Source organism: Lingula anatina, chromosome 5 (assembly GCF_051362555.1).
Source record: "Lingula anatina isolate TDL-2025a chromosome 5, LinAna3.0, whole genome shotgun sequence".
Taxonomy (NCBI): domain Eukaryota; kingdom Metazoa; phylum Brachiopoda; class Lingulata; order Lingulida; family Lingulidae; genus Lingula; species Lingula anatina.
Window position 1 is genome coordinate 21727915 of NC_141771.1, and position 72089 is coordinate 21800003.

Sequence of the window (72089 nt, forward strand, 5' to 3'; positions counted from 1 at the left end):
ATACCCATGGGATTTGGACTCCCATGAAGAAAAGGCCCTATTTTATATTCAGTTACCCCACAACACAGGTCCTTTTTCACATGGTTTGCATTGTGACGTATATTTTTTTAGCATTTAAGTTTGGTGGTGAAAATTTTGGTGAACATTGATAATTTTTGAAACAAGCATTCATCTTACTAACTGTAGGATTTGGACTCCCGTAGTCTAGCCTTTTCATAGGAGACATTGGGTGGAAAAATACACATTTTTAATTTTTTTTAATTTTCTCATGAAAATTTTCAAAAAGTGCCAATGCATCCACCATTATGTATACTACAAGATAAAAGTTATATACTCAAATAAAAAAGATTTATAAAGTTTTGTGAGGGGAGTCAATATTTAATGGAGGGAGTCAGATTTTCATTATGGAATTTTGACTGGGGAGTCAGATTTTCATGGGAGTCAGATTTTCATATTACACCGGGTATGATACTGTGAAATGCGTACTGACGCCGAGTGCCGAGTCTGGTAGTTGGGTAGTCCTGAAATCTATACTCTCTTTATTCCCAGGATTTTGTCTGGTTTATCCAAAACCGCGTGGTTGTAAATTTACGTTAGATAAGTCCTAGTAAATTGAGATATAATAGCAATTACTACACGAAAGTAAAATGGGACCAATTAACGTTAGATTACATTGTTAATACGAGCAGCGTACCCATGCCCACGGCTTAATTAAAATCAATTCCCGTATTTAAGATATATTCTGCGGCCTGCACAATATGCGAAAATGTAGGGGGTAGAAACCTGTGAAAAGCATGTGGTTTCACCAAGAGGTAGTGCCTTGTGATTACGAGAAGAGGTAGTGTACACATCTAAGAGGAACACCATGCACTAGTACTGACAGACCAAATTCCTTATTCTGGTATCTATTCTGTCCTGCTATTTTAATAGCAGGACAGAATAGATACTGTCTTAAAAGACAGCGGAGAAACTCAAGGACTGCCTCACATCCCGATACTCTCCTGTTGCGGATCCCATGCCAAACGAACACAAACAACGGGAAAATGTTCACACCTTTATTCACGCACATACACTGACATGGTGAAACTAAAAAATAACAAAATAATGAAAGGTAAACACCAAACTGATAATATAAAAATACACAAATATAATATAAACTGAATACAAATATAAAAAGAAATAATGAATTAATTATAAGAAATGGGAAATGTTGTGCATACTATAAATTTGGCTAGACAACACGACTTATGCTTTTACATATACATGGTGCAAATGGTTAACAATACGTACAGAGAAATGTAGCTTTTCCCGCTCGATGGTGATCCACAGATTTTGCCGAAGTGACTACTAAATCCTGACACTTGGCGACCTGAGCCTTCTGCTCGTCAATTCAGCCCCCTTTACACTGGACGGCGTCCCTTCTGCGTCCAACAGTTCGGCCCCATTTGAGAGTTAAAGAATTATAATACTTTACGTGCCGACAACTGGCCGATCATTGAGCATTCATTCTGATACCAAATCAATGCTCGTGCCTCCTTATTAAGACCACAGCGATGCCAAATTTCATGGTCGCAGAAAGGACGCCGTCCAGTGTAAAGGGGATATTACAAACGTGGCCGTGCCCAGATCTACTGCTGGCCGTATATATACTGAGCAAATCATTTGCATAACAAAACAAAGATGACTAGTAATACGACCGTAACCGCAACTTGTTGTCGTAAGCGACAACACTCCCATAGGAAAGTCAGGCCTCATAAACGATCGCTAGCTTCAGATTCCCTGGCGCATTAAACGCCAATGTTAACGAGCCCCACCTCAGATTAACAAACACAACGTAAAGTTACCGAGCACAAACTTAGCGTTTCCATGCACTATCAATTTGTCCAGCTTCCATCGGGGCCCCCGGTTGCTTACATACGGGTTCTTTTTATCAACTTAGGACTATTTTCAAGATGGTGGAAAATACAAGAGACATAATGGTGGAACTTTCAGAGATTTCTGGGCGCAAACGAGTTATATTATCTCCCCTTTCTGTCTCTTTGACGAAAGAGAAAGGATTGAAAACGTCCACGCCATGGCCAAATAAAATTATTCGTCGACTATTTTCACCGACTCAGAAATATCTGTTTCCATGTATCAATATTTTAACTTGAGCAAAATAAACGTAGAATATATAAAAATTCTCAAAACAAACCAAACTGCTGCATTAGTATGTTCCACTATCCATACCGCGTATGAATACAGCAGCAATGCGTTCTCGACAACCTTCGGCTCATACGTAACATACCAAACGGGCAGATATGCGGATCAACGGGTAGTGCTTGGAAACGCTAAGTTAGTGCTCGTTAACTTAACGTTGTGCTTGTTAATCTGAGGGGGGGGGGGGGCTCGTTAATATTGGCGTTTGCACTCGGGAATCTGAGGCTCGTTCTGGGATGCGCCTAATCAATTTATGTGGCCTGAAAGTGAGAAGCACTCGGTTTATCATTCATGTACATCAAAAGCCGCTGACCGGTATAAAAGGACAGCACAGTAACATGACTATTTATATATGTACACCCATGAATAGATAATTATTAATTACAATCAGTGCTGTATCTCTATTATGTCCGGGCTTATATGCCGATTGCTTTTTCTCTAGTAGGCGATCGATATCTTTCTCACAGACCACGAATCCCACGAATCGCCAGAAATTGACAAATTTCAGGATTCGTGAGGATTCGTGAGGATTCGTGAGATTTTGCCAATTTTCTGGTCTAATTCGATTCGGCTGGAATCGCACGAATATTGTCCAGAAATTCACTACGATATTTTGGAATCGGGAGTTCGTGGCCAAAATTTTGAACAGCTCAAAAATTTTGCCACGAATTCCCGATTGATCAAGAATTGCCAGAACTGACTAAGAATATATACGAATCTGTTAAGAACTTCACGAACTGATTACGATTCAACCACGAATCCTGAAATTCGTCAATTCATGGCCATTCGTGGGATTCGTGGTCTGTGTGAAATAGGGGCATAAGACAGGTGAAACACTGCCCTAAAGTTTTGTGGGAGAGATGTCAAGATTTGCGATTTTCAAGATACAAATCGGATTGAAAGACAAAGAATCCTAAAACCCGTATTTTTATGTTCATTCAGTTTCAATATTGGCCCGCATCGAATGTACAGTACTTGCCACATTAATATACAATAAATGACCTTAAATTGTTTATAAGTCTGTTAGGTGAACTGTTATAATTGCACTTTTCATCTCCACGAGGTATAGTTGATATTTCGATCAGTTAATTACCTTGCCAATATGAAGTGGGTGTGTCGTACAATGCTGGGATTTCTTCTCGTTGCTTTTTGCATCTTTGTCGTCTCATTGCACGTGGGAGGTAAGACCTTTTGCTCCCTCCTTCTCATGCTCTCCTACATTAAATCAATATATTATCTGCAGGAACGAATACAATTTCAATAACTAGAAGCAATGATAACAGTTTTAAGTGCAAAGGTGGAAAGCATATAATCATTACGCGTCTGAAGTATTCAATTTTATAGTTAAAGTGGCATTTAATGAATTCCAGGGCGTTCTACGCGTGATACTATTCATCTTAAACTTGATGAAAAGGTAGATCAGCTCGAGGCGACTACGATACCTATACAAGATATAATGGCAATGATGGGAAATGGACATAGTGAAAATGACCAGGTAAGAATTAAGTGTATGCACACATGAATGCAAAAACTGTAAAATATAATTTACTACCCGCAGTTCATTTTGACATGAGGACATTGCAAAACATTTGTCTCTGAATGCTACTTTCATACCATGAATCATCAATCTAGAACGAACATGTTGAATGTCGTGAATTATAACGATTTATGTCAAGATCTAGAATATTCCTTTTTTTTCAAATAAACCATATTTTTCAATGAACATGTCATAAAAATAAGGCCAAGTGCAGGCCCGAGTAAAAAAACTGTGCAATGACAAGGCCTGCCGGCCGAAGTATATTCCAGGAGGTGAATTTGGAAACGACTTACCTGATAGTCTTACCTCGCACTGCTTCATATATGCAGATGAAATACTTCAATCTTTATCCGTCTACGCCCGATGACAGTAATACCCAAGACACCCTCCAATACGACACATATACCATACCCTGAAACACGATCATCTAAGTGGAAACTTACTTTTTAAACCTAAAAAGTGCCACAAAGAGACTTTTAATATGAAAAGCAAAAAATGCAGACAAGTACAGTCCCTTTGACGACACGCCTATAACAAAGAGAAAAATACAAACACCTTGGGTTTATTCTTTATCACAAGCTTGATTGCTCTGAATGCACTACATATATTTTAACCAAGGTTAAAAAAGCATTAAATCCTTTAAAACCGCCTTCTAAAACTCTAAACCTAAAAAATATACTCTACAATGTGTACATTTCTCTGTTTGACTATTGCGATGTCCTCTATAGCACAGTGTCTCTACAGAATCCATCAAAACTCCCTCCGGTATCAGGCTAGCCTTACTATAAGGAGGGCCCTGTAGTCAAAGTAGTCAAACAACTTAACTGGATTTCCCTGGAGGAATCTAGAAGGAATCAAAAAGATATGTATAATATTCACAATCAAGAAATGAATCCACGCTTGCTTTGAGAACATCCTTGAAAGGAGACTACATAGTCCCCAAATAATCTGCATACAAAGGCCCTAATACTAAACGCTTTTTTTATGACAAGCTGGGATGATTTAACATCACACAGAAAAGTTCACTCTATGCAACTTCACTCAAATATAATCTTAAAAACGAAAAACTTCCACCAGCAACAATTTCCACCACACATCTAAATCTCCAAATACATAATGCAAAAACTGTAGTTTTCTTATATGACCACAAGTGGACAGATGTGACTTCTCCCATCTGTTAATGTGGAAAAGCTTTAACCATTCGAAATTTTTCTTTCAATGGCCTCAGAAAAGGTTGAGATATTGTGCTTTCTACGAATCTTTTGAAGATACCCTTCGTGCCAATTATGCACATTTTATGACTTAACTTGATAAGATTTCCCTGTTTCTACATGACAGAAAAAATTGAAAGAAAGTTTTGTTGTTATTTTGATTGAAGATTAACGAATATGTCACCAAAACGTTGCAATTACAGATTAGAGAATAACGCTCAGTAACCCTTAAACTGTTATGCCTTCTAACGACTTGTTTAAAAACTCCGGAATGGAAGGAATTTTTCGCTGTAGAGCTGGCAAAGGACGATTGATTAAGACTTATGCTACAGTCACGCGAGTTTTAAAACCCACCAGGATTGTGCTCTATCCACGAAGTTAGAAAATCCTTGATACACACTTTTAACTACATGTATTTGCTACGCAATTCCCATTATTTCTTACGTAATATCAATAAAAACATATTCAAGCATCCCCGTCTCAAAAATGAGCTGGATATGGTTCATATATTTTTCATAAATTTCTTTGACTTCTACCAAGAACTATAACGTATCAAAATTAGATTGAAATTGCTATGGCAGAATTTTTCATTTTTGCATTTTTCTGTCAATTAGGGCCGTTTTTGCAAATAACACACTGTAATAAAAGTAAAGCTTTTCGGACGCCACCTATCGAAAAACAGCTGGATTACCCCCAATTTTCTTCATCTTCTTTACTTATATGGTGAGCACATTTTATCTCAAATTTTTTATCAAAATCGTGAGGGAAGGAATGGTGTTTTGAGACAGCCTCCTAAAACGAGCTGCTGTGTACATCTAATAAGCTTTCTTATTATTTATGCATGTGCTTGATACTTGTACATCTGTGTATTTATTGAAAACTTGCATGTATGCTGGTGCTAGCTTTAATTGAATTATCAATGATTCACAAAAACGGATGCAATACAACATTGGTCCAAAAGGTTGTCCCACCCCCATTTCCATGTACTTTTAATTACAAATGATCAGCTCACAGGTGTAAATTGTTATAATTAGTGCTTTTTATTCCAGATACCATGTCTAAAATGATTAATGGTTCAAAAAAATACAAAATAGTGGTGAAAATATACACATTTTATACAATTTAGTCAAATTTATAACAGGTACCCCCAAAATCCAATGTTTCATTGTGATTTCTACAGATATAAAGAAATGTCTATTAAATTGAAAAGACGCCATCAAATGTCACCAAATTTACACACAATTAGCATTAGGATGTGCTCTTTAAAGGTCACGTGCCTAATAGCGTGTGCGTCTACCGCATAGCCCAATTGCAATTCTGGTACAGTTCTTACTTGTATAAATATGATAATTTTACAACACATAAGAAAAGCCAATATCTTATACAAATGTCTTTATACAGAAAAACTATAAGGAATAAAAGAAAACCAGTGTCTGTACAGCAGCGCTGACCTACTTCGAATGATCGCGTACCCTTCTAACGTAATCTGTTCTCCGTTTGAATACAGCGCCCGCTGAATTACTCGCAAAAGACCCGTTAAACGATAATAAATACATATACAGGTAATACACATCGACTAACGACAGTGCATTTTATTTCTTTCAGCAGAGCGGTTTAGATGATGACGTCATTCCCGAAGAATGGCTCGAGGAAATACAAAGACGAAAGAAACTTGTGTCCGAGGCATGCCAGAAGTATAAAACGGAAAAAACGCCTTTGACAAAAGAATGGATTGAAGAAAACGGCAGCCATCTCATCGTAGAAGACCAGTATAAAATCATATATTGCCGCGTACCGAAATCGGGGAACACAAACTGGAAGCGCTTATTACTAGCACTGTCTGGTTTCATAAACGATACTTCTGTAGCTCATAGGAAAAACGGATTAAGCCCAAGTGGTGTGGTTAAAGAATATTTACATACTTTGGATACTCTGTCGCTTTCAAAAGCAAAACAAAAACTTCAGACCCACTTGAAAGTAATGTATTTGAGACATCCTTTTGAAAGATTACTTTCTGCATATCGTAATAAGTTGGAAAACAATCCTTTGACACATGATGTTGTCTCATCGCAAGTGGTGCCATACGTTATGAAGCACTATCGCGGTGTAGAACCCATTCTTCCCGTCAGTGTGAGCCAACGTCGTGGACGGATATCTGGTGTCTTTCCATCAGGAGAAAAGTTCAGTTTTTCAAAAGACGAACCGCCAAGTTGGATACCAAAGATAACATTTGAAGAATTCCTTCGTTACGTTGGTGACAACCCAAACTTTCTTAATGGTCATTGGGCGCCCCCTAACGATTTATGTCACCCATGCGTCATTCAATATGACGTCATAGGGTATTTTGGGACAATAAGCGAAGATGCAAACAACATTTTGAAACTAGTGCATGCGTACCCAGCATTCAAATTTCCAAATATGTTCTTTAATCCAGAAACAACGTCTAATTTGGTGAATAGATATTATTCATCAGTTTCAAAATCGACGTTGCAGAAAATTCGTCCAATTTATGCACTTGATGCAGCAATGTCGGCTTCTAAGTTACGTATTTAGTTGAAGATGCGTTTGAAGTCGATCTTTTGCCACAAAAGCCAACCAAATGATTCCACATCCGAAAAGTGTAAATTACATGACTACCAAAATACATTGCTTAATGTTGCCCGAAAAGTAATATTTGAACGGATTTATCTACTTTCTTTCTGTGTTTTTTAGGTTGATCACCCCAGTAGTTAGATACGTTGGGAAGATAAGTAGGTCAATTTTACTATCAAATACTTATAGAAAGTGCAGTTAAAAGCTTTTTTATCTGATCGTGTGATTCATTTGGCATGTCGACATTATCTGAGTTAACAACGATTTCAGATTCGGCTGTGCTCACGAGAATGTTGGGGCACGGTCTTTAGAAGAATAAAATGATAAAGAACAAAAAGTCTAGTTTGGTTTTCAGAATGTATACCTAAGAAATCATCAATATTTCAATTACAGAGTCTGGTCATGAAAGAGTCCTACACTGTTCGTACGGAGTCAAACTACAATCTGAGAGAGTGAGATAGTAGTGTCACTGTAAGAAAGATTAAAGAATCTTCAAATACTAGCGTGCAATGCGTCTTAAACTGCTTCAATACTCTTTAATCATAACGTTATTCTTAGATTACAAAAATGAATAGTTTTTTGGCTTTGCTTTTAAATTATCAGATTGGTAAATATACCTGAGAAAAGTATACTTGAGAAAAGGTCATTACGACCGGTGTAGTTGGATTTTCCAAGCACAGCCTACCAACGACTCGAAATACAACAGTCCGTCTCGTAGACTTTAAATGACAAACAAAATGACTTCTGGAGAGCGTTGAAGCCACATCCGTAAATTAAGAAAACGCAATAATGAATTACGCACACAAAATAGGATTAAGTTATCATTGACAACAATTCATTAAACTTAAATTAATCACCCACAATATTTTCATAACTCTTATAAAACCTTATGCATATTTTACACCTATACTAACGACTGCTATGTTGTTTTTGTTGTGTTTTTGTCTATTTGGAGGCTATAATATATAATGACTAACAGCAACTATAGTACAGGGCTCACGTCCCTGGGAGATCTAAAGCCTGGGTCACACTGCGCTTGCAACCTTTTGGCAACCTCTTTGCAACCTCAGTCGCAAGGAGGTTGCCATAGGTTTTAAGGTGGTGGCATAAGGTTGCTAACAGGTCGCCTGCGATCGTTGACACATGAAGGCCATTTTTTGTGCACCGACAACCAGTGCGACTAAAGATGAAAATTATCGGTATCCTTAAGGTTGCCTATCGGTCTCTTCTTGGTTGTCAGTAGGTTGCCATAACCAGCAGCATACCATTTGCAACTGCATGGTCGATTGACGGTCTTTAGTATCTTGGTCGCTAACTGGTTTTTTACCGATCGCAGGCGTTCGAAAATATGTCGCAGGAAGGTTGCAAGCGACTGCAAAAAAATAGGCGTGGGGTGGTGGGCTATTTGGGCAGACTTTTTTCAAAATTTGTTATGTAAGCCTTCTAAATATCAAGGTCATAAATTATAATATTTTAGAAAAAGAAAACATAAATTGCATTTGTTGGCAATATTTTATTGCCAAGGCTTTCATATACCAGGTATTTCACACTTACGAAACCAAAAAAAAAAAAAAAAAAAAAAAAAAAAAAAAAAAAAAAATGTGATGATAAAAGCAATGTACGATTTTTTGACGTTTATTTATTTTATCATTTTACGAAAATCATAGGTAAAATGCCGAAAATTATATATCGCTGTATGTTATTTAAAATGTGCAAAGCCATATTTTCAGAGTAAATAATGAAACAAATACACGAATGCAGAGAAAACGGAAAATAAAAGCAATTTAATCAGCAAGGTATAACTGCTATTTAATATCATAATTTCAACAATCAAAATTATCCACAAATAAATGAACAAATCGTAAAATGTGTCCAATAGACTTAAATAAAAATAGTTTCAACACAAACAATTTAACATCTTCCCAGTGCTTGGTATCCTCACTACAAGGATGAGAGTGTAAAAAGTACACGATGCGCATGACTTGTCACGATTTAATTACGTTGTATTGTAAGTGGCAAACGCCTAGGGTTAAAAAGACAAAGGGAAAAACACACAATCGGTTGCAAATCAGTTGCAAAGCAGTCGGCGACCTGTTGGCAACCGGTTGGATACCACAAGTAGGTTTTTCGGTCGCCAGGAGGATATCGGTGCTGCACCGAAAACCGGCGCAACCGGATATTAACCCAGCGTTCATTTGGAAACCACTTTGCGAGTTGTTGCAACCGGTCGCCGACCTTTTTGCAACCGGTGACAGTTGCAAGTCGCAAAGACGTTTTTTCTTCAGTGTGACCGTAACTGCACAGGCCTTGCGACCTCAAAGAGACCAAGTATTTGACCAAGAACATATTAAAGAGTATTATGAGATTAATAAGGATTAAAACATATGCAAGTTTATGTTTTTATTAAAGCACTGGTTTCGTTAGGTGAGGGTGTAGTCTTTTCAAAAGTTCACAAAATATTGTTGGTTCTATTTTTAGGAAGGAAATGAAAACTTCCTGATTTTCAAGTCCAAGTTCTTTCATCAAATGTTTGTAATCGCCTTACAAGGGGCGTCTTATAAGCGTCCAATATTTTCGACTTTTTTTACTCGTTTTACTTCTTAGGTAAACAAAGTCAATGCTTATAGCAGTCCCGTCTTTTTGAAAAGGAGTCGTTTTACTAGAACATTTTTGTGAGAGGGGAATTTATGTAAGAGCAGCTACTGTCACAAGTTGGCAACATATATATTCTCTGCGACCTTGCCGCTACCAGTTGACAAGCGATTGCTACAGTCCTGCAACCGGTTTTCGGTCACCAAGTGGTTGCAGACAGGTTGTGTATCGCTCGGCAAACAGTGTTCGACTAGTAACCTATAACTTGAAGATGGCCTATAAGAGGTTGCAGATACCATACTGCAACCTTGTTGCAACCGGTTTGCGACTGCTTGCCGATCAAAATTGGCCACAGCTTCTTAATAAGCTTGCAAAGTGATCGCAAGCGACCGCCAGATTTTGTGGTTGCAAAAAGGTTGCAAAAAGGTCGCAAGCGCAGTGTGACCTGGCCTTAAGATCTTAGTCTTACACAGAAAATGCCAATGTTGAAAATATATTAGCTTAAAGATGAATAGCTAATCAATTGGGCTGCATTCTAGTTGGAGTATTACAATGTTCCTAATATTATCATAACGATAGCTGTTCACAAAAAACTATTGCTGCTAAGTTTGATGCAATGTTACTGCACCAATAACAATTACATTTTACCTATGTGCCAAAGGTAACATGGACATTCAGAAAAAAAAAAAAAAAAAAAAAAAAAAAAAAAAAAAAAAAAAAACTAGCATACGGCTTCGGGGCCAGACATTGAAAATGGAGAGGAAAAAGGAGAACATGGTCTAATAAAGTTGCCTGACCTAAATTTCGGAGTCGCAAATCACGCAGTAAGATTGAGGATAATAAGTCACACAGTTTTCCACACATATTTGACATCTTTTTATCAGTGACAAATGCACGGCGACGTGGACTGATATTGTATATATGTGCAGATGCACGGTGTCTGTAGATAACAATGGAAAAGATGTGATTGACTGGTGAAATGATAACACCAAGTTTTCCTGCGATGGTTTCATATTTATCTTTGCATTTCAAGTATAACTAGAAAAACTAGAAAGTGGAAACCTCCACCAATAATTATTATCTACTATTTAAATCATAAAGGGAAGTTATTTGACTGATAACTTAGTGGGATACCCATGACATACCCTTTACCGGGGCGACAGATTGATTTTTCACAGGATATTGACAGATATGTCTTTAGATAAATGGACGATTATTTGGTTCTACGGTTTTTAATTTTTTTCCCGTATAATATCTGCCACCCTGGTAGAGGGTACTCATGACAGGGGTGTAAACTGGTCACGCTGTGATTGATTGTGCTTATCCGGTTGCAAAGGCCGGAAGTATCGTTAGAGAATAAATTTCAAAATACCCACGTTTCATTCGTCGGGCTGAGTCATGATCAGGCATACTGTAGAGAGGTACGGAGCAAAAGAAGCATATGTCACATAAATTCGCCGTGCAAACGTACGAGTTCTTTAGATCACTGCGTTTTATCGATATTTATAAGTTTGGTTAGAATCCGGTTGACCACTAAATTCTAGCAGTAAGGTCTAAACGTACCGTACTTTACTGGGACGCTAATTGCAAGTGGGAGGAAATATAAAATAATTTGTTTAATGGTGAAGTTGTATTATCACACTAAAAAATTAATAAAATAGATGAAATGATTGACTATTCTCAAATTCGCTACAGTTTTTTATTCGTTCTTCGGTAGTGCCATAGAGTAAAGAGTTGCAGTAGTCTAAACGAGACGTGATCATCGCATGAACATTGATCCAGGTAGTTTCTAACAGCACCGACGTTTCTAAATCTACTGGGGTAATGTTAAAATACATGATTGGGTGAAATTTGATATTAGTCTGATGATACTCAGATCTATTCTTGCTGGGACATATATACTTCTAAACCGTCTATGGATAAAATTACTGGCTGATATTCACGACTGGCTCATCATTAACTTTAAAAAAATGGAATATTCTAGTTTCTGAAATCGTTATAGTTCACGACATTCAACATGTTCGTTCTAGATTGTTGATTCATGGTATGAAAGTAGCACTCAGAGCCAAATGGTTTGCAGTGTCCTGATGTCAAAATGAAATGCGGGTAATAAACTATATTATGCGTGTTTTACACCAGCATTTTTTTTCATTTTTTATCATGATTGTGTTGTTTCCCAGCTGTTTCCATGTAAGATGAAAATAAATAGCAAGTGATTCAGTTCCAAGTATAAAAGCCATTGAAAATGCTAATGTGTGAAAAATGAAAACTTCACACACACACACACACACACACACACACACACACACGCGCGATAACTAGCGTAAATGTAAACCAATCATGCTCATTTTCGAAAAGAACCTGCCTCTTTACCAAACAAGCCACGCAGTAAATTTTGAATAAAACAAGACCCAGAATAATTACCGTAAATATGAACCGATCATGCCGATTTTTGAGAGCAATCTGCCTCCTTACCAACCAAAGCCACTTGGAAAATTTATAGTAAAACAATAGTATGGTTTGGCAGTTATGGGACGATCGTCATGTGTAGGACAACGACGGCGACAGCGACGTCTCGGCCAGACAGACCAATCAGAATATAGACAGACACTTACAATGTCTGTACATAAAAATTAAAATCAACCAATCCAGGAACAGCCCACTCCCCAGGTGCACGGAAAACCCAGAAAGTCCAAGCAGTCCATCCTGATTAAATAATTCTATAAATTTCCTCACTCTCAACCATGGTACATGTATAAAAGGAGGTAGCAGAAATTACAATGTAAAAGGAATTAAGAATCAGCCCCCCTCCAAAGACATTCCAAACTCCTGCTGCCCAAAAAAGTAAAGCAATTCATTAAATGTCTATCATTCATCTACAAAAAAAAAAAAAAAAAAAAAAAAAAAAGGACAGATATTTACCACAAACTCTCAAACACACTAATAAACGCATGCGCACACGTTCACCCGTCTGTTACGTAGCCAGTGCCATGTAGGGTGTTATAATTATATTTTTATCACCAGCATGCAGATGGTCGATATTTCGATCGGCATATCACCTTGCCAAGATGAAGTGGAGTGTGTATCGTACGATGCTGGGATTTCTTTTCGTTTGTTTTTGCTTTTTTGTCACCGCATTATACACGTACGTGGGAGGTAAGACCTTATTTCGCTCTCTCTTTCTCATGTTCTCCTACATAAAATCAAAATATTGTCTGTAAGAATGAATTGAAGTTTTCAAGTGTACAGGTGGAAAGCATAATCATCACACGTCTGAAATATTCCATTTTAAACTTTAAGCTGCATTAAATGAATTCTAGAGCGTCTTAGGCGTGATACTACTCACCTTAAGGTTGAGGAAAAGGTAGACGAGCTCGAAGCGACTACGATACCTATGCAAGATATAATGGCAATGATGGGAAATGGACAGAGTGAAAATGACCAGGTAAGAAATCAGTGTATGCACCAAATATGGTTAGTTTTGTACATTGTCACATAACAGATTAGAAATGTGAGAGATATTTTTTTTAAAGATCCGTATTAAGACTGGTAATGGTATGAAAGCAATCCCTCAAGTTTAACTGGAAAAATATCTATGTTAATATTGACAAACTAAATTGAAATAATAAAAAATAATAAAAAGTACACAGTGAAGCAACATATGCATGATTCATAAAACCTGATGTACAAAAAAAAAAAAAACTGCTGTACAATATGCAAACTATAATTTACTACACGCAGTTCATTTTGACATCAGGACATTGCAAAACATTTGTCTCTGAATGCTACTTTCATACTATGAATCATCAATCTAGAACGAACATGTTGAATGTCGTGAACTACAGCTATTTCTCCTAAGATCGAGATTATTCCATTTCTTCAAATAAACCGTACTTCAATGAAAAAATTAAACCATGGATCCATTCGAAGCTCGCAGATTATGGAGGGTTAATTCCCACGCATCGCTTCACATAAAAATACGCTTTATGTTGTTAAAATCGATGTTCACATTGTGACATAGGTTAGAGGAATTAATATAGATCATTTGTATTTTAAACATCAGTTGCTCAAAAACATCTAATTAAACCCATATATTTTGTTGCAAGCGTCATTACTTCATAAATTCAAGCTGCAGATTAAAAATACATCCCTACACATGCAAAATAATAATCAAACGCCATAACATTGCACACTTTCTGTGGATTTTAATGGGATTTTAATATGGCCCCTTTTGAATACGGATGGTGTTAAATACAAAAACGATCATAATTACCCATGTTACAATCAATTCCGAATTTTCACACACCTTTCTTTTGTGTGCCTAGTATCCAGTTATTCATATCAATAGAGGGAGTGCTCCCCACGTGCACGATAACGGATAGGCAGCAGGACACTCTGGCTTATAGTGCCACCAATCTATGCTTTGGGATTCATAGCAGGGCTTTTGGTGGGTTGGATTATGAGTAGAATGTTGTTGTCGTTTATAAAATCTCTTACCAAGCGATTTGGGGTAGCATTATCATGCTGCAAGCGAAAGTTGCCATAGAATATTGCACGTGCAAATAGAATCTAATGATTTTGTGAGATATTTCTGTACGCCACAGCTTTAAAGTTTTCTTCCAGAAGAATCGATTGGCTGGCCCCAATGGAACAAAAACACCACAAACATGGACAGAACCGCCCCCTGCAGCCTTATTTCTTGCACATTTTGTAACATATGTCCTCCAGTGAGACGTCACCGGCAGACGGCACCGGTGTGAAAGGAATGCATGTCCCCGAGAAAAACATGTCCTGTGGACGTGCGTTCCCTGGGATGTACTGTCCAACCCGGACCTAGATTCCCAGCTGTATTTATATGCAGTTAGGCCATGTATTCCTGTGGGACATAATTTCCTTTCACACATACACAGAAATGCATGTCCTACATAATTAATGTCCGTGGCCGAATTTGGATAAGTTGGATAAGTGGACGCATAAGGGCATATGCTTTCTACTTTCACCTAAAAATACAAATAATTAAAATGGGAAATGCGGGATCCATATGAAAGGCAAAATTGCGCTCAGAAGAATGTTAAGAATATATATATATATATATATATATATATATATATATATATATATATATATATATATATATATATATATAAGAGCATATGTTATCTACTTTCACCTAAAAATACAAACAATTAAAATGGGAAATTCGGGATCCATATGAAAGGCAAATGTGCTCAGAAGAATGTTAAGACAAATAGTAAAAATACATGTATAAACAATAACAGACACATTCAATTCATCTATCATATAATTATACACGCTTCATTTACGGTCTCAAAGTGCATATGATGTCTCTGTAACCACAAATATTCCCAGTGATCATCAAGACGCCAAGTATGAAATGATTAATTGTCACTCGAGCCATATATATACACCAGTTCCAGGACACCTCGAGCGTCACCAGGAAATGTCCAACACGTACTTGAAATTTCACTATTGAAATTAAAATAGGAAATAAAATGAAAATCTATATGTACAACATTGGTCAAAAAGGTTGTCCCACCCCCAGTTCCATGTACTTTTATTTATAAATGATCACATCACAGGTGTTAATTGCTATGAATGGTGATTTACATTCCAGATACCATAACAAACATGATTAGTGGTACAGAAAATACAAACTAACGGGTAAGATATCCATATTGAATACCATTTATTCACATTTATTTCATGTACCCCCTCAAATCCGATGTTCCACTGCTATTCCCACGGAGGTAAAGAAATGCCCATTTAAATTGAAATGACACCACCAAATTTACAGACATTTACAGACATGTTGCAAAATGCTTTTTAGAGGGTTTGTGCAGGATAATATCGCCTGAGATGTCAGGTCAGTCCACATTTGGAGAGAATACCAAGCAAATGGTTTTAGTGCATTGTTCTTTCCAGAAAAGAACGGGACAATTCACTGAAACGTTCTCAACAAATGTATCACGTCATTTGCAAGAGGTGACTCCAGGGATACTGCAGGCGTCATCGTGGAAATGCAATTGCTCCCAAATCTCGTCTGCTGAGTGATTTCTTGCAGAAACCAAATGTTCAGAGGATGGAGCAACGACCTTTGAGCCCGGTTATTAACCATACTAAACATCTGTGGCATGAATTGAAGTGTGCAATGCAAAGAAGAATTAAACTCCTAATAATTTGGACCAATACCCCCCAAGCCCTTTAGGAAAAATGGGACAATATCCGATAAAACAGAATTGCTACCCTTGTTGAAGGCATGCCGCGCCACCTACAGGAGGTAATTACACTACGCGGTAAACACAAACGCTATTAGACAAAGAGCCTTTAACGAGCACAGCTTAATGCTAAATGTGTGTAAATTTGGTGACATTTGGTGGTGTCATTTCAATTTAATGGGCATTTCTTTACCTCTGTGAAAATCACTGTGAAACGACGGATTTGAGGGGGTACATGAAATAAATGTGAATAAATGGTATTAAATATTGATTTCTTCACCGCTAGTTTGTATTTCCTGTTCCACTGATCATATGTTAGTTTGTATTTTTTTGTACTACTAATTACGTTAGTTATGGTATCGTGAATGAAAATCACTATTTGTAACAATCTTTACCTGTGATGTGATCATTTATAAATAAAAACACATAATACTGAAGGTGGGACAACCTTTTTGACCAATGTTGTATATTTACGATCAAAATTTATAGAAATCTAATATTAATTTGTAGTCATTTTTTTTGTTTATTAAAAGCGTGTATAGGAGGACATGTATACAAATAATTATAAGAAGCGTAATAGCATTCTTAAACATCTTGTTTAAATCTTCTAAAATTAACACATCATCCATATTAAAATGTCAGAGGACATCTATTACTAGTCTAGCTGGGAAAATATGTCCGACTAGGACATCGATACCTTGTTGTGAACCGTCTAAAATGACTTTAACTTTTATTTATAACTGTACTGAATTCCAGTGTATCAATTTCCATTAACGAATTAACTAATCTATGGGCTCCGACATGACTCCAGATTCGACTCAGTCTTTCACTTTACGTGCACAGAGAAGCATAACAGAACAACCTCACATCTTCAGTCTCAGATCAAAAAGTGTCTTTATTATGGACAAGCTTCAAGTTATATACAGATTATCTACAGGGAATCTATGTGTACATGTGGCTGCTACTTATTTACATGCGTGTACATGTGGCTGCTACTTATTTACATACTAATTGTTGTGCAATATTAACAGGTGATATGCATCTGCCTAAGGAATAGGCCTACCTATGGGCCTCTACCGAAAATAATATTTATGTATGCAGGACAGATGCAAATTATATAATAATACGTTGATTAACTCTGAATACACAATGTGGAATTAGTGCAGGATTCCACACGCCTTCCCCTCTTTATAAAAAATAATGGTACATTATTTTTAAAATTATATCAACGTGAACAATAAAAGTTCCCGGAATATAAAAATCCTTTTCATTAAACTCAATTAAGCCATCTATACAGTTATGCCAAATTTTAATTTTGGATGCTTGATCCGTATGTATAAATGTATCCTTTGAACAAATTTACATTTTTTTTTCAGAGTTAAAATTTTATCATATTCCTATCACATACCGTTACTACAACAACAATGATGATTATTATGATATTAACTCCTAATTTTATCTAATTTCATACTTCTATAATTAACATAGGAGATTCTATCTTTAAGAGATATTTTATCAAATATATACCTGTATATATATTTATATCCAATTACAATAATAGCCAAAGCAATAATTGTTTTTAAGCATTTTTCCAAATAACACGTCATTTATACAATGCTCTGTTTAGACAAATCATTAAATTCTGCTTTAAACACATCATTATTCGATAGTTCAGTTATAACATATCTTTATACAAAACTCTGGAATGATCTGTAGATCTTCAACAGATTTTGTTTTTCATTCTGTTCGGGTGTCCAGTTCACCCAACCTCTACCAGCCAAACCTGGCAGAGTAGCCGGATTAGTCGCCGAACTACTCGACTCTTCTCTCTATTCAGACTTTTCACCGATTCCAAACGTTCATTTCCCGGTCCGTTTCAGGGTCGTTGGGGTGTGGATGTGGAAGTCTTTTTTTTTTTTCAGGGTCGGCACGTAACGTAGAGCCTGACGCTAATCCAGGGTCGCAGTGTCGCAGACCTTGACGCTGAAAGAGACCCTTGCCACCAAAACCCATGCAAAAGATTGCAATAAGGAATTGCCGACACCCAATCCGAAACCATAAAACAGATCCCGACAAAAAACTGATATCTATTAAACATAAATTGTGGTTAATCTAACCCTTACATAAGTATCTATAGATAGCCAGGCTTCTCATCTAAAGGAAAAAAAAATAGAATCATTAATATAACACAACATTACAAAATAGGATTCCCCACATATTTCATCATTTTTTTTTTTTTAATCAACTCGGGGCTGTGGTTCTCCGGAGTGAGGCTCGTCTCACCTAAAGGAAAAAATTAAAGGCTTTAATAAAAATAAAACATTAAAAAAATCAATATCCAGCACTGCCGGACCTACAATTATCGTTCTGACCCGCACTTGCTAGGCCAAGTAAAATAAATTTCTTCAAAATTTGTAGGTCTTACGTGTCCTTTATAGTACACTCATACATTTATAAAACATTAAAATATAATCCCATGGACGCTCTTCACATCTTGTTTTGAAGTTCCCTTCACTTCTCGACTTTTCCTTCTGGAAAATACAAAGAAAAATACATGTTCATATATATTTCGAATCATCGACGCATTCGATTTATTTTCTTTCTTTATCAAGATACCTAACTGCCCGATAACTTTACTAATAACGCTTATTTCTGGTACAGTCTGTGTATTACTCAATCCTATCAAAGTTTATACCCATCATCGAAAATAACCTTATCACATTGAAAATAACCTTATCCCTTAATTAATCCCACAGATACTCTGGGTTTCAATTTATCAAATTAGACGACTCTCACCTAAGCATGAAGGATGGGCCCTATCCCTCATACTAACCCGTCCCATCACCACTAGTAGTGAGGGCACAGGCTGGCTTGAATAATCCAATTACCATAATGAATATTTTCCCATCATACTCTGTGCCACCGCTATATCTTCCCTCTTATTCCTAAGCTTCTCTTCTATCTTTACATGGAATCCTTTAAAAATCTCTATGATCTCTTAACATTATCATAAATACTGCATTTACAGGACCTTCCTATCGCCGTAGTTAAGCAGTCTACCTCCATATCATCACTTCTTGTATCATTCTGACCCACTTTCCTAACTTTAATTGGCTTGGGGCTTGATTGATTTTCATCTGGGACAACTTGTGTTTCAGCGTGTTGCATGCATCGTTTTCTAAATCGTGTATTATGCGAGTGTGATGGTATGACAATTGGCCTTTTAGGTTGTGTGATTTCGTTTGATTCTTCCGAGTCTGACATGTCAACACTTTCCGTGTCCTCTTTATTATTATCATTTTCTGCACTCACCACATCATTCGCTTCTTCGCGATTTAGATTTTCTGTGGGTGCATTGATGTCAGCTCTAACAGCTTCTGTTTGCGCTGGTTCTGGACCTCGTTGCGCGGGTACTGCTGCAGGATTAGGTCTTCGGAAAACTCTCCGAGCTCTAGGTGCAATCCCTTCCCAAGCTATGTTTGGTTCAACTAATTTCAACCTACGCCTGTTTATCGTGCGCGTTTTACCTGTCTGCTGATTTACCAGCCAAAAAACATTTCCGCGATACCTAGTTACTGTGAATATCGGATCATATCTTGATCCAAATGTAACTCTATCTGGTGCCGTAACAATGACACTATCTCCAACTTCAATCTTTTCGGCATTGGCCTTCGCGTCATACTGTCGTTTTGTTTCTATTCGTGCTGTCTGAAGGTTCTCTCTAGCTATCGCTAACGCATCTGAAAGTTCCGCTAACCGGCCGTTTAGCGCGTTTGTATTATCTCCATAGGTGAGCAATTTAGATAGGGGGACTCGTGGCATTCTGCCGTACACTAGAAAATATGGACTAAAACCTGTCACCGTGGAAATGCTACTTCGATAAGCGAATAAAGCATTTGCTACTTGTCCCTCCCATGATTTGACATCATTGTTCACTAAACGCGATAACAAACCTTTGTAAGTGGCATTGAATCTCTCTATTTTCCCAGAACAGGCAGGGTTATATGGTGTTGTCCTTCTGTGATCAATTCCAAGACCCGAAAGATACGCTCTGAATTCGTATGCGCTGAATTCACTACCTCTATCAGAGATAATAATCTGTGGAATAGAGTGGCGGGGGAAAAAGTCATTTGCCAGGGCATTTTCTACCGATTTAGCAGTTTTATTTGGAATTGGATAAGATTCAGCCCAACCCGTTAAATAATCTATCACATTCAAACAATATTTGTTTCCTCTCGATGATTCTACAAAGGGGCCAATTAAATCCATTCCCACGATCTGGAATGGGTATGAGGCGAGAGGCAATTCACCTAAAGTCGTCCTCACTGGGCGGGGTTTATGTACTAAGCAAGTCGGACATCGTTTTAAGGCTTGTGTTATATGTTTTCGCATTCCTGGCCAGACATACGCTTCTCTTACCCGACAAAGTGTTTTGTGGATACCCATGTGCCCCACGTTTTTGTGACAGTTTTCAATCACCTTCTCTCTAAATTGTCTTGGTAACATCAACCGAGGATATTCGGGTTCAGTGTGTGTCGGAGGCCGCGTTGAGTAGAGCAGACCCTGGTAAATTTCAAAGTCAGACTCCTCGTTTTTCGCCTCTTCAATTTCATCCGAGAACTCTTCAACCTGACCCTTCTGTACCTCTTCAATATTCAAGCCGTCAGCTTCAAAAGGGATGTTATAAATGGGCATGCTATCAGGAATCATCCTTGGGTCTACCCAATCGTCCTCCGTATCCATGATAGCCATCTCCCCTTTTAATTCTTCTCTCTCCTCAGGTAACCTGCTCAAAAAATCCGCGCATATGTTTGTCGTGCCTTTCACGTATTCGATTTTTGCATTGTACTCTGCCAAAACTGCAGCCCACCTTTGTAATCTTGAATTTTGAATTTTAGATGAAAACATTGCTTTTAGCGGTTTATGGTCGGTGTAAATTGTAACGTCCGCGCCCCATAAATATGGTCTCAATTTATTCACGCTGTACATGATTGCATAAGCCTCTTTTTCTATTGTACTGTAATTCGTTTGTGTCTTGGACAGTTTGTGGCTTATATAGTGAACTACACGATCTTTTCCCGCGTCATCAGTTTGTACTAAAACCGCGCCTATGGCTTTGTTGCTCGCGTCAGTGTATAGCTTGTACGGTTGATTGATTTTGGGATGGGCCATCACTTTATTCGACATCAGGAGATCTTTGAGCCGATCAAAACTCCTTTGCTCTTCACTACCCCATTCAAAAGTGTTGTCTTTGTTGGTTAATTTATATAACGGTGATGCTATTCTCGCGAAGTCTGGGACGGTTCTTGAGTAATAATTACACATCCCCAGAAATGATCTGACTTGTTTTACAGTTTTGGGAACCGGCATATTCTTTATTGGTTTGAGCTTCTCGAGATTACTGCGGATTCCGTCTTTGTTCACTATGTATCCTAAAAGTTTGACCTCGTTTTTTGCAAATTCACATTTATCAGATTTTATTTTCAGATTGGCCTCTCTGAACCTGTCCAAAACTAAACGCAAATGTTTCACATGATCTTCCATATTCTTTGAGTAAACTGTGCAATCATCTATGTAGATGTTACAGCATTTGCCGATTAAGCCTGATAAAACTCGATCCACGACGGCCTGAAAATGATTTGGACCGTTAGAAAGCCCAAACGGCACCCTTTTATATTCAAATAAACCGCGATGGCAAATGAAAGCTGTTTTATTCATGTCCGCTTCGTCAAGAGTAATTTGATTGAAACCATGTTTCAAATCAATGACTGAAAATACCGTCGCGCCTTCCATGTTATCAAAAATATCGTCAATGAGCGGCAAAGGATATCTGTCAATCTTGGTAATTGCGTTAACCTTGCGGTAATCTACACAAAATCGCATGGATCCGTCGGCTTTAGGAGATAGCACTACGGGGCTACTCCACTGACTGTGGCTCGGTCTGATAATATCGTTTTTGAGAAGATATTCTATCTCTTTATCAATTATCTCTCTTTTCGCGAGCGGTGTGCGATATGCCCTCTGTTGGACCGGCGCGTTGTTTCCCGTGTCTATTATCATCGGCATAATGTCGCATTTTCCTAATGGGTTTTCACTAGTGCTGAACACGTCGCGATATTCACGTATCACTTCATCTATTTCTTTGTGTCCCGATAACGGCGGGAGTTTAACAATTTCCGCGATAAGACCTTCACGGCTATAGTCAGTTAGCGGCCATTCTTTCTCAAACATTGTCATCTTTTTTTCAGCGAAATTTATTCGTGCATTTCCTAGGTTAAGCAAATCAATACCGATGATCATTTCATGTTCAATTTTGTCAATCACAATCACCTCACAAACACCAACACCATCAATTTTAACATTTGTTTTCCCTTTCACCGCAAGTGTTTCTCCCGACACTGTGTATATCTCTTTTGAGTTGTCTAATAATCGACTTCTTCCAGTCGCTTTACAAATTTTCAGGAACTGATCTAATCCTAAACAAGTAACACATGCCCCTGAATCTACCAAAGCCTTACATCTAACACCACTAATGGTGACTGCTAAACCCAGTCTACCGCTGGACTTATTTGAGGTGATTCTTGCTGCATCAATTTTTCTCGTATTTTGTTGTGCTTTTAACTGTCCGCAATCTAATTTTTTATGACCTGGTCTGTTGCAGTAAAAGCATATGGGAGTTTTGCGTTTATGTGTTTGTGGACGCTGTTGTATGCGATACCTTCCCTTGTTGTGCGTATTTTGTGTGTGCCAGCCAGCGTTTACGTGTGGATTTTCTGTTTGGAAAACTGTGTTTTCTATTTTGTTCAGACGTGCATGTAAATTTTCTTCTGCCTGGGAAACTGCCTCGGCTGCGCTTTGTAACTGTGATACAAAATCATTGTTTTCTTTTAGCGTCGTGTTTACGGCTGATATTTCTAGGTGTGTTTCCTTCCTGGTAGCGTGTTCAGTTTGATCATTTAATATGGCATATGTGGGTGTGCTTGTTTTGTTTTGTGACTTTTGTTGTCCCATGATATTTTCAAAAATCTCTTTCCCTGCACATACATTTTCAGTCCACTGTATTGCTTCTTCAAGGGTATGTGGACGACCCCTAACAATCATATCTTCAGCTAGTTTTTCATCTGCTAACCCTCTAGTATATGCTCTAACAATAATTCTCTCTACATCTGGTACCCTGTCTGTACCATATGCTCGTCTACTTGCCTCCGCAAATAATCTGTTGAATGTTGTTAACGACTCATTATTCGATTGTGTTAACATTTCTAATTCAACCTTCAATCTCTCAGGTTCGTTTACTGATAAAAACGTACGCTGAATAAATTCTCTAACCGTTCCCCATGTAGTACTCATTCTAGCTGGTTGCTTATTTAAAAATCTTTCAACTTCTCTTCTGAGAGCTCCCTTGGTCGTCTTAGTAACTAATTTAGCTACATTCCCTTCTATGTCCCTTATGCTAGGCAAAATTGCATCAACTTGATCTAAATATTCTCTAGTTTCACCATAATCCAACCCATCACATATCCTAATGCCTTCAGCACTATCTGCTATTCTTTGATTCCAAATTTCACTTACCTGTTTTCCTTGTAAGCTTTTTGTGATCATTTCCAAACTTTCCACCAGCTTTTGGTCTAAGTTCCTGGTCGTCGTCTTTGCCATTGTTATTCGTTATTTTCCTCCGTGCACGTTTTTTGTGAAAATTTACTGGCTCGAGCTCGCCAAAAATATGTTGTGAACCGTCTAAAATGACTTTAACTTTTATTTATAACTGTACTGAATTCCAGTGTATCAATTTCCATTAACGAATTAACTAATCTATGGGCTCCGACATGACTCCAGATTCGACTCAGTCTTTCACTTTACGTGCACAGAGAAGCATAACAGAACAACCTCACATCTTCAGTCTCAGATCAAAAAGTGTCTTTATTATGGACAAGCTTCAAGTTATATACAGATTATCTACAGGGAATCTATGTGTACATGTGGCTGCTACTTATTTACATGCGTGTACATGTGGCTGCTACTTATTTACATACTAATTGTTGTGCAATATTAACAGGTGATATGCATCTGCCTAAGGAATAGGCCTACCTATGGGCCTCTACCGAAAATAATATTTATGTATGCAGGACAGATGCAAATTATATAATAATACGTTGATTAACTCTGAATACACAATGTGGAATTAGTGCAGGATTCCACAACCTGTCTGCAGGACTTAGAATACTAAGTAACGGGTGTCCACTGGACATTAAATCCCAGGAAATTATGTCCGAGGACATGCGTTCATAGGAATGTCCTATGAACATGCATTACGGCGGACATCCATTCCCTTCAGCTCTCGATCCGTCGACATTTGCAGCCCTCATCGTGTATGTTGAGGTTCCGTGTGATCCACTCACAACGGATTGATGAAATGGACAAAACACAAACCCGATCGAGAAACTAATATAGTTGGACTTGTTTGATATCTTCCATCTTCTTCTTATTGATTTAAAGCCTAAAATCTATTTTACGTGCAATAAATTTCAATATAAAGGTGAAATATGCGATTAAATTAAAGTAAATGAAAACGATTAAGTGATATAATAGGTAAAGTGGAGAGTCCGAAAATGTGTGTGTGATTGTGTGTGTGTGTGTGTGTGTGAGTGTGATTGTGTGTGTGTGTGTGAGAGAGAGAGAGAGAGAGAGAGAGAGACGGAGAGAGAGAGAACTTACATTACTGCATTTAGTGGTCAAACCAAGTTTAAAAACTACTGTTGATCTAAATTATGTCCAGATGAACACCTGATTTTATAGGCAAAGTGTGCCAGCGTAAGGAGCTCCTAGATGTCAAATAATGCAAAGCCTGTCATTACTTTCAGCAGAGCGGATTGGATGATGACGTCATTCCCGAAGAATGGCTTGAGGAAATACAAAGAAGAAAAAAACTTGTGTCCGAGGCATGCCAGAAGTATAAAACGGAAAAAACGCCTTTGACAAAAGAATGGATTGAAGAAATTGGCAGTCATCTCATTGTAGAAGACCAGTATAAAATCATATATTGCCGCGTACCGAAATCGGGGAACACAAGTTGGAAGCGCTTGTTGCTAGCATTGTCTGGTATTATAAACGATACTTCTATGGCTCATGGCAAAAAGGGGCTAAACCCACGAGAAGGAGTTAATAGATATTTGCATACGTTGAATACGCTGTCGTTTTCTGAAGCAAAACAAAAACTTGATACCCACTTGAAAGTTATGTATCTTAGGCACCCCTTAGAACGATTACTTTCTGCATATCGTAATAAGTTGGAAAGAGATCCTTGGACGCATGTGAGTGTCTCATCGCAAGTGGTTCCATACGTTATGAAGCACTATCGCGGTGTAGAACCCATTCTTCCTGTCAGTGTTAGCCAACGTCGTGGACGGATATCTGGCGTCTTTCCATCTGGAGAAGAGTTCAGTTTTCCAAAAGACGAACTTCCAAGTTGGGTACCAAAGATAACATTTGAAGAATTCCTTCGTTACGTTGGTGACAATCCAAACTTTCTTAATGGTCATTGGGCGCCCCCAAACGATTTATGTCACCCATGCGTCATTCAATATGACGTCATAGGGTATTTTGGGACAATAAGCGAAGATGCAAACAACATTTTGAAACTAGTGCATGCGTACCCAGCATTCAAATTTCCAAATGTGTACATTAATCTAGAAACAACGTCTAATTTGGTGAATAGATATTATTCAAATGTATCAAAATCGACGTTGCAGAAAATTCGTCCAATTTACGCACTTGATGCAGCAATGTCGGCTTCTAAGTTACGTATTTAGTTAAAGATGCATTTGAAGTCGATCTTTTGCCACAAAAGCCAACCAAATGTTACCACATCCAAATAGTGTAATTTACAGGACTACCAAAATACATTGCTTAATGTTAAAGTGATATTTGAACGGATTTTTCTGCTTGCTTTCTGTGATTTTAGGTTACCCAAGTAGTAAGATAAGATGTTGGGGCACGGTCTTTACAAGAATAAAGTAGGTTACTGGGTAGATAAGTAGGCAGTATGTTAGATAAGTAGCTATGTTAGATAAGACCGGTAAGATAAGCAGGACATATTTACGATCATAACTTATAGAAATTGCAGTTTATAGCTCTTTTTTGTCTGATCTTGTGATTAAATCGATTTATTCCTTTGTTATGTTGACATTATTTGAGTCATTAGAAACTAATAGAAAGGGTGTAAATGCGTTACTGAAACGTTCGGTTCAAATGTACCTTTAAACTGAGTTTGCGTTCTGTTAACACGTCATTGTAATTTAATTGTCAACCATCCGGGGACAGAAGGCCAAGCATGGATAGAACTTCAGAGCAATGCCTGCACTAACGACTGTTATGTCATTTCGCTAGCTTTTTGTTAATTTCTTTGCTTTATTATAAAATGCTAACGGCATAATCGCCCCCAAATTTCAGTAAAATGCTAGAGTTTGTACTGGGCTTCAGGTCCCTTGGAGGTCTATGTCTTACACTGAAAATGTCAATATTAAAAATATGTTAACTTGAAGATGAATATCTAATCAGTCTGCTTTGCCAGGCGGGCTCTATTCTTGTCGGAGTATTACAAGAAACACGATTTTCCTATCAGTATGTTGAAGAAAGCGCTCACAAAATAATGTTGCTGCCAATTTGATGCAATGTAATTGCAATGTAATTGTTCCAAATACCATTCAAGTTTACCTACAATTGTATGTACCGGTATTACAGGTAGCATGGACATTCAGAAAACATCTCGTGAGACTAGATAACATTTTAAGTTTATAGCTAATATGTCATCAAGACATGTAATGTACAACTGGGTATTAATTGGTGGTGGGTAGGTAAGGCAATTAGAACTTAAGAACTTCGGGAAGTGGGAATAAAGCTGTACTACAAGTAACAAGGACTATGCCATTGAAAATGCTTATGTGTGAAAAATGAAAATTTCACACACACACACACACACACACACACACACACACACACTAATTAGCGTATATGTAAACTGATCATGCTAATTTTAGAAAACAACCTGCCTCTTTACCAAACAAAGCCACTCAATAAATTTATTAAAAAAAATAATAATAAATAGGTTTAGAAGTTATGCAAAAACCCGTAAATATAAACCAATCATGTCGATTTTCGAAAGCAACCTGCCTCTTTACCAATTCAAGCAGAGCCACTCAGAAAATTTAAAGTAAAACAAAAGTACGGTTTGGCAGTTATGGGACGATCGTCATGTGTAGGACAACGACGGCAACCGCGACGTCTCGGCCAGACAGACCAATCAGAATATAGACAGACACTTACAATGTCTGTACATAAAAATTAAAATCAACCAATCCCAGGAACAGCCCAACCCCCATGTGCACGGAAAACCCAAAGAGCCCAAGCAGTACATTTTGACTAGAGGTTCAGAGAGGTGATAGGGATGACAGGGGCTAGTTGGGCCAGTTAGATAATTTTGGTAACTAAACCGGTTTATAAGTAAGCCCTATGAACTAAGCTACGTATGCAACGTCATTATTTTTCAAATACAGACTTGATATTTAATATGGAATATTTTTTTCCAAATTGTTTTTCGTCAGTTTTTTCCTATTTTGCTGACTGATAAATGAAAATAAGGATTAAAATCGCGTTTTAATAACTTTTATTTATATCTTTGATGTCATTGTGACATCAGTTCATCTATTGAATTCGCCAGTGAAGCCAACAAAAATGCATTGCTTATTTTAGGTCATACGACAACCATTGAAAGCGATGTTTTAGATCTCTATATTTTCCAAATTATCGTCTTTAAAAGAGTTATACGCCCCACAAAAGACCCTCATGTCAGTGTCTTGTCTCAGCAACGGTGGCTGTTACACCTGACCTTATCTGGCTGCTACCAGAGCTTTCAAGCGGCAAGGCATTCCTTAGGATAGGTTTTTAGAGTTTAATCTGGAAAAAAGTCCAGGCAACGGTCAAAACGTGTCCAGTGTGGTTCAGTTTTGTTGTAGGACATGCAGTTCGTTGATTCGGAGAGTAATAACCTACCCACGTATTGTCTGTGTGGTTCAAATATGGCGATTTTGATGACCAATGTATCTGCTCAATCCCTTGGCTCTGTAAGTTATCTGCTATTAAAAGTGCTCTGTGTGAACGGGCAATCTCATCGTTTAACCTAAAATTGTTCCTAAGGTACCCCCTATCAAATGATAGTCAAATGGCTCCCATATTATTCCTTTATTTCATCTGGTTTAGGTTTTCATCAATGACTACCATTGGTGTTTTGGTATTATGTTATATTATGTTATATTAATGTTGTATTCACTCCAAATACTGACGCTGTCAATGACCTACATTGGCCGTGGTCTCTGTGTAGGTACATCAGTCTGGGCATAACTCCATAAAACTGTGCAGACCATTTCCAGACACAATAATCTGTCTGGTAATATCTGTCTTTTTCGTGCCATTCTGGCACAGATTAACAATTTTGTAAAACATTGTTTTACTCATTTTACGAACTGCAAAACTGACCGCTTGCATGCAAAATTTCAAAATTTTCTATGCAGTAGTTACCGACATATGGATACTTTTTTAACAGAATCATGCTTCGCCAAAGCCAAGCTTTGGCTAGCCCAAAGGAGCACTACCCAATTAAATCACTGCATATTACACAATGCAGCAGTGCACCAGACTTGGTAGTCAGTTAATTGGTAGCGACACACCTGACTTCACACTTCTCCAGTCAGATGTTTTATGTGAGATCTGACTTTTATGAAAAAAGAACGCATTTTTACCAAGGTATATACCTTGGTAAAAGGTATATACCTTTGAAACTGCAATATTTCATATTAAATGTCATGTCTGTATAATGCTTGATGGCTCACAATTTGACAAATAACGCAATTAACGTCAGGGGGCCAAATTGTAAGTTGCCAGTTCTAAAGGGACGAAAAAGTTGTGCAATTCAGTTCATGAAGAAAAGTAGGTCAAAAGTCAATTTGAAAGTCACAGTATGATTACCAGTATATGACGTCCTATTCATCTTCAATAATAACTTTGTCTCTATCTCTGTCTGTTTTTGAGATATAAAAGATAAAAAATTTGCCAAGTTCAATTTTAGACCGCACTTTTTTATTTTTCTGAATGACATCCTCTTGGGACCCTGAAATCGGTACGAGAGGGCGAAAAAAAAAAAAAAAAAAACAGCCAAAAAAAAAATATATATATACTGCTTAAGTAAAGGAAAGCTGTCAGTACACAAATTTACCACAGAAACACAAATTTACCACAGAAACACGTAGCAAACTAACACTATGTCTTTATCCATGCTCTCAAAATATTAAAGCATTGTCAATACTTCGTAGAAAGGTAAAAAAAGTCATGAATACATATGCTGCATATTACCAAATCTATATTAAGGTTATTTTATGCATTTTGTTGGTATACCAATCAATAAAACAAATGATAAACAAACAGTGTGTCTTTATTTGTGCTCTCAGAATATTTTAAAAAGCATTATGAACACTTCACAGAAATGTTTAAAAGTCATGCAAAGAAATGCTTATAATACCAAATCTATTAAAGGTCATTTCGGTCAATGCCGTTTTGTCTATTTTGACTTGCAGGAAGCAGCCAAACTGTCGGGTGGCCTGTCCGACCTTCAGCCCACCAAATACCTCGACGCCCTTGTCGTCCCTGTTTTCGCTACAAAAAAAAAAAACATGTGCTGCTTTGGACAGAATATCACTGAAATTTTCCGGGCGATAATCGCGGCCGCCGCCAGCCTTTAGTATAATTATAGAAAGGTGATATCTCCATGCCCAATATCAATGGCATACCAATCCCAAACGACGGCCTCCTTCCTCTTTATGACTTTAATTGTCGTGTAACTTGACAGTAATCCTTGAGATGAATTTGACGGCAAAGCAGCCACTTTCCACGTGGCGATAATACGCATGCGCAGAAAGCTCATTTTCCGGCAAAATTCAATAAGGACGTTTGCGACAACCGACTTCATTGGGGTGAGTTTTTTTTTCGGAGAACGGACGAAAATCGGTGTGCGCGCAGGATGTCAACCATAAAAATAAATTGCTTCACTTTTTTCTCCCAAATTACAACGATCTGCTGACAACTGAAAGGTGTTAGCCATACCTCAGGGCAGTGGGAGATAATGGCCGTGGTTTGAATTTGATTAAAACTGATAAAAATATATTTTGAAGGCATTTTCTAGCTTCGGGTCCCTGTCAGCACTGTCATGGTTTATATAAGCTTTTAAAATGATGATAATGTGTTCGAATTTCATGAAATAATGTCAATTTGACCAGAAGTTGTCTACCTCGCTATCTCGCTATGCCTTTTGTTATCTTTTTCAGACGTTCGATTTTTTTTGCATATTTCCATACTGCACATTTTATTTTCACCACCACAATGTGTTTTTTTGATACAGCGTAACTCATGAACCGTATGGAAATCTAAAAAACGGACATCACCTTCTGTGTTGGCCTTGACATGATCTATCAAATGCAAAAAAAAAAAAAAAAAAAAAAAAAAAAAGAGGTCTCTAGCATTAGAGGTTCCAGAATTAAAGAGAGTTTTCAGTTTCGGCATCTAATGGCCGCTGTTCCCGACAAAATGCACTGATTGACCCCAAACTCATGGAGATGAAAGATGACCCTAAAGGTAACACCTGTCAATAATATTATAGGTAACGTCTCTGTATAGTTTTTGAAAATTGGCACAAATATATTTTTTTTGCAAAAAATTCCCAATTATAGAAAATTTTGGCCCGTTTCACCTTGAAATAAAGGTCGAATCCAAGGGCATAATTGAAATCTCCACATATGACTTTCGGTCAGCCATTTATAGGATTTTTTCCACAATTCCTTTGGTTTGATAGAAATTTTGCATTTTCAAATGCTAAATATCTACCAAAATTAAAATTTTGCCAATTTTGGACAATGGTGCATTGCGACGAGCGACACACCTATACCCGAGTACCGACAAAGCCCAAAATTCACATGGATCAAGTTGAGATTATATGTGACCTACATACAAGGGATGGAAACAGGGGCTGTTGTACATGTTGTTTAGGAGGCGAAGCGGTAGGTTAGTAAGTAAATATGTTTATTAAGACATGGCAACCAAAAGGTTGAAGTTATACGTAAAATGGAGTGAAGAGAAAATATACAAATTTACAAATTAAAATATTGATATATAATACAGAATATGCGAATAGAACTTAATGAGATTAAAAAAAAATAAATAAAATAAATTTTTGCACAGGCACCTGAAAGTTAGTTTAAAAGAGGATTGAGTAATGAAAATTAAATACAATAAAGGCCAAAATGAGTTTCAAAAGTAAAACTCGGACCACTAATGGTTTAATAAAGAGAAAGGAATAAAATTGTTTTTAAAACGCTCAGTTCTAATTTTTGGTATGTTAAACTTTGACAGGCTATTTCTTAGTCTCCTGTGTGGATTGCAGGTTAAAAGGTAGTTCAGCTTGTCTGTGTCATTTTGCATTTTTGCAAAAAGAAAAAAAAAGATTTGCAGAGTTCAAATCTGGGCTCTTATAATGTAATAAGTTTTGCTTTGGCTAGAGCATCAACATAAATTAATTCAGGGGAAATTATCCTTAGTGCCCTTGACTGGATGGATTTTATTATTTTACATTGTTCTCCAGTTAATCCAGGGTGCCACACAGGACAAGCATATCCAACCACAGTCCGAATTAAACTCTGATATACCTGAAAATGATCAGATGAGGACAGTTTAGCACGTTTTTTGCATTCTTTTTTATAGATAAAATCAACATGTTCAGACCATTTAAGATTGTTAGTAATAAAAACTCTCAACAGTTTGAAATGGGATACTTCACTGACACGAGTTCTTCTAATATTAACTGATAGATATTTTCTCTTTGATTGTGTAAACGTGGTGACGTGGCAACGGAGCCGGCAGACGATACCCCGACCTAAAACCATGTGTACTGCCAGCGACGCGCTGGGGGTACAAATTAAATAATTCTATAAATTTCCTCACTCTCAACCATGGTACATGTATAAGAGGAGGTAGCAGAAATTACAAAGACATTCCAAACTCCTGCTGCCTAAAAAAGTACAGCAGTTCATTCTAGGTCTATCATTTATCTACAAAAAATAAATATATATAAAAATAAATAAAAATAAAATTAAAATAAAAAAATCGAAAATTTCTAAAATCAAACACCTCTACCGCAGGACATATACCCGGTATTTACCACTAACTCACAAACGCACAAATAAACGCATGCGCACCCGTTCATACGTCTGTTACGCAACCTGTGTCATGTGGGATGTTATAACTGCATATTGCATCACCAGCATGCAGGTAGTCGATATTTTGATCGGCATATCACCTTGTCAAGATGAAGTGGAGTGTGTGTCGTACGATGCTGGGATTTCTTTTCGTTGGTTTTTGCCTTTTTGTCATCGCATTGTACACGTACGTGGCAGGTAAGACCTTCTTTCGCTCTCTCTTTCTCATGTTCTCCTACATAAAATCAAAATATTGTCTGTAAGAATGAATTGAAGTTTTCAAGTGTACAAGTGGAAAGCATAATCATCACGCGTCTGAAATATTCAATTTTATACTCCAAGCTGCATTTAATGAATTCTAGGGCGTCTTAGGCGTGATACTACTCACCTTAAGGTTGAGGAAAAGGTAGACGAGCTCGAAGCGACTACAATACCTATACAAGATATAATGGCAATGATGGGAAATGGACATAGTGAAAATGATCAGGTAAGAAATCAGTGTATGCACCAAATATGGTAAGTTTTGTACATTGTCACATATAACAGATAAGAAATGTGAGAGATATTTTTTTAAAGATCTGTATTAAGACTGGTAATGGTATGAAAGCAAATACCTCAAGTTTTACTGGAAAAAATATCTTTGTTAATATTGACAAACTAAATTGAAAGATAATAAAAAATAATAAAAAGTGCACAATGAAACAACACATGCATGATTCATAAAACCTGATGTACGAAAAAAAAAAAAAAAAAAAAAAACTGATGTACAATATACAAACTATATGACAATCTATATACCAGTACAGAAATAAATTGAAATTGAAAATAATTGTTAATACTGACAAACTATATTGAAAGATAATAAAAAACAATAAAAAGTACACAGTGAAACAACACATGCATGGTTCATAAAAACCTGATGTTTGAAAAAAAAGTGATGTACAATATGCAAACTATAATTTACTACACGCAGTTCATTTTGATATTGCAAAATATTTTTCTCTGTATGCTACTTTCATAGCATGAATTATCAATCTAGAACGAACATGTTGTATGTCATGAACTACAACTATTTCTCTCAAGATCTAGATTATTCCATTTTCTCAAATAAACCGTACTTTGAAATGAAAAAAGTAAACCATGAAAAAGCTGGCAGATTTTATGGAGGGTTAATTTCACACTCATTGTTTCACATAAAAATACGCTTTAGGTTTTAAAAATCGAGATAGGTTAGAGGAATATAGATCATTTGTATTTTAAACATCAGTTGCTCAAAAACATCTAATTAAACCCATATAATTTGTTGCAAGCATCATTACTTCATAAATTCAAGCTGCAGATTAAAAATTCATCCCTACACATGCAAAAGAATAATCAAACGCCATTACATTGCACACTTTCTGTGGATTTTAATGGGGTTTTAATATGGCCTCTTTTGAATACGGATGGTGTTAAATACAAAAACGCTCATAATTACCCATGTTACTATCAATTACTAATTTTCACACACCTTTCTTTTGTGTGCCTAGTATACAGTTATTCATGTCAGTAGAGGGAGTGCTCCCCACGTGCACGATAGAGAACTGGCAGCAGGACATTCCGTCTTAAAGTGCCACCAATCTTTGCTTTGGGATTCATAGCAGGGCTTTTGGTGGGTTGGATTATGAGTAGAATGTTGTTGTCGTTTATAAAATCTCTTACCAAGCGATTACCAAGCGAAAGTTACCCTAGAATATTGCACGTGCAAATAGAATCTAATGATTTTGTGAGATATTTCTGTAAGCCACAGCTTTAAAGTTTTCTTCCAGAAGAACCGATTGGCTGGCCCCAATGGAACAAAAACACCACAAACATGGACAGAACCGTCCCCTCTTGTACATTTTGTAACATATGTCCTCCAGTGAGACGACACCGGCAGACGGCACCGGTGTGAAAGGAATGCATGTCCCCGAGGAAAACATGTCCTGTGAACGAGCGTTCCCTGGGATGTACTGTCCTACCCGGACCTAGATTCCCATCTGTATTTATATGCCGTTAGGCCATTTATTCCTGTCGGACATAATTTCCTTTCACATAAACACACAAACGCATGTCCTACATAATTAATGTCCGTGGCCGAATTTCATTGGTAAGTGGACGCATAAGGGCATATGCTTTCTAGTTTCACCTAAAAATACAAATAATTAAAATGGGAAATGCGGGATCCATATGAAAGGCAAAATTGCGCTCAGAAGAATGTTAAGACAAATAGTAAAAATACATGTATAAACAATAACAGACACATTCAATTCATCTATCATATAATTATACACGCTTCATTTACGGTCTCAAAGTGCATATGATGTCTCTGTAACCACAAATATTCCCAGTGATCATCAAGACGCCAAATATGAAATGATTAATTGTCACTCGAGCCATATATATATATATATATATATATATATATATATATATATATATATATATATATATATATATATACCAGTTCCAGGACACCTTGAATGTCACCAAGAAATATCCAACTAGTACTTGTAAGTGTGTATACCACAAAAGGGTGGTTATTTTACACACTCGTTTTTCACCGACAAAACTGTAAGACGTAAGTGTGTGATGTGTATAAAGGACAAAAAACATTGGTTAGAAATGGGCAAAATCCAAAGCTGTGTACTCCAGACATACAGTTGTATGTGGATGGACGATGAACAACAATGGCATTAATGTAATGTGGAGACCGAGATATTTCATAAGGTACAGTGAATGGTGCGAATCTCATATTTTTCATATTAATAGGAAATAAAATGAAAATCTATATATACAACATTGGTCAAAAAGGTTGTCCCACCCCCAGTTCCATGTGCTTTTATTTATAAATGATTACATCACATCACAGGTGTTTATTGCTATGAATGGTGATTTACATTCCAAATAACATAACTAACATGATTAGTGGTACAGATAATAAAAACTTGTGGGTAAGATATCCATATTTAATACCATTTATTCACATTTATTTCATGTACCCCCTCAAATCCGATGTTCCACTGCTATTTCCACGGAGGTAAAGAAATGCCCATTTAAATTTAAATGGCACCACCAAATTTACTGACATTTAGCATTAGGGTGTGCTCGTTAAGGGCCACGTGTCTATTAGCGTGTGTGGCTACCGTGCACTGTAATTACCTCCTGTAGACGGCGCCACTGCCTTCAACAAGAGTAACAATTCTGTTTTGTGGGATATTGCACCATGTTTCCTAAAAAGCTTGGCGGAATTGGGCCAGACTATTTGCCGCTTGGTTCTCCTCTGGACACCCTGAGCTTCAGAGCTAACTTGACACTAACCTCTTCACTGTAGCCTATCTTCATCGTGTCAAGTAACCTCTGACCAGATTCGATTGCCTCCGCCGCCCGCCAATCAAATTTAAAAGCCCACACTCAATGACTCATTAAACGATCTAGCCAATGAACGCGAACGAGTCAAAGCGCGCTTTGTTCAAATCCGGACTAATCAAAGATAAGGCTGAATATCAGGGACTTGCCGTAACCTGTGGGCAGCACGCAAATTACATCGTCTCTCAGTAGATAATGATGCAGGGCCTCAAACTGCTAGACCCTATGGTTTCAATTCCGATTTACTCATATTTTGCAAAGAATCAAGAGATAACTTAACACATTCTTTTTCGTAGTCACTCGCCTTGCTTTCTTTGTGTACGGTAATACACTCGGAACTACTCGGATGTCTCCGCACTCGACAATAACTATGTTGTTAGTATGGAGCTTGCGGAATCAGCCGAGGATTGCCGATTGACGGTCAACCAATCAGCGTTTTCACCAAACTTTGGTGAAAAATTTTGAAACATGGATTTGATTGGCTTATATAAACTAGGTCAAACTATTTTCGTCAGAGGTTACTTGACACGATGGAGATAGGCTACAGTGAAAAGGTTAGTGTCAAGTTAGCTCTGAAGCTCAGGGTGCCTCTGGATTGCACACTTCAATTCGTGCCACGGGTGCTCAGTAGGTTTATTATCAGGATTCATAGATGGTTAGTCTAGCTTCAGAACATTGGGTTTCTTGCAACAAATCACTCACCAGACGAGAACTGTGTGCAAGCGTGCTGTCATGATGAAGCCTGGATTACCCCCGAAGTCCCCTCTTGAAGATGGAATGAGGTATCAGTTGAGAATGTTAGGTTCAGTGACCCAGAACTATCAAAACTTGGTCAACCATTTCTGGGAACAAGGTGGTTTTGCTGAAGGATCAAGGTTCTTCTTGTATGCCTTCGATGGTCAAATTAGGGCCCGTAGACATGTTGCTGAAAGCATTTTAGATTGTTTGTGTAGGATAATATCGCCTGAGGTGTCAGGTCAGTCCAGGTTTGGAGAGAATACCAAGCTCATGGTTTTAGTGCATTGTTCTTTCCGGAAAAGAACGTTATTGGAGCAATTCACTGAAACGTTCTCAACAAATATATCACGTCATTTGCAAGAGGTGACTCCAGGGATATTGCAGGCGTCATCGTGGAAATGCACTTGCTCACAAATCTCGTTTGCTGAGTGATTTGTTGCAGAAACCAAATGTTCTGAGGATGGGTCAAACACCTTTGAGCCCAGTTATTAACCTAACTAAACATCTGTGGCATGAATTGAAGTGTGCAATGCAAAGGAGAATCAAACTCCTAATAATCTGGACCAACTCCCCCCAAGTCCTTTAGGAAGAATGGGACAAAATCCCATAAAACAGGATGGTAACCTTTGTTGAAGGCAGGCCGCGCCACCTACAGGAGGTAATTACAGTACGCGGTAAACACAAACGCTATTGGACAAGGAGCCTTTAACTAGCACACCCTAATGCTAAATGTGTGTAAATTTGGTGACATTCGGTGGAGTCATTTCAATTTAATGGACATTTCTTTACCTCCGTGAAAATCACAGTGAAACGACGGATTTGAGGGGGTACATGTAATAAATGTGAATAAATGGTATTAAATATTGATTTCTTCACCGCTAGTTTGTATTTCCTGTACCACTAATAGCCAAATGTTAGTTATGGTATCTGGAATGAAAATCACCATTTATAACAATCTTCACTTGTGATGTGATCATTTATAAATAAAAGCACATGATACTGAAGGCGGGATAATGGATTGATGAAATGGACAGAACACGAACCCGATCGAGATAGTTTGACTTGTTTGATATCTTCCCTCTTCTTCTTCTTATTGATTTAAAGCCTAAAACCTATTTTACGTGCAATAATCTTCAATATAAAGGCGAAATATGCGATTAAATTAAAGTACCCTGTAAATGAAAACGATTAAGTGATATAATAGGTAAAGTGGAGAGTCCGAAAATGTGTGTGTCATTGTGTGTGTGTGTGTGTGTGTGTGAGAGAGAGAGAGAACTTACATTACTGCTTTAAGATTCAGTGTCTTCAAAATGTACCTGAGGTCAAACCAAGTTTAAAAACTACTGTTGATCTAAATTATATCAAGATGAACATCTGATTTTATAGGCAAAGTGTGCCAGCGTAAGGAGCTCCTAGATGTCAAATAATGCAAAGCCTGTTATTACTTTCAGCAGAGCGGATTGGATGATGACCTCATTCCCGAAAAATGGCTTGAGGAAATACAAAGAAGAAAGAAACTTGTGTCCGAGGCATGCCAGAAGTATAAAACGGAAAAAATACATTTGACAAAAGAATGGATTGAAGAAAACGGCAGTCATCTCATCGTAGAAGACCAGTATAAAATCATATATTGCCGCGTACCTAAATCTGGGAACACAAGTTGGAAGCGCTTATTGCTAGCATTGTCTGGTATTATAAACGATACTTCTATGGCTCATGGCAAAAAGGGGCTAAACCCACGTGAAGGAGTTAATAGATATTTGCATACGTTGGATATGCTGCCGTTTTCGGAAGCAAAACAAAAACTTAAGACCCACTTGAAAGTTATGTATCTTAGGCACCCCTTAGAACGATTACTTTCTGTATATCGTAATAAGTTGGAAAGAAATCCTTGGACACATGATGGTGTCTCTTCACAAGTGGTTCCATACGTTATGAAACACTATCGCGGTGTAGAGCCCATTCTTCCCGTCAGAGTGAGCAGAAGCCGTGGACGGATATCTGGTGTCCTTCCATCTGGAGAAGAGTTCAGTTTTCCAAAAGACGAACTTCCAAGTTGGGTACCAAAGATAACATTTGAAGAATTCCTTCGTTATGTTGGTGACAATCCAAACTTTCTGAATGGTCATTGGGCGCCCCCAAACGATTTATGTCACCCATGCGTCATTCAATATGACGTCATAGGGTATTTTGGGACAATAAGCGAAGATGCAAACAACATTTTGAAACTAGTGCATGCGTACCCAGCATTCAAATTTCCAAATATGTACCTTAATCCAGAAACAACGTCTAATTTGGTGAATAGATATTATTCAAATGTATCAAAATCGACGTTGCAGAAAATTCGTCCAATTTACGCACTTGATGCAGCAATGTCGGCTGCTAATTTACGTATTTAGTTAAAGATGCATTTGAAGTCGATCTTTTGCCACAAAAGCCGACCAAATGTTACCACATCCAAATAGTGTAATTTACAGGACTACCGAAAAACTTTGCTTAATGTTAAAGTGATATTTGAACGGATTTTCTGCTTGCTTTCTGTGATTTTTAGGTTACCCAAGTAGTAAGATAAGATGTTGGGGCACGGTCTTTACAAGAATAAAGTAGGTTACTGGATAGATAAGTAGGCAGTATGTTAGATAAGTAGCTATGTTAGATAAGATCCGTGAGATAAGCAGGTCATATTTACGACCAAAACTTATAGAAATTGCTGTTTATAGCTCTTTTTTGTCTGATCTTGTGATTAAATCGATTTATTCCTTGGTATGTTGACATTATTTGAGTCATTAGAAACTAATAGAAAGGGTGTAAATGCGTTACTGGGAATTCACGCTCCACAAACGTTCCGTTCAAATGTACCTTTAAACTGAGTTTGCGTTCTGTTAACACGTCAAGTGGGAATAAAGCTGTACTACAAGTAACAAGGACTATGCCATTGAAAATGCTTATGTTTGAAAAGTGAAAATCCCCCCCCCCCCCACACACACACTAATTTGCGTAAATGTAAACTGATCATGCTCATTTTAGAAAGCAACCTGCCTCTTTACCAAACAAAGCCACTCAGTAAATTTACAAACAATGATAAATAAAATAAATATGTTTAGAAGTTAAGTTGTGCAAAAACCCAGAATAATTATCGTAAATATAAACCAATCATCTCGATTTTCAGAAGCAATCTGCCTCTTTGCCAATTCAAGCAGAGCCACTCAGAAAAACTAAAGTAAAACAAAAGTACTGTATGGCAGTTATGGGCCGATCGTCATGTGTAGGACAGCGACGGCGACAGACAGACCAATCAGAATATAGACAGACACTTATAGTGTCTGTAAATAAAAATTAAAGTCAACCAATCCCAGGAACAGCCCAAACCCCAGGCGCACGGAAAACCCAAAGAGCCCAAATAGTCCATCCTGATTAAATATATAATTACATAAATGTCCTTCCTCAACCATTGTACATGTATAAGAGAAGATAGCAGAAATAACAAAGGCATTCCAAACTCCTGCTGCCCAAAAAAGTTAAGCAGTTCATTCTAGGTCTAACATTCAAAAAAAAAAAATAAATAAATAAATAAAAAAAAAATAAAATAAAATAAAAAAAGGACAGATATTTACCACAAACTCACAAACGCACAAATAAACGCATGCGCACACGTTCACACGTCAGTTACGTAGCCAGTGTCATGTGGGGTGTTACATTAGCATTTTCATCACCAGCATGAAAGTAGTCGTTATCTCAATCGGCATATCACCTTGCCAAGATGAAGTGGAACGTGTGTCGTACGGTGCTGGGATTTCTTTTCGTTGGTTTTTGCCTTTTTGTCATCGCATTGTACACGTACGTGGCAGGTAAGACCTTATTTCGCTCTCTCTTTCTCATGTTCTCCTACATAAAATCAAAATATTGTCTGTAAGAATGAATTTAAGTTTTCAAGTGTACAGCTGGAAAGCATAACCATCACGCGTCTGAAATACTCAATTTTATACTTATAAAGCGGCATTTAATGAATTCTAGGGCGTCTTAGGCGTGATACTACTCACCTTAAAGTTGAGGAAAAAGTAGATCAGCTCGAGGCGACTACGATACCTATACATGATATAATGGCAATGATGGGAAATGGACATAGTGAAAATAATCAGGTAAGAAATATGTGTATGCACACATGCGTGATTAATACAAAACTGCAAAATATAATTTACTTCCTGCAGTTCACTTTGACATAAGGGAATTGCAAAACATTTGTCTCTGAATGCTACTTTCATACCACGAATCATCAATCTAGAACGAACATGTTGAATGTCGTGATCTATAACGATCTATCTCAAGTTCTAGAATATTCCATGTTTTCAAATAAACCATATTTTTCAATGAAAAAAGGAAACCATGAAACCACTCGAAGCTCGCAGATTTTATGGATGGTTTTCACGCATTATTTCACATAAAAATGTGCTTTACGTTTTAAAAGTCGATGTTAACATTGTGAGAAAGGTTAGAGGAATACGTGTGTTTTGGAAATTTGCTGAATCATGGCACAAGTTCAAGGCCAAAATTTGCTATACAGCCCGTGTGTATCTCGCAACTTGTACTGCAATCGGATGTCACACTACACTACATAGTGACAGTGGAATTAGCTTGTGATTTTAGACTGTATGCAATTATATTGTCGGTGTCCCGAGTGAATATATTCACTTAAAATTAGCTTCATCTGTAATATTCATCAAAATAACATGAATCCATGTGTAAAGCTTTACATACTACTGGTATCTAACATAGCGACCAGCTGTGAATGTAGCTGCATACCGTGTAGCACTCAAGAAGATCATTTTAAGAATATTACTGTTTGCACAACGTCAGGTATTATGTAGGTTTGTATATTCAAGCATATTTTACATTTCAGTGATTTAATTAAAAAATGATAGTTTGATTATTTTAATTAATTGCACCGTTGTCTAGTAACAACAGCAAATAAAGAGAAAATACAATTCACATTCAGCAATGTTTTAATTTGCCTTTTTTGTATGTTTAGACCTAAAACTTGCTGGGTTTTTACCACAAAATAAGTCACTGTGTCCAAAACCTCACCAAACATAAAAAATTATTTTGTCCTACAGCAAATAACACAATTTAAAATAAAATAATGATATCACAATATATATATATATATATATATATATATATATATATATATATATATATATATATATATATATATATTTCTAACTAAAGTTTGCGGCAACTAGTTTGCCGGAGTTTGCAAGATATGTTTGTATATTGCTGCTAATTTGCAGAAAATTTGAAATAACAATTTAAGTTTGCAGCAGGTTTGCAAGAAAGTCTTTATGTTCTGGCAAATTTGCGGCAAATAAGCAGCAAATTTGTAGAAAACTTGAAGCGAATTTGCAAGAATTTGCCAGAACAAAGAATTTCTGCCAGAATTTTTGTGAATGAGCGAAAGAGTTTGCGATATGCGTGATATTTTGCTAAGGGAGAGTTCCTCGAGACGTTGGGGGATGTTAAACATTGTGTACAGCCAAGTGTAAAAACTATAATTAATCTGAACGATGTCAAGATGACCTCCTGGCTTTATGGACAAAGTATTCCAGCGTAAGGAGAACCATGATGTCAAAATTGAGATATTACGTGTGTTATTGTGGACACAATATCATTGTGAAGACATTCCCATTTTCCTAGAGTGAAATATTTATAACATTTTCGTGGGGCCTGATAATAATTGACACTAGTCGCTGAGAATGCTTAGATTTTTCTCCAGATAGTAATAAAAAAATCGATTAAATACTCACCACAAACCTTTTCTTTGACCATTCGTGAACATGCAAACCACGAGTAGGTGTGTGTGTGTGTGTGTGTGAGAGAGAGAGAGAGAAAGAGAAAGAAAGGAGATTTATATTAAGACGCGCATATATTCTTTACGTTGTTAAACGTTAGATCAATCAAGTGTTAAAACTCGAGCCCATGAGTATGAAATCAAAATGTGTCAGCGTAAGGAGCACCATAATGTCAAATAATACATGTCGACTAACGGCAGTACTTTTTATTTCTTTCAGCAGAGCGGTTTGGATGATGACGTCATTCCCGAAAAATGGCTAAAGGAAATACAAAGAAGAAAGAAACTTGTGTCCGAGGTATGCAAAAAGTATAAAACGGCAAAAATACCTTTAACAAAAGAATGGATTGAAAAAAATGGCCACCATCTTATCGTAGAAGACCAATATAAAATCATATATTGCCGTGTTCCTAAATCGGGGAACACAAACTGGAAGCGCTTATTACTAGCACTGTCTGGTATTATAAACGATACATCTATGGCTCATGGCAAAAAGGGGCTAAACCCAATGGATGCAGTTAAAAGATATTTGCATACGTTGGATACGCTGTCGTTTTCGGAAGCAAAACAAAAACTTAAGACCCACTTGAAAGTTATGTATCTTAGGCACCCCTTAGAACGATTACTTTCAGCATATCGTAATAAGTTGGAAAGAGATCCTTGGACGCATCATAGCGTCTCGTCGCAAGTGTTTCCCTATGTTATGAAACACTATCGCGGTGTAGAACCCATTATTCCAGTCAGTGTTAGCCAAAGCCGTGGACGGATATCTGGTGTCTTTCCATCTGGAGAAGAGTTCAGTTTTCCTAAAGACGAACCGCCAAGTTGGGTACCAAAGATAACATTTGAAGAATTCCTTCGTTACGTTGGTGACAATCCAAACTTTCTGAATGGTCATTGGGCGCCCCCAAACGATTTATGTCACCCATGCGTCATTCAATATGACGTCATAGGGTATTTTGGGACAATAAGCGAAGATGCAAACAACATTTTGAAACTAGTGCATGCGTACCCAGCATTCAAATTTCCAAATATGTACCTTAATCCAGAAACAACGTCTAATTTGGTGAATAGATATTATTCAAATGTATCAAAATCGACGTTGCAGAAAATTCGTCCAATTTACGCACTTGATGCAGCAATGTCGGCTGCTAATTTACGTATTTAGTTAAAGATGCATTTGAAGTCGATCTTTTGCCACAAAAGCCAACCAAATGTTACCACATCCAAATAGTGTAATTTACAGGACTACCGAAAAACTTTGCTTAATGTTAAAGTGATATTTGAACGGATTTTCTGCTTGCTTTCTGTGATTTTTAGGTTACCGAAGTAGTAAGATAAGATGTTGGGGCACGGTCTTTACAAGAATAAAGTAGGTTACTGGGTAGATAAGTAGGCAGTATGTTAGATAAGTAGCTATGTTAGATAAGATCCGTGAGATAAGCAGGTTATATTTACGACCAAAACTTATAGAAATTGCTGTTTATAGCTCTTTTTGTCTGATCTTGTGATTAAATCGATTTATTCCTTGGTATGTTGACATTATTTGAGTCATTAGAAACTAATAGAAAGGGTGTAAATGCGTTACTGGGAATTCACGCTCCACAAACGTTCCGTTCAAATGTACCTTTAAACTGAGTTTGCGTTCTGTTAACACGTCAAGTGGGAATAAAGCTGTACTACAAGTAACAAGGACTATGCCATTGAAAATGCTTATGTGTGAAAAGTGAAAATCCCCCCCCCCCCACACACACACACTAATTTGCGTAAATGTAAACTGATCATGCTCATTTTAGAAAGCAACCTGCCTCTTTACCAAACAAAGCCACTCAGTAAATTTACAAACAATGATAAATAAAATAAATATGTTTAGAAGTTAAGTTGTGCAAAAACACAGAATAATTATCGTAAATATAAACCAATCATCTCGATTTTCAGAAGCAATCTGCCTCTTTGCCAATTCAAGCAGAGCCACTCAGAAAAACTAAAGTAAAACAAAAGTACTGTATGGCAGTTATGGGCCGATCGTCATGTGTAGGACAGCGACGGCGACAGACAGACCAATCAGAATATAGACAGACACTTATAGTGTCTGTAAATAAAAATTAAAGTCAACCAATCCCAGGAACAGCCCAAACCCCAGGCGCACGGAAAACCCAAAGAGCCCAAATAGTCCATCCTGATTAAATATATAATTACATAAATGTCCTTCCTCAACCATTGTACATGTATAAGAGAAGATAGCAGAAATAACAAAGGCATTCCAAACTCCTGCTGCCTAAAAAAGTTAAGCAGTTCATTCTAGGTCTAACATTCAAAAAAAAAAAAAAAAAAATAAATAAATAAAATAAAAAAAGGACAGATATTTACCACAAACTCACAAACGCACAAATAAACGCATGCGCACACGTTCACACGTCAGTTACGTAGCCAGTGTCATGTGGGGTGTTATATTAGCATTTTCATCACCAGCATGAAAGTAGTCGTTATCTCAATCGGCATATCACCTTGCCAAGATGAAGTGGAACGTGTGTCGTACGGTGCTGGGATTTCTTTTCGTTGGTTTTTGCCTTTTTGTCATCGCATTGTACACGTACGTGGCAGGTAAGACCTTATTTCGCTCTCTCTTTCTCATGTTCTCCTACATAAAATCAAAATATTGTCTGTAAGAATGAATTTAAGTTTTCAAGTGTACAGCTGGAAAGCATAACCATCACGCGTCTGAAATACTCAATTTTATACTTATAAAGCGGCATTTAATGAATTCTAGGGCGTCTTAGGCGTGATACTACTCACCTTAAAGTTGAGGAAAAAGTAGATCAGCTCGAGGCGACTACGATACCTATACATGATATAATGGCAATGATGGGAAATGGACATAGTGAAAATAATCAGGTAAGAAATATGTGTATGCACACATGCGTGATTAATACAAAACTGCAAAATATAATTTACTTCCTGCAGTTCACTTTGACATAAGGGAATTGCAAAACATTTGTCTCTGAATGCTACTTTCATACCATGAATCATCAATCTAGAACGAACATGTTGAATGTCGTGATCTATAACGATCTATCTCAAGTTCTAGAATATTCCATGTTTTCAAATAAACCATATTTTTCAATGAAAAAAGGAAACCGTGAATCCACTCGAAGCTCGCAGATTTTATGGATGGTTTTCACGCATTATTTCACATAAAAATGTGCTATACGTTTTAAAAGTCGATGTTAACATTGTGAGAAAGGTTAGAGGAATACGTGTGTTTTGGAAATTTGCTGAATCATGGTACAAGTTCATGGCCAAAATTTGCTATGCAGCCCGTGTGTATCTCGCAACTTGTACTGCAATCGGATGTCACACTACACTACATAGTGACAGTGGAATTAGCTTGTGATTTTAGACTGTATGCAATTATATTGTCGGTGTGTCGAGTGAATATATTCACTTAAAATTAGCTTCATCTGTAATATTCATCAAAATAACATGAATCCATGTGTAAAGCTTTACATACTACTGGTATCTAACATAGCGACCAGCTGTGAATGTAGCTGCATACCGTGTAGCACTCAAGAAGATCATTTTAAGAATATTACTGTTTGCACAACTTCAGGTATTATGTAGGTTTGTATATTCAAGCATATTTTAGATTTCAGTGATTTAATTAAAAAATGATAGTTTGATTATTTTAATTAATTGCACCGTTGTCTAGTAACAACAGCAAATAAAGAGAAAATACAATTCACATTCAGCAATGTTTTAATTTGCCTTTTTTGTATGTTTAGACCTAAAACTTGCTGGGTTTTTACCACAAAATAAGTCACTGTGTCCAAAACCTCACCAAACATAAAAAATTATTTTGTCCTACAGCAAATAACACAATTTAAAATAAAATAATGATATATATATAGTGATATCATTATTTAAGATAGTTTGCGGCAACTAGTTTGCGGGAGTTTGCAAGATATGTTTGTATATTGCTGCTAATTTGCAGAAAATTTGAAATAACAATTTAAGTTTGCAGCAGGTTTGCAAGAAAGTCTTTATGTTCTGGCAAATTTGCGGCAAATAAGCAGCAAATTTGTAGAAAACTTGAAGCGAATTTGCAAGAATTTGCCAGAACAAAGAATTTCTGCCAGAATTTTTGTGAATGAGCGAAAGAGTTTGCGATATGCGTGATATTTTGCTAAGGGAGAGTTCCTCGAGACGTTGGGGGATGTTAAACATTGTGTACAGCCAAGTGTAAAAACTATAATTAATCTAAACGATGTCAAGATGACCTCCTGGCTTTATGGACAAAGTATTCCAGCGTAAGGAGAACCATGATGTCAAAATTGAGATATTACGTGTGTTATTGTGGACACAATATCATTGTGAAGACATTCCCATTTTCCTAGAGTGAAATATTTATAACATTTTCGTGGGGCCTGATAATAATTGACACTAGTCGCTGAGAATGCTTAGATTTTTCTCCAGATAGTAATAAAAAAAATCGATTAAATACTCACCACAAACCTTTTCTTTGACCATTCGTGAACATGCAAACCACGAGTAGGTGTGTGTGTGTGTGTGTGTGTGTGAGAGAGAGAGAAAGAGAAAGAAAGGAGATTTATATTAAGACGCGCATATATTCTTTACGTTGTTAAACGTTAGATCAATCAAGTGTTAAAACTCGAGCCCATGAGTATGAAATCAAAATGTGTCAGCGTAAGGAGCACCATAATGTCAAATAATACATGTCGACTAACGGCAGTACTTTTTATTTCTTTCAGCAGAGCGGTTTGGATGATGACGTCATTCCCGAAAAATGGCTAAAGGAAATACAAAGAAGAAAGAAACTTGTGTCCGAGGTATGCAAAAAGTATAAAACGGCAAAAATACCTTTAACAAAAGAATGGATTGAAAAAAATGGCCACCATCTTATCGTAGAAGACCAAGTTGGAAGCGCATATTGCTAGCATTGTCTGGTATTATAAACGATACTTCTATGGCTCATGGCAAAAAGGGGCTAAACCCAATGGATGCAGTTAAAAGATATTTGCATACGTTGGATACGCTGTCGTTTTCGGAAGCAAAACAAAAACTTAAGACCCACTTGAAAGTTATGTATCTTAGGCACCCCTTAGAACGATTACTTTCAGCATATCGTAATAAGTTGGAAAGAGATCCTTGGACGCATCATAGCGTCTCGTCGCAAGTGTTTCCCTATGTTATGAAACACTATCGCGGTGTAGAACCCATTATTCCAGTCAGTGTTAGCCAAAGCCGTGGACGGATATCTGGTGTCTTTCCATCTGGAGAAGAGTTCAGTTTTCCTAAAGACGAACCGCCAAGTTGGGTACCAAAGATAACATTTGAAGAATTCCTTCGTTACGTTGGTGACAATCCAAACTTTCTGAATGGTCATTGGGCGCCCCCAAACGATTTATGTCACCCATGCGTCATTCAATATGACGTCATAGGGTATTTTGGGACAATAAGCGAAGATGCAAACAACATTTTGAAACTAGTGCATGCGTACCCAGCATTCAAATTTCCAAATATGTACCTTAATCCAGAAACAACGTCTAATTTGGTGAATAGATATTATTCAAATGTATCAAAATCGACGTTGCAGAAAATTCGTCCAATTTACGCACTTGATGCAGCAATGTCGGCTGCTAATTTACGTATTTAGTTAAAGATGCATTTGAAGTCGATCTTTTGCCACAAAAGCCAACCAAATGTTACCACATCCAAATAGTGTAATTTACAGGACTACCAAAATACATTGCTTAATGTTAAAGTGATATTTGAACGGATTTTCTGCTTGCTTTCTGTGATTTTTAGGTTACCCAAGTAGTAAGATAAGATGTTGGGGCACGGTCTTTACAAGAATAAAGTAGGTTACTGGATAGATAAGTAGGCAGTATGTTAGATAAGATCAGTAAGATATATTTACGATCAAAACTTATAGAGATTGCAGTTTATAGCCCTTTTTTGTCTGATCTTGTGATTAAATCGATTTATTCCTTGGTATGTTGACATTATTTTGAGTCATTAGAAACTATGCCTGCACTTACGACTGCTATGTCATTTCGCTAGCTTTTTTGTTAATTTTTTTGCTTAATTATAAAATGCTAACGACATATTCGCCCCCAAATTTTAGTAAAATGCTAGAGTTTGTACTGGGCTTCAGGTCCCTTGGAGGTCTATGTCTTACACTGAAAATGACAATATTAAAAATATGTTAACTTGAAGATGAATATCTAATCAGTCTGCTTTGCTAGTCGGGCTCTATTTTTGTCGGAGTATTACAAGAAACACGATTTTCCTATCAGTATGTTGAAGAAAACTCACAAAATAATGTTGCTGCCAATTTGATGCAATGTAATTGCAATGTAATTGTTCCAAATACCATTCAAGTTTATCTACAATTGTATGTACCGGTATTACAGGTAGCATAGACATTCAGAAAACATCTCGTGAGACTAGATAACATTTTAAGTTTACAGGTAATATGTCATCAAGACATGTTATGTACAACTGGGTATTAATTGGTGGTGGGTAGGTAAGGCAATTAGAACTCAAGAACTTCGGGAAGTGGGAATAAAGTTGTACTACAAGTAACAAGGACTATGCCATTGAATATGCTTATGTGTGAAAATTGAAAATTTCACACACACACACACACACACACACACACACACACGACTTAGCGTATATGTAAACTGATCATGCTAATTTTCGAAAACAAACTGCCTCTTTACCAAACAAAGCCACTCAATAAATTTATTTAAAAAATAAATAAATAGGTTTAGAAGTTATGCAAAAACCCGTAAATATAAACCAATCATGTCGATTCTCGAAAGCAACCTGCCTCTTTACCAATTCAAGCAGAGCCACTCAGAAAATTTAAAGTAAAACAAAAGTACGGTTTGGCAGTTATGGGACGATCGTCATGTGTAGGACAACAACGGCGACAGCGACGTCTCGGCCAGACAGACCTATCAGAATATAGACAGACACTTACAATGTCTGTACATAAAAATTAAAATCAACCAATCCCAGGAACAGCCCAACCCCCATGTGCACGGAAAACCCAAATAGCCCAAGCAGTACATTTTGACTAGAGGGTGAGAGAGGTGATAGGGATGACAGGGGCTAGTTGGCCCAGTTAGATAATTTTGGCCTTGTAGAACTAATTAGGCATGGTTAGAGTAACTAAACCGGTTTATAAGTAAGCCCTATGAACTAAGCTACGTATGCAACGTCATTATTTTTCAAATACAGACTTGACATTTAATATGGAATATTTTTTTCCAAATTGCTTTTCATCAGTTTTTTTTTCCTATTTTGCTGACTGATAAATGAAAATAAGGATTAAAATCGCGTTTTAATAACTTTTATTTATATCTTTGATGTCATTGTGACATCAGTTCATCTATTGAATTCGCCAGTGAAGCAAACAAAAATGCATCGCTTATTTTAGGTCATACGACAACCATTGAAAGCGATGTTTTAGATCTCTATATTTTCCAAATTATCGTCTTTAAAAGAGTTATACGCCCCACAAAGAACCCTCATGTCAGTGTCTTGTCTCAGCAACGGTGGCTGTTACACCTGACCTTATCTGGCTGCTACCAGAGCTTTCAAGCGGCAAGGCATTCCTTAGGATAGGTTTTTAGAGTTTTATCTGGAAAAAAAATTCCAGGCAACGGTCAAAACTTGTCCAGTGTGGTTCAGTTTTGTTGTAGGACATGCAGGCCGTTGATTCGGAGAGTAATAACCTACCCAAGTATTGTCTGTGTGGTTCAAATATGGCGATTTTGATGACCAATGTATCTGCTCAATCCCTTGGCTCTGTAAGTTATCTGCTATTAAAAGTGATCTGTGTGAACGGGCAATCTCATCGTATAACCTAAAATTGTTCCTACGGTACCCCCTATCAAATGATAGTCAAATGGTTCCCACATTATTCCTTTATTTCATCTGGTTTAGGTTTTCATCAATGACTATCATTCGTGTTTTGGCACCAATGTTGTATTCACTCCAAATACTGACGCTGTCAATGACCTACATTGGCCGTGGTCTCTGTGTAGGTACATCAGTCTGGGCATAACTCCATAAAACTGTGCAGACCATTCCCTTTGACACAATAATCTGTCTGGTAATATCTGTCTTTTTCGTGCCACTCTGGCACAGATTAACAATTTTGTAAAACATTGTTTTACTCATTTTACGAACTGCAAAACTGACCGCTTGCATGCAAAATTTCAAAATTTTCTATGCAGTAGTTACCGACATATGGATACTTTTTTTAACAGGATCATGCTTCGCCAAAGCCAAGCTTTGGCAAGCCCAAAGGAGCACTACCCAATTAAATCACTGCATATTACACAATGCAGCAGTGCACCAGTCTTAGTAGTCAGTTAATTGGTAGCGACACACCTGACTTCACACTTCTCCAGTCAGATGTTTTATGTGAGATCTGACTTTTATGAAAAAAGAACGCATTTTTACCAAGGTATACCTTTGAAACTGAAATATTTCATATTAAATGTCAAGTCTGTATAATGCTTGATGGCTCACAATTTGACAAATAACGCAATTGGCGTCAGGGGGGCCAAATTGTTAGTTGCCAGTTCTAAAGGGACGAAAAAGTTGTGCACATAAGTTCATGCTGTCAGTACACAAATTTACCACAGAAACACGTGCCAAACTAACACTTTGTCTTTATCCATGCTCTCAAAATATAAAAGCATTGTCAATACTTCGTAGAAAGGTAAAAAAGTCATGAATACATATGCTGCACATTACCAAATCTATATTAAGGTTATTTTATGCATTTTGTTGGTATACCAATCAATAAAACAAATAATAAACAAACAGTGTGTCTTTATTTGTGCTCTCAGAATATTAAAGCATTATGAACACTTCACAGAAATGTTTAAAAGTCATGCAAAGAAATGCTTAATAATACCAAATCTATTAAAGGTCATTTCGGTCAATGCCGTTTTGTCTACTTTGACTTGCAGGAAGCAGCCAAACTGTCGGGTGGCCTATCCGACCTTCAGCCCACCAAATACCTCGACGCCCTTGTCGTCCCTGTTTCCGCTACAAAAAACATGTGCTGCTTTGGACAGTATATCACTGAAATTTTTCGGGCGATAATCGCGGCCGCCGCCAGCCTTTAGTATAATTATAGAAAGGTGATATCTCCATGCCCAATATCAATGGCATACCAATCCCAAACGACGGCCTCCTTCCTCTTTATGACTTTAATTGTCGTGTAACTTGACAGTTATCCTAGAGATGAATTTGACGGCAAAGCAGCCAATTTCCACGTGGCGATAATACGCATGCGCAGAAAGCTCATTTTCCGACAAAATTCAATAAGGACGTTTGCGACAACCGACTTCATTGGGGTGAGTTTTTTTTTTCTTTCGGAGAGCGGACGAAAATCGGTGCGCGCGCAGGATGTCACTCATAAAAATAAATTGTGTGGCCTTATGGTGAAAAGTACCTTGTAGCTATTTAAAACCGGTCTCTTTAATAGCCTACGCTGTCCACATCTTACGTGCTATTGCGCAAGCCCCCGACAGTGACAATGATAGGGGGGTTACGATGGGCAGCGCAGGTCACTCACAACGACGGGTACTGTTAAGCCAGTCATTTAGCCTTTAACTTGACTAAACATGTTTTGCTTTGTATCAAGCGTCCTTCAGTCTTGCTGTTGCGGAAGCCCCGGCGGGAAATATCTGAACCATGCCGATATTCATCCTGACTTTCGACTTTAAAAGTTTTATTGTTTTTTTTTTAATCAAAGTCTTATTACATGTGAAAATAGTCATGTTTTCATACGTTAAGAAAATGATAGGAATTGTAGAAAAAGCGACTCATACATCAGGGGTAGAAAATAAGAGCTTGCAGCACTATAATCCATATTATTCATCACCAAAAGTCTCCGCTTCACTTTTTTCTCCCAAATTACAACGATCTGTTGACAACTGAAAGGTGTTAGCCATACCTCAGGGCAGTGGGAGATAATGGCCGTGGTTTGAATTTGATTAAAACTGATAAAAATATATTTTGAAGGCATTTTCTAGCTTCGAGTTCCTGTCAGCACTGTCATGGTTTATATAAGCTTTTAAAATGATGATAATGTGACTTTCGGTCAGCCATTTATAGAATTTTTTTCCACAATTCCTTTGGTTTGGTAGATATTTTGCATTTTCAAATGCTAAATATCTACCAAAATTAAAATTTTGCCAATTTTGGACAAGGGTGCATTGCGACGAGCGACACACTTATACCCAAGTACCGACAAAGCCCAAAATTCACATGGATCAAGTTGAGATTATATGTGACCTACATACAAGGGATGGAAATAGGGTCTGTTGTACATGTTGTTTAGGAGGCGAAGCGGTAGGTTAGTAAGTAAGTAAGTTTATTAAGACATGGCAACCAAAATGGAGTGAGAATAAAATATACAAATTTACAAATTAAAATATTGATATATAATATAGGATATGCGAATAGAACTTAATGAGATTTAAAAAATAAATAAATAAATAAAATAAATTTTTGCACAGGCATCTGAAAGTTAGTTTAAAAGAGGATTGAGTAATGAAAATTAAATACAATAAAGGCCAAAATGAGTTTCAAAAGTAAAACTCGGACCACTAATGGTTTAATAAAGAGAAAGGAATAAAAGTGTTTTTAAAACGCTCAGTTCTAATTTTTGGTATGCTAAACTTTGACAGGCTATTTCTTAGTCTCCTGTGTGGATTGCAGGTTAAAAGGTAGTTCAGCTTGTCTGTGTCATTTTGTATTTTTGCAAAAAAAAAAAAAAAAAAAAAAAAACATTTGCAGAGTTCAAAACTGGGCTCTTATAATGTAATACGTTTTGCTTTGGCTAGACCATCAACATAAATTAATTCAGGGGAAATTATCCTTAGTGCCCTTGACTGGATGGATTCTATTATTTTACATTGTTCTCCAGTTAATCCAGGGTGCCACACAGGACAAGCATATTCAACCACAGTCCGAATTAAACTCTGATATACCTGAAAATGATCAGATGAGGACAGTTTAGCACGTTTTTTGCATGCTTTTTTATAGATAAAATCAACATGTTCAGACCATTTAAGATTGTTAGTAATAAAAACTCCCAACAGTTTGAAATGGGATACTTCACTGACACGAGTTCTTCTAATATTAACTGATTGACATTTTCTCTGTGATTGTGTAAACGTGGTGACGTGGCAACGGAGCCGGCAGACGATACCGGTCGGGGCTAAAACCATGTGTACTGCCAGCGACGCGCTGACGGTACAAATTATATAATTCTATAAATTTCCTCACTCTCAACCATGGTACATGTATAAGAGGAGGTAGCAGAAATTACAAAGACATTCCAAACTCCTACTGCCTAAAAAAGTAAAGCAGTTCATTCTAGGTCTATCATTTATCTACAAAAAATAAATATATATAAAAAATAAATAAAAATAAAATAAAAATAAAAATAATTGAAAATTTATAAAATAAAACACCTCTACCGCAGGACATATATTTACCACAAACTCACAAACGCACAAATAAACGCATGCGCACACGTTCATACGTCTGTTACGCAACCTGTGTCATGTGGGATGTTATAACTGCATATTGCATCACCAGCATGCAGGTAGTCGATATTTTGATCGGCATATCACCTTGCCAAGATGAAGTGGAGTGTGTGTCGTACGATGCTGAGATTTCTTTTCGTTGGTTTTTGCCTTTTTGTCATCGCATTGTACATGTACGTGGCAGGTAAGACCTTCTTTCGCCTTCTTTTTCTCATGTTCTCCTACATAAAATCAAAATATTGTCTGTAAGAATGAATTGAAGTTTTCAAGTGTACAGGTGGAAAGCATAATCATCACGCGTCTGAAATATTCAATTTTATACTCCAAGCTGCATTTAATGAATTCTAGGGCGTCTTAGGCGTGATACTACTCACCTTAAGGTTGAGGAAAAGGTAGACGAGCTCGAAGCGACTACAATACCTATACAAGATATAATGGCAATGATGGGAAATGGACATAGTGAAAATGATCAGGTAAGAAATCAGTGTATGCACCAAATATGGTAAGTTTTGTACATGGTCACATAACAGATAAGAAATGTGAGAGATATTTTTTTAAAGATCTGTATTAAGACTGGTAATGGTATGAAAGCAAATCCCTCAAGTTTTACTGGAAAAAATATCTTTGTTAATATTGACAAACTAAATTGAAAGATAATAAAAAATAATAAAAAGTACACAATGAAACAACACATGCATGATTCATAAAACCTGATGTACGAAAAAAAAAAAAAAAAAAAAAAAAACTCATGTACAATATACAAACTATATGACAATCTATGTACCAGTACAGAAATAAATTGAAATTGAAAATAATTGTTAATACTGACAAACTATATTGAAAGATAATAAAAAATAATAAAAAGTACACAGTGAAGCAACACATGCATGGTTCATAAAAACCTGATGTTTGAAAAAAAAGTGATGTACAATATGCAAACTATATTTTACTACACGCAGTTCATTTTGATATTGCAAAATATTTTTCTCTGTATGCTACTTTCATAGCATGAATCTAGAACTACAAAATATTTTTCTCTGTATGCTACTTTCATAGCATCAATCTAGAACGAACATGTTGTATGTCATGAACTACAACTTTTTCTCTCAAGATCTAGATTATTCCATTTTCTCAAATAAACCGTACTTTGAAATGAAAAAAGTAAACCATGAAAAAGCTGGCAGATTTTATGGAGGGTTCACACTCATTGTTTCACATAAAAATACGCTTTAGGTTTTAAAAATCGATGTTCACATTGTGAGATAGGTTAGAGGAATATAGATCATTTGTATTTTTAACAACAGTTGCTCAAAAACATCTAATTAAACCCATATAATTTGTTGCAAGCATCATTACTTCATAAATTCAAACTGCAGATTAAAAATTCATCCCTACACATGCAAAAGAATAATCAAACGCCATTACATTACTCACTTTCTGTGGATTTTAATGGGATTTTAATATGGCCTCTTTTGAATACAGATTGTGTTAAATACAAAAAAGCTCATAATTACCCATGTTACAATCAATTCCGAATTTTCACACTCATTTCTTTTGTGTGCCTAGTATCCAGTTATTCATGTCAGTAGAGGGAGTGCTCCCCACGTGCACGATAGAGAACTGGCAGCAGGACATTCCGTCTTAAAGTGCCACCAATCTTTGCTTTGGGATTCATAGCAGGGCTTTTGGTGGGTTGGATTATGAGTAGAATGTTGTTGTCGTTTATAAAATCTCTTACCAAGCGATTACCAAGCGAAAGTTACCCTAGAATATTGCACGTGCAAATAGAATCTAATGGTTTTGTGAGATATTTCTGTACGCCACAGCTTTAAAGTTTTCTTCCAGAAGAACCGATTGGCTGGCCCCAGTAGAACAAAAACACCACAAACATGGACAGAACCCCCCTCTGCAGCCTTATTTCTTGTACATTTTGTAACATATGTCCTCCAGTGAGACGACACCGGCAGACGGCACCGGTGTGAAAGGAATGCATGTCCCCGAGGAAAACATGTCCTGTGAACGAGCGTTCCCTGGGATGTACTGTCCTACCCGGACCTAGATTCTCATCTGTATTTATATGCAGTTAGGCCATGTATTCCTGTCGGACATAATTTCCTTTCACATAAACACAGAAACGCATGTCCTACATAATTAATGTCCGTGGCCGAATTTCATTGGTAAGTGGACGCATAAGGGCATATGCTTTCTAGTTTCACCTAAAAATACAAATAATTAAAATGGGAAATGCGGGATCCATATGAAAGGCAAAATTGCGCTCAGAAGAATGTTAAGACAAATAGTAAAAATACATGTATAAACAATAACAGACGCATTCAATTAATCTATCATATAATTATACACGTTTCATTTACGGTCTCAAAGTGCATATGATGTCTCTGTAACCACAAATATTCCCAGTGATCATCAAGACGCCAAGTATGAAATGATTAATTGTCACTCGAGCCATATATATATATATATATATATATATATATATATATATATATATATATATATATATATATATATATATATACCAGTTCCAGGACACCTTGAATGTCACCAAGAAATGTCCAACTAGTACTTGTAAGTGTGTATATCACAAAAGGGTGGTTATTTTACACACTCGTTTTTCACCGACAAAACTGTAAGACGTATAATGTGATGCGTATAAAGGACAAAAAACATTGGTTAGAAATGGGCAAAATCCAAAGCTGTGTAGTCCATATATACAGTTGTATGTGGATGGACGATTAACAACAATTAAGGCATTAATGTGATGTGGAGACCGAGATATTTCATAAGGTACAGTGAATGGTGCGAATCTCATATTTTTCACATTAATAGGAAATACAATGAAAATCTATATATACAACATTGGTCAAAAAGGTTGCCCCACCCCCAGTTCCATGTGCTTTTATTTATAAATGATTACATCACATCACAGGTGTTAATTGCTATGAATGGTGATTTACATTCCAAATACCATAACTAACATGATTAGTGGTACAGATAATACAAACTTGTGGGTAAGATATCTATATTTAATACCATTTATTCACATTTATTTCATGTACCCCCTCAAATCCGATGTTCCACTGCTATTTCCACGGAGGTAAAGAAATGCCCATTTAAATTTAAATGGCACCACCAAATTTACTGACATTTAGCATTAGGGTGTGCTCGTTAAAGGCCACGTGTCTATTAGCGTGTGTGGCTACCGTGCACTGTAATTACCTCCTGTAGACGGCGCCACTGCCTTCAACAAGAGTAACAATTCTGTTTTGTGGGATATTGCACCATGTTTCCTAAAAAGCTTGGCGGAATTGGGCCAGACTATTTGCCGCTTGGTTCTCCTCTGGATTGCACACTTCAATTCGTGCCACGGGTGCTCAGTAGGTTTATTATCAGGATTCATAGATGGTTAGTCTAGCTTCAGAACATTGGGTTTCTTGCAACAAATCACTCACCAGACGAGAACTGTGTGCAAGCGTGCTGTCATGATGAAGCCTGGATTACCCCCGAAGTCCCCTCTTGAAGATGGAATGAGGTATCAGTTGAGAATGTTAGGTTCAGTGACCCAGAACTACCAGAACATGGTCAACCATTACTGGGAACAAGGTGGTTTTGCTGAAGGATCATGGTTTTTCTTGTATGCCTACGATGGTCAAATTAGGGCCCGTAGACATGTTGCTGAAAGCATTTTAGATTGTTTGTGTAGGATAATATCGCCTGAGGTGTCAGGTCAGTCCAGGTTTGGAGAGAATACCAAGCTCATGGTTTTAGTGCATTGTTCTTTCCGGAAAAGAACGTTATTGGAGCAATTCACTGAAACGCTCTCAACAAATATATCACGTCATTTGCCAGAGGTGACTCCAGGGATATTGCAGGCGTCATCGTGGAAATGCACTTGCTCACAAATCTCGTTTGCTGAGTGATTTGTTGCAGAAACCAAATGTTCTGAGGATGGGTCAAACACCTTTGAGCCCATGTAGTTATTAACCTAACTAAACATCTGTGGCATGAATTGAAGTGTGCAATGCAAAGGAGAATCAAACTCCTAATAATCTGGACCAACTCCCCCCAAGTCTTTAGGAAGAATGGGACAAAATCCCATAAAACAGGATGGTAACCTTTGTTGAAGGCATGCCGCGCCGCCTACAGGAGGTAATTACAGTACGCGGTAAACACAAACGCTACTAGACAAGGAGCCTTTAACGAGCACACCCTAATGCTAAATGTGTGTAAATTTGGTGACATTCGGTGGTGTCATTTCAATTTAATGGACATTTCTTTACCTCTGTGAAAATCACAGTGAAACGACGGATTTGAGGGGGTACATGTAATAAATGTGAATAAATGGTATTAAATATTGATTTCTTCACCGCTAGTTTGTATTTCCTGTACCACTAACCAAATGTTAGTAATGGTATCTGGAATGAAAATCACCATTTATAACAATCTTCACTTGTGATGTGATCATTTATAAATAAAAGCACATGATACTGAAGGCGGGATAATGGATTGATGAAATGGACAGAACACGAACCCGATCGAGATAGTTTGACTTGTTTGATATCTTCCCTCTTCTTCTTATTGATTTAAAGCCTAAAACCTATTTTACGTGCAATAAACTTCAATATAAAGGCGAAATATGCGATTAAATTAAAGTATCCTGTAAATGAAAACGATTAAGTGATATAATAGGTAAAGTGGAGAGTCCGAAAATGTGTGTGTGATTGTGTGTGTGTGTGATTGTGTGTGTGTGTGTGTGAGAGAGAGACGGAGAGAGAGAACTTAAATTTCTGCTTTAAGATTCAGTGTCTTCAGAATGTACCTGTGGTCAAACCAAGTTTAAAAACTACTGTTGATCTAAATTATGTCAAGATGAACGTCTGATTTTATAGGCAAAGTGTGCCAGCGTAAGGAGCTCCTAGATGTCAAATAATGCAAAGCCTGGTATTACTTTCAGCAGAGCGGATTGGATGATGGCGTCATTCCCGAAGAATGGCTTGAGGAAATACAAAGAAGAAAGAAACTTGTGTCCGAGGCATGCCAGAAGTATAAAACGGAAAAAACACCTTTGACAAAAGAATGGATTGAAGAAAACGGCAGTCATCTCATCGTAGAAGACCAGTATAAAATCATATATTGCCGCGTACCTAAATCTGGGAACACAAGTTGGAAGCGCATATTGCTAGCATTGTCTGGTATTATAAACGATACTTCTATGGCTCATGGCAAAAAGGGGCTAAACCCACGTGAAGGAGTTAATAGATATTTGCATACGTTGAATACGCTGTCGTTTTCGGAAGCAAAACAAAAACTTGAGACCCACTTGAAAGTTATGTATCTTAGGCACCCCTTAGAACGATTACTTTCTGTATATCGTAATAAGTTGGAAAGAAATCCTTGGACACATGAGGGTGTCTCTTCACAAGTGGTTCCATACGTTATGAAACACTATCGCGGTGTAGAACCCATTCTTCCCGTCGGAGTGAGCAGAAGCCGTGGACGGATATCTGGTGTCCTTCCATCTGGAGAAGAGTTCAGTTTTCCAAAAGACGAACTTCCAAGTTGGGTACCAAAGATTACATTTGAAGAATTCCTTCGTTATGTTGGTGACAATCCAAACTTTCTGAATGGTCATTGGGCGCCCCCAAACGATTTATGTCACCCATGCGCCATTCAATATGACGTCATAGGGTATTTTGGGACAATAAGCGAAGATGCAAACAACATTTTGAAACTAGTGCATGCGTACCCAGCTTTCAAATTTCCAAATATGTACCTTAATCCAGAAACAACGTCTAATTTGGTGAATAGATATTATTCAAATGTATCAAAATCGACGTTGCAGAAAATTTGTCCAATTTACGCACTTGATGCAGCAATGTCGGCTGCTAATTTACGTATTTAGTTAAAGATGCATTTGAAGTCGATCTTTTGTCACAAAAGCCAACCAAATGTTACCACATCCAAATAGTGTAATTTACAGGACTACCAAAATACATTGCTTAATGTGAAAGTGATATTTGAACGTATTTTTCTGCTTGCTTTCTGTGATTTTTAGGTTACCGAAGTAGTAAGATAAGATGTTAAGTCACGGTCTTTACAAGAATAAAGTAGGTTACTGGATAGATAAGTAGCTATGTTAGATAAGATAGGTGAGATAAGCAGGTCATATTTACGATCAAAACTTATAGAAATTGCAGTTTATAGCTCTTTTTTTGTCTGATCTTGTGATTAAATCGATTTATTCTTTGGTATGTTGACATTATTTGAGTCATTAGAAACTAATAGAAAGGGTGTAAATGCGTTACTGGGAATTCACGCTCCACAAACGTTCAGTTCAAATGTACCTTTAAACTGAGTTTGCGTTCTGTTAATACGTTATTGTAATTTAATTGTCAACCGTCCGGGGACAGAAGGCCAAGCATGGATAGAACTTCACAGCAATGCCTGCACTAACGACTGCTATGTCTTTTTGCTAGCTTTTTGTTAATTTTTTTGCTTAATTATATAATGCTAACAGCGTAATCGCCCCCAAATTTCAGGAAAATGCTAGAATATGTACTGGGCTTCAGGTCCCTTGGAGATCTATGTCTTACACTGAAAATGTCAATATTGAAAATATGTTAACTTGAAGATGAATATCTAATCAGTCTGCTTTGCTAGTCGGGCTCTATTCTTGTCGGAGTATTACAAGAAACGCGATTTTCCTATCAGTAAAGCTCTCACAAAATAATGTTGCTGTCAATTTGATGCAATGTAATTGCAATGTAATTGTACCAAATACCATTCAAGTTTACCTACAGTTGTATGTACCGGTATTACAGGTAGCATGGACATTCAGAAAACATCTCGTGAGACTAGATAACATTTTAAGTTTATAGCTAATATGTCATCAAGACATGTAATGTACAACTGGGTATTAATTGGTGGTGGGTAGGTAAGGCAATTAGAACTTAAGAACTTCGGGAAGTGGGAATAAAGCTGTACTACAAGTAACAAGGACTATGCCATTAAAAATGCTTATGTGTGAAAAGTGAAAATTCCCCCCCCCCCACACACACTAATTTGCGTAAATGTAAACTGATCATGCTCATTTTAGAAAGCAACCTGCCTCTTTACCAAACAAAACTACTCAGTAAATTTACAAACAATGATAAATAAAATAAATATGTTTAGAAGTTATGGGGCTAACGTCACCAAAATTGTGCAAAAACCCAGAATTATCATCGTAAATATAAACCAATCATCTCGATTTTCAGAAGCAATCTGCCTCTTTGCCAATTTAAGCAGAGCCACTTCGAAAAACTAAAGTAAAACAAAAGTACTGTATGGCAGTTATGGGACGATCGTCATATGTAGGACAGCGACGGCGACAGACAGATCAATCAGAATATGAATAAATAAAAATTAAAATTAAAAATAAAAATAAAATAAAATAAAAATTAGATAAAAATAAAAATTAAAGTCAACCAATCCCAGGAACAGCCCAAACCCCAGGCGCACGGAAAACCCAAAGAGCCCAAATTGTCCATCCTGATTAAATATATAATTACATAAATTTCCTTCCTCAACCATGGTACATGTATAAGAGAAGATAGCAGAAATAACAAAGGCATTCCAAACTCCTGCTGCCCAAAAAAGTTAAGCAGTTCATTCTAGGTCTAACATTCAAAAAAAAAAAAAAAAATAATAAAAAATAAAAAAAAAAATAAAATAAAATAAAAAAAAAAGGACAGATATTTACCACAAACTCACAAACGCACAAATAAACGCATGCGCACACGTTCACACGTCAGTTACGTAGCCAGTGTCATGTGGGGTGTTATATTAGCATTTTCATCACCAGCATGAAAGTAGTCGTTATCTCAATCGGCATATCACCTTGCCAAGATGAAGTGGAACGTGTGTCGTACGGTGCTGGGATTTCTTTTCGTTGGTTTTTGCCTTTTTGTCATCGCATTGTACACGTACATGGCAGGTAAGACCTTATTTCGCTCTCTCTTTCTCATGTTCTCCTACATAAAATCAAAATATTGTCTGTAAGAATGAATTTAAGTTTTCAAGTGTACAGCTGGAAAGCATAACCATCACGCGTCTGAAATACTCAATTTTATACTTATAAAGCGGCATTTAATGAATTCTAGGGCGTCTTAGGCGTGATACTACTCACCTTAAAGTTGAGGAAAAAGTAGATCAGCTCGAGGCGACTACGATACCTATACATGATATAATGGCAATGATGGGAAATGGACATAGTGAAAATAATCAGGTAAGAAATATGTGTATGCACACATGCATGATTAATACAAAACTGCAAAATATAATTTACTTCCTGCAGTTCACTTTGACATAAGGGAATTGCAAAACATTTGTCTCTGAATGCTACTTTCATACCATGAATCATCAATCTAGAACGAACATGTTGAATGTCGTGATCTATAACGATCTATCTCAAGTTCTAGAATATTCCATGTTTTCAAATAAACCATATTTTTCAATGAAAAAAGGAAACCGTGAAACCACTCGAAGCTCGCAGATTTTATGGATGGTTTTCACGCATTATTTCACATAAAAATGTGCTTTACGTTTTAAAAGTCGATGTTAACATTGTGAGAAAGGTAAGAGGAATACGTGTGTTTTGGAAATTTGCTGAATCATGGCACAAGTTCATGGCCAAAATTTGCTATACAGCCCGTGTGTATCTCGCAACTTGTACTGCAATTGGATGTCACACTACACTACATAGTGACAGTGGAATTAGCTTGTGATTTTAGACTGTATGCAATTATATTGTCGGTGTGTCGAGTGAATATATTCACTTAAAATTAGCGTCATCTGTAATATTCATCAAAATAACATGAATCCATGTGTAAAGCTTTACATACTACTGGTATCTAACATAGCGACCAGCTGTGAATGTAGCTGCATACCGTGTAGCACTCAAGAAGATCATTTTAAGAATATTACTGTTTGCACAACGTCAGGTATTATGTAGGTTTGTATATTCAAGCATATTTTACATTTCAGTGATTTAATTAAAAAATGATAGTTTGATTATTTTAATTAATTGCACCGTTGTCTAGTAACAACAGCAAATAAAGAGAAAATACAATTCACATTCAGCAATGTTTTAATTTGCCTTTTTTGTATGTTTAGACCTAAAACTTGCTGGGTTTTTACCACAAAATAAGTCACTGTGTCCAAAACCTCACCAAACATAAAAAATTATTTTGTCCTACAGCAAATAACACAATTTAAAATAAAATAATGATATCACAATATATATATATATTTCTAACTAAAGTTTGCGGCAACTAGTTTGCGGGAGTTTGCAAGAAATGTTTGTATATTGCTGCTAATTTGCAGAAAATTTGAAATAACAATTTAAGTTTGCAGCAGGTTTGCAAGAAAGTCTTTATGTTCTGGCAAATTTGCGGCAAATAAGCAGCAAATTTGTAGAAAACTTGAAGCGAATTTGCAAGAATTTGCCAGAACAAAGAATTTCTGCCAGAATTTTTGTGAATGAGCGAAAGAGTTTGCGATATGCGTGATATTTTGCTAAGGGAGAGTTCCTCGAGACGTTGGGGGATGTTAAACATTGTGTACAGCCAAGTGTAAAAACTATAATTAATCTAAACGATGTCAAGATGACCTCCTGGCTTTATGGACAAAGTATTCCAGCGTAAGGAGAACCATGATGTCAAAATTGAGATATTACGTGTGTTATTGTGGACACAATATCATTGTGAAGACATTCCCATTTTCCTAGAGTGAAATATTTATAACATTTTCGTGGGGCCTGATAATAATTGACACTAGTCGCTGAGAATGCTTAGATTTTTCTCCAGATAGTAATAAAAAAAATCGATTAAATACTCACCACAAACCTTTTCTTTGACCATTCGTGAACATGCAAACCACGAGTAGGTGTGTGTGTGTGTGTGTGAGAGAGAGAGAAAGAGAAAGAAAGGAGATTTATATTAAGACGCGCATATATTCTTTACGTTGTTAAACGTTAGATCAATCAAGTGTTAAAACTCGAGCCCATGAGTATGAAATCAAAATGTGTCAGCGTAAGGAGCACCATAATGTCAAATAATACATGTCGACTAACGGCAGTACTTTTTATTTCTTTCAGCAGAGCGGTTTGGATGATGACGTCATTCCCGAAAAATGGCTAAAGGAAATACAAAGAAGAAAGAAACTTGTGTCCGAGGTATGCAAAAAGTATAAAATGGCAAAAATGCCTTTATGTCTCCTTGATCTAAAGGTTCAATACGATGCCGAGAAAGGAGCAATAAAGTGACAAACACAAGTATGATGTTCGAAACTTGGCCGTTGCCGGCCGCTTTTATTGTGAATCCTTATACTAAAATGAATTAAATTTTGATGTTAAAATTAATTAATTGTGACAGTGCCAAAATACGTAATTTTTTACGCCTGAAAAGACTATTTTATATATAATTCCCAAAGAACATAGTGCAGACGTTTTAATTTGTGGGGTTGCAAAGAGGCCGAAAAGAAAAATCTAGCCAACGACCGGACGAAGCACGTCGATGTAATCTAAACTAGAGGACAAGCTAAATCGGCCTAAACGGTGGACGACAGATAAGCTGCGGCGTGCTACCCAACCCTAACTCCCTCATTTTGAGGGAGGGGGAGGTACGCTCTTTTCCTTATGATAAACGGGCCATACAGCGAGGAGTAGAGCTCTCCATTCTGTCATCCCTAGTTAGAGAAATTTAGAATTAGAAATTTCAAGTGTGCCCGCCGGTCTATTATGAATTATGTCTACCAAAAACCAGTAACTGAGCTCCTGAAATAAAGGGTATAATGGAGATAATAAATCACTGGTCAGCGTGAATTGCTGGACCGAACAAGTTACAAAAATTGAATGGGAAATTAAAAATAAAAAGAAACGGATGAGAATCTGCATGTCTTGCTAGATCTCTGAGGGGGTGGGGGGGTGAGGTCCGCATGTCTTGCTGGACCCAACAAGTAACGTCACTTGAAGTTAAACATATAAAAAGTTAAACATATAAAAATAAAAAGAAATGGGTGGGAGAGAATCTGCATGTCTTGCTAGATCTCCGGAAAAAGGGGTGGGTATGAGGGCCGCATGTCTTGCTGGCCTTCGGCATGAAAGCGAGATTGAATGTAAAATGATAAATGATAACTAATATAGCCTATGGACAGTGTCACTAAATGAAACTTGTGAAAGTCAGATTTGATAAATGTCACTAAACGTGCGCGGGTGAATCCTCCGTGCGAGTATATCAATGCGCTAAATAGTCCTATTCAAATTGTCCAGTTGCTTGGCTTGACCATAGTGTTGGAGTGCGGATGTATTTCTTGAAAGAGTCCGAGTTCCAACGACCGAGCCGTCTTATCTGAGCGTCCGACAGGTTATTCTGCACCGCCAGGGAAGCGGCTCCTATTCTGAAACTGTGTCCTTTAAAGCGCGTAGGGTCCAAGTGACAGAATCGAAGATCCCTCGCCAGCTGTTTGTTGAAGACGTCCCGATGAATGGGTGTGAAGTTCGGGTGACAGAAAAGTGGGCCTGGTGTGTCCCCCCTCAGCTTGATGTAGTGATCTAAGGCACTTACCCCGCACAAGGGATTGCTTTGAGGGCCAATAACAATGGAAAAAGGAGAGCCTTTAGTGTTATGCTTGTAGTTTGAAATTACTAATTCGACTGACTGTTTCCCATCATGATTCGAAAAGAACTTTACGTTTTCCCGGGAGAGGGAGGGGTTGGGGGCCCCCGATCCCCTAGCTGTCATCTCGCCTATACGTAAAAACCCGTGAAAGGCTGTGAGGTACATTGCCCTGAAGAGTGACATGGTGTAGGAATTGGAAAGGGTGAGTTCCAAAGCTCTAACAAGTTTTAGTGAACTAAAGCTTCATTGTCGGTGAAGAGCATGACACACCTATTCCTTAACTCCGAGGCCCAAAGGTCAACTGCCGCGACAATTGGGTAAAATTCTAGCAAGGTGATATTGCAGTTTTGAAAATGCTTTGGCCAAGCCCCGAAAAACCAATTGTTCCTAAATATCGCCCCATATCCGAGGGAGGCTGCAGCATCAGTGTACAATTTCAGAGCGGGGGAGGTAAGCCATTTGAAATCAAGGAGGAATGATTTCCCGTTGTAGTCGGAAAGAAAGTTGGCCCAGGTCTCTAGATCCAGTTTGGCCTGTCTAGACAGCCGGATGAAGTGGTGGGGTTTTCTGATACCTATCGTTAGATCAATGAGTCTGCGGAGGAAGGCCCTGCCCGGTAGAACTACTGAACAGGTGAAATTCAAGAGCCCTATGAGCGATTGTAGCTGTTGTAATGTTACTTTTGCCCTACCCAGGAACTCGGATATGAGAGACCGGCACTTTGAGACTTTATCGTCAAGTAGCCTGGCTCCCATCAGATCAGTAACGAGCTCAATACCAGCGAAAGGAAGGACTCTGCTAGGGCCAAGCGTTTTCTCGCTTGCAATAGGTACGCCTAGATCATTACAGAGGGCCAGGAAATTTTGGAGGTCCTGCTGACACTTTTCAAACGTGGGGGCTATGAACAGAAAGTCGTCCAGAATGTGAACCATGGAGTGGGCCTTAAGTTTGTGCTCCGCAATCCATTGCAGAGAGGTACTGAACATTTCGAATATTCTACAGGACGAGGAGCATCCCATTGGTAGACGCGTGTCAAAATAATACTCATTGTTCCATGTAAACCCTAGAAGGTGATGATCGTCGGGGTGAACCATAAGAATTCTGAAAGCAGACTCCACGTCAGTCTTGGCCATCCAGGAAGATCTACCTGAGATATTGATGAGCTCTATTGCATTCTCTATAGAATGGTACTGCACGGAGGAGAATTCCCTGTCAATGCCGTCATTAACTGACTGTCCGTGAGGAAAGGAAAGGTCGTGGATGAGCCTAAACTTGCCAGGATCTTTCTTCGGGTGGAGACCAATGGGCGATATTGCTAAATTGGGGAAAGGTTTGGAAGTAAATGGACCGGCCAACCTACCTAGTTCTAATTCAGATGACAACTTTTCATTCACCACGTCGGGCCTGTCTAGAGCTGACTTGTGGTTACGAGTAGAAGACGGGGATTGAGACCCATTGTGACCTAACTTGAAGCCGATAGTGAAGCCCGAAACAAGTTGCTTTCTTAAATCAGAAGGATAACCAGAAAGATATTTATTGAGTTTGTTGGGGTCTACTGGGGTTTTTAGGACCCTGGGGGGTAGATGGTGAGTTTCTGTTGGCCCGTGAGGGGTAGGAGGGGCGGGCAGCTGCTCTATTCTCCGATCTGGGACACTGGGACGCTGGGTGGGTACCCCCTGAGCATCTGAAACATTTGTGGTCGTACGTGCAATCCCCCCTACAGTGGTTTCCGGAGTGAAATTTGTAGCAGACCCCTTGGGGAAATTTACGAAATGGCTGCCTAGATGTGAATGACCCCCTTGGGCGAAATTGCTGGACATTGTTATTTGGGCGAGAATTGAGAAGAGCCCTGTTCCAAAGATCCCAATTAGTATCCTCCCAAGGGTCACCAGACCTTTCTTTGTTAGCCCTGAAGTTGCGGTCATAAGCTAACCAGTCCCCCCTTAGCCCTGCTAAGACCCTGATGTCTTCAGCGTATTTAAGTAAATTGGGCGCCTCCTGGGGGTGTTTAAGGGTGTACACTGACATGAAAGTGTGAAAGGCCGTTGTCCATTGGGACATGGAGGTGATCTGAGGCCTTCTACCCTGGGAGACTACCAGTGTGATTTTACCGTGGTTGTTTTCCATGGCCAATGGGAGGGGGTCGCCGGGTTGGGGCAATTGCGCTGACTGGTCTTGGAGGAGTAGTGACATGTCGACAAACTCGTTCCCCCAAATTCGATCTTTTAATTTGTCGTCGACTAGGGCGTGTAAGGGAATGGACTTAGTTGAATACCTATTAGTCTGGGGGGATACTATACCTGTGTCCGCTGAAGGAGGAGTAGGCGGAGGGTTTTCTGGCAGATTGCGCTGGCCCGACTGAGGTGCCACCGAGTTGGCTGCCAGTGTTGCCATGGCTTGTGACATCTCCTTCAGAATGTTGAAGATGGCCTGGTTGTCCACGGGCTGCGGGGTTGAATGTGAACTCCCAGAAGTTGAGGGTAAGGAAGTGTCCGCAGAGGAAGGTGCAGATTTACGAACAAGTTGCTTCCCCTTACTGACTCGCGGGCGTTTTTCCGATGCTGGAGAGGGGCCGGCGGAAGAAGTGCTCGCAGTAGAGGGAGTAGGGTGAGTTCTGCTTGCCCGGCGTTTGTTTGGAGTACTCTCAGGAGCTGTTGAACTTCTTGATCTCTTGGGAGGCACTGAAAAGTGTAATGAAGAGAGCAGCAGACAGGTGAAATTTTTTGTAAGTTCCCATGTAGTTTTTTATTACTCGGAGGAGACGGGGAAGGTGGCGGGTATCAAAATCGTACTGAGTCGAATTGAGCAGTGATCCGTTGATTGTTCTCTTGCGACTGTCGTGCGTGAGAGCAAAGTGAGAAAGAATACTATCGTACATTTCGTTAAACGCGACGGCGCGTACCTTGTGGAACACACCTGACCTAGTTCAACCTGATTGGGCAAAAATTAGTAACGAACCAAATACTCTGATTGGATAAGAAAGATTGGCCAATCACAGCCCACTGCCGATGCAGCACTGAATCCACGATTCTATGTGCAGCATTGAATCCGAGGCTCGTCAGTTCATGCAGCACTCAATCCGAGGTTTGTACAAGTATGGCAAAATTACAATGCGAATCCCGTCGGAACTAGGTTACAATCCGTCGCCATAAAACAACGTTTGACTCAGCCGCCAAACTTCCCTTTATGTCTCCTTGATCTAAAGGTTCAATACGATGCCGAGAAAGGAGCAATAAAGTGACAAACACAAGTATGATGTTCGAAACTTGGCCGTTGCCGGCCGCTTTTATTGTGAATCCTTATACTAAAATGAATTAAATTTTGATGTTAAAATTAATTAATTGTGACAGTGCCAAAATACGTAATTTTTTACGCCTGAAAAGACTATTTTATATATAATTCCCAAAGAACATAGTGCAGACGTTTTAATTTGTGGGGTTGCAAAGAGGCCATAACCTTGGGATCGCAGAGGCCAAGGAAAACCCCACAAAGGACAAAGGAGCCTGCTGATAAGGACAGAAAGTTTCCAGATGAGTAAGTAGTGCGTAATGAGTAGAGGTCGGAAATGTAAAGACACAAAACGTGCCGCTCACCTAGGCGTAGCTAGGCGGACAAAAATATTACAAAAATAAGGCATGAAAAAATATGCCACTCAACCTGAAAACCAGGTCGGAAAAGTAAAGACACAAAACGTGCCACTCACTCTGACGAAGCAGAGCGGAATATAAAGACACAAAACGTGCCACTCACCTAGGCGTAGCTAGGCGGACAAAAATATTACAAAAATAAGGCATGAAAAATTATGCCACTCAACCTGGAAACCAGGTCGGAAAAGTAAAGACACAAAACGTGCCACTCACTCTGACGAAGCAGAGCGGAATGTAAAGACACAAAACGTGCCACTAACCTAGGCGTAGCTAGGCGGACAAAAATATTACAAAAATAAGGCATGAAAAAATACGCCACTCAACCTGAAAACCAGGTCGGAAAAGTAAAGACACAAAACGTGCCACTCACTCTGACGAAGCAGAGCGGAATATAAAGACACAAAACGTGCCACTCACCTAGGCGTAGCTAGGCGGACAAAAATATTACAAAAATAAGGCATGAAAAAATATGCCACTCAACCTGAAAACCAGGTCGGAAAAGTAAAGACACAAAACGTGCCACTCACTCTGACGAAGCAGAGCGGAATATAAAGACACAAAACGTGCCACTCACCTAGGCGTAGCTAGGCGGACAAAAATATTACAAAAATAAGGCATGAAAAATTATGCCACGTCGTTGCCGACTGGAGTAGGATAGAGGATAAAAGGAAGGAAAATTACCGGTGGTCCTGAAAAGGTCGGGACCTGACAAAAGGGGTAGATGCGCCTATGGGCTTGTTAGCTGATCAAAATCGTACTGAGGCGAATTGAGCAGTGATCCGTTGATTGTTCTCTTGCGACTGTCGTGCGTGAGAGCAAAGTGAGAAAGAATACTATCGTACATTTCGTTAAACGCGACGGCGCGTACCTTGTGGAACACACCTGACCTAGTTCAACCTGATTGGGCAAAAATTAGTAACGAACCAAATACTCTGATTGGATAAGAAAGATTGGCCAATCACAGCCCACTGCCGATGCAGCACTGAATCCACGATTCTATGTGCAGCATTGAATCCGAGGCTCGTCAGTTCATGCAGCACTCAATCCGAGGTTTGTACAAGTATGGCAAAATTACAATGCGAATCCCGTCGGAACTAGGTTACAATCCGTCGCCATAAAACAACGTTTGACTCAGCCGCCAAACTTCCCTTTAACAAAAGAATGGATTGAAAAAAATGGCCACCATCTTATCGTAGAAGACCAATATAAAATCATATATTGCCGTGTTCCTAAATCGGGGAACACAAATTGGAAGCGCTTATTACTAGCACTGTCTGGTATTATAAACGATACATCTATGGCTCATGGCAAAAAGGGGCTAAACCCAATGAATGCAGTTAAAAGATATTTGCATACGTTGGATACGCTGTCGTTTTCGGAAGCAAAACAAAAACTTAAGACCCACTTGAAAGTTATGTATCTTAGGCACCCCTTAGAACGATTACTTTCTGCATATCGTAATAAGTTGGAAAGAGATCCTTGGACGCATCATAGCGTCTCGTCGCAAGTGTTTCCCTATGTTATGAAACACTATCGCTGTGTAGAACCCATTATGGATGCCAAAGATAACATTTGAAGAATTCCTTCGTTACGTTGGTGACAATCCAAACTTTCTGAATGGTCATTGGGCGCCCCCAAACGATTTATGTCACCCATGCGTCATTCAATATGACGTCATAGGGTATTTTGGGACAATAAGCGAAGATGCAAACAACATTTTGAAACTAGTGCATGCGTACCCAGCATTCAAATTTCCAAATGTGTACATTAATCCAGAAACAACGTCTAATTTGGTGAATAGATATTATTCAAATGTATCAAAATCGACGTTGCAGAAAATTCGTCCAATTTACGCACTTGATGCAGCAATGTCGGCTGCTAATTTACGTATTTAGTTAAAGATGCATTTGAAGTCGATCTTTTGCCACAAAAGCCAACCAAATGTTACCACATCCAAATAGTGTAATTTACAGGACTACCAAAATACATTGCTTAATGTTAAAGTGATATTTGAACGGATTTTTCTGCTTGCTTTCTGTGATTTTAGGTTACCCAAGTAGTAAGATAAGATGTTGGGGCACGGTCTTTACAAGAATAAAGTAGGTTACTGGGTAGATAAGTAGGCAGTATGTTAGATAAGATCAGTAAGATATATTTACGATCAAAACTTATAGAGATTGCAGTTTATAGCCCTTTTTTGTCTGATCTTGTGATTAAATCGATTTATTCCTTGGTATGTTGACATTATTTGAGTCATTAGAAACTATGCTTGCACTTACGACTGCTATGTCATTTCGCTAGCTTTTTGTTAATTTTTTTGCTTAATTATAAAATGCTAACGACATATTCGCCCTCAAATTTTAGTAAAATGCTAGAGTTTGTACTGGGCTTCAGGTCCCTTGGAGGTCTATGTCTTACACTGAAAATGTCAATATTAAAAATATGTTAACTTGAAGATGAATATCTAATCAGTCTGCTTTGCTAGTCGGGCTCTATTTTTGTCGGAGTATTACAAGAAACACGATTTTC

The 72089-nt window shown here is 37.8% G+C and overlaps 3 protein-coding genes and 1 long non-coding RNA gene across 4 annotated transcripts; 2 read left to right on the forward strand and 2 right to left on the reverse strand.

Annotated features, from left to right (window-relative positions):
* Nucleotides 1-3252: 3252 nt before the first annotated feature.
* LOC106158162 (carbohydrate sulfotransferase 8-like) lies at nt 3253-7680 on the forward strand. Its single transcript, XM_087014080.1, has 4 exons — nt 3253-3380; nt 3570-3694; nt 6553-7077; nt 7660-7680. Exons 1-4 carry the CDS (start codon nt 3302-3304, stop codon nt 7678-7680), a joined length of 750 nt encoding a protein of 249 aa, XP_086870206.1. The 5' UTR covers nt 3253-3301.
* Nucleotides 7681-12617: 4937 nt separating this feature from the next.
* On the forward strand, nt 12618-27330 carry LOC147761884 (carbohydrate sulfotransferase 11-like). The gene is made up of 3 exons (XM_087013795.1): nt 12618-13287; nt 13452-13576; nt 25229-27330. Exons 1-3 carry the CDS (start codon nt 13200-13202, stop codon nt 26174-26176), a joined length of 1161 nt encoding a protein of 386 aa, XP_086869921.1. The 5' UTR covers nt 12618-13199; the 3' UTR covers nt 26177-27330.
* On the reverse strand, nt 17238-24573 carry LOC147761885 (uncharacterized). Its single transcript, XR_015334483.1, has 2 exons — nt 23940-24573; nt 17238-18898 (listed from the first exon to the last, which is right to left on the reverse strand). It is a non-coding gene; the product is annotated as an uncharacterized LOC147761885 (long non-coding RNA).
* A 39938-nt stretch (nt 27331-67268) lies between the features above and the next one.
* LOC106156593 (uncharacterized) lies at nt 67269-70698 on the reverse strand. The gene is made up of 2 exons (XM_087013415.1): nt 70296-70698; nt 67269-68594 (listed from the first exon to the last, which is right to left on the reverse strand). Exons 1-2 carry the CDS (start codon nt 70402-70404, stop codon nt 67447-67449), a joined length of 1257 nt encoding a protein of 418 aa, XP_086869541.1. The 5' UTR covers nt 70405-70698; the 3' UTR covers nt 67269-67446.
* Nucleotides 70699-72089: the final 1391 nt, after the last annotated feature.

Excerpts from the sequence above, each read along its gene's own strand:
- LOC106158162 (XM_087014080.1), top strand. The coding sequence starts at position 3,302 with ATGAAGTGGGTGTGTCGTACAATGCTGGGATTTCTTCTCGTTGCTTTT. Across the intron at positions 3,695-6,552 it reads GACATAGTGAAAATGACCAG|CAGAGCGGTTTAGATGATGA; the intron begins GTAAGAATTAAG and ends TATTTCTTTCAG. Across the intron at positions 7,078-7,659 it reads AACCCATTCTTCCCGTCAGT|GTTGATCACCCCAGTAGTTA; the intron begins GTGAGCCAACGT and ends TGTGTTTTTTAG.
- LOC147761884 (XM_087013795.1), top strand. The coding sequence starts at position 13,200 with ATGAAGTGGAGTGTGTATCGTACGATGCTGGGATTTCTTTTCGTTTGT. Across the intron at positions 13,288-13,451 it reads ATTATACACGTACGTGGGAG|AGCGTCTTAGGCGTGATACT; the intron begins GTAAGACCTTAT and ends AATGAATTCTAG. Across the intron at positions 13,577-25,228 it reads GACAGAGTGAAAATGACCAG|CAGAGCGGATTGGATGATGA; the intron begins GTAAGAAATCAG and ends CATTACTTTCAG.
- LOC106156593 (XM_087013415.1), bottom strand. The coding sequence starts at position 70,404 with ATGTACGATAGTATTCTTTCTCACTTTGCTCTCACGCACGACAGTCGC. Across the intron at positions 68,595-70,295 it reads CGATTTTGATCAGCTAACAA|TGCCTCCCAAGAGATCAAGA; the intron begins GCCCATAGGCGC and ends TACACTTTTCAG.